This window comes from Pinus tabuliformis, chromosome 8 (assembly GCF_031772625.1).
Source record: "Pinus tabuliformis cultivar Carrire ecotype Pingquan chromosome 8, CPIR1, whole genome shotgun sequence".
NCBI lineage: Eukaryota > Viridiplantae > Streptophyta > Pinopsida > Pinales > Pinaceae > Pinus > Pinus tabuliformis.
In genome coordinates this window covers 1,059,600,662-1,059,672,750 of record NC_142294.1, presented here as the reverse complement: position 1 = coordinate 1,059,672,750, position 72,089 = coordinate 1,059,600,662, and positions in this window count along the sequence as shown.

Genomic DNA, 72,089 nt, shown 5'->3' with positions numbered 1-72,089 from the left:
TCAAACAACTTGTGAAGTAGACAACTGCACTAGTTCAACTATGTGCCCTGTACACAGTTCTCTGCCACTAAAATAATATCTAATGTGAACTAATTCCTCTAGAAATGTCACATGATATTTCATGCAATAATGTAACATGAAAATTTAACATTGGGCATGTTGGTCGGCTCTATTAGCGCACCCTTGTCCCCTCTTTATGTATTTTAATTGTTATACTAGTTCTCATCCCCCTCATCTTTTCTCGCTTGGAAGTTGTTTGGAATGTCATAGATACAGCGGCCCCGGTAGTAGATAGGTCTGTGAGCCTCTGAAGGTCAACCTCATGTATTTGGTACTTCTTGTCGAGCCACAAGGATCTTCCATGCATGCGGATGATAGGAAGCTTGGTGCACTGCATGGTGGCTCTCGTTGTCCCAAACACAGGAGGACTCCTGAGGTTCAACAATGTTGACCTTTGAATTCCCTTGAAATCCTTTGCAACCTTGATGGATTCAATTCCATCAGCCTTGACTACTGGTTCAGTGTAGACTTCTCACATTAGTGTTGGAAATTGAAAGCAGTTTGAGAGGTCATTCTCGATGAGAACTACCTTATCATATTTACAGTATAGAGGTTCTCACTTCATGATTCTTTCGTCGAATTTTACCTATGGGACAGAGATCACAACCTTCATCATTTTTCTAAAACGATGTTGATATACACAAAATGCAGGGGGCTTGAACTTGTTCTTTACACAGTGGGAATTAGAAATAGACTCCAAACTTGGCAAGTCTACCACCTCAGCTCCAGATTCTGAAAAACTTATCATCACCATGCAAATTAAGTAGAAAATCTCAACAAAACATTTCTGACTAAACCACTTAACTAATTACTATGACAACTTTCCCTATGCGATCTCAAACGTGTTAAAGCTATTGAAGGTTGAGCTAGACATGACTCGAATGATGCAAAATTGAAAAACAAGGGTGGAGTTTATGGGTAATTATGGCATCATGATGGGAGGTGCTTAGGAGTTGATGATGGGTGTTATGGGAAATATTTAACACAAAATCGAACTAACACTAGAAATTATTGCCTAATTATTACAAATATGACGCCTAACACATGTGAGCCCCCCACACCCCCCCGACAACAAGAAGTTGTGGCGGGGTGGAAAGACCTCTGCAACTCAAAAATACTTGATGATATATTTATTCTAGACCAACTTCAACTAAAATAACTAACTAACCAATGTAATAGACACAACTAATACGTGACAAAGAACTAACTGACTCTACCTAATCCTAGTTATGGTTTCCTTTTAGAGATGTATCAATTTGGAGTGGAATTGTTTGATCCCTAAAAGGGTTTCAGGCGTGCGTCATTCACCCATCCTGGTAGTAAAAAACCATCCAGTTGCGCAAGCATGACAACTCCTAATTCCTTCACTTCTGCAACAATAAAAGGTCCCAACCAATGCATCTGCAACTTCTCAGTAAAATTCAATAATTTTCTATCATATAGCAGAACAATTCCTCGCACCATAAATGATTTCCGCTTAATATGAATGTCATGACATGCCTTCTGCCTCTGTTGTTCAACCATTTGATGGAAATCTTCCATGAACCTAACCTCATCCAGCTCCCAAAGTTCCTCCAACTTCTTCAAAATTGACTTTTCCTCCGTCATATGAGTGCCTTGTGCAATGAAAAGGCTGGGAATAGTGAACTCGATGGGTACTACAACCTATCATCCATAAACTAGCTGGAAAGGCTCATGCTTTTGTAAGCGTTTAATAGTTGTAAGATAGGCCCACAGATTCATTGGCATCCACTCATCCCAACCGTCCTTGTTGGTTGAGCAGATCTTGTTCAGTCCCCTTTCTAAGATCTCATTGAAAGCCTCCACCATACCATTTGCTTGAGAGTGATACGGGTTGCTCCTATGGTCTTGTATCATGAATTTTTGGAGTAATGAGGAAACTGTTGCAGTAATGAAATGGGTCCCCTGAGCACTAGTGAGGCTACGGGGTCACCCAAATCAGGTGATGATGTTCTCAAAAATAAATATGTTAGTGGTATCTACAAGTTAATCCTGAAACGATGCAGCCTTTGTCTATTTGGTAAGGTTCTCTGTGGCGGTGATTATATATCTGACATGGGAGTGGAATATCGGTGGATTGATAGGTCATGTTGTCACTCGTTGCTAAGTATGTTTTAAACTGTCAAAAGGGTGAAAAAGAGCGGAGACTTTTGCAGACATATTCCAAGCCATAGAAGCTCTCAAAGCTAAATCATACCCTCTCCACTGGATAGTTATTGAAATAAGCTTTCCAATGGTATGCAGAGGCCCAAAAATGGACTTTCGGATCAGAAGATATGGCTTGTTGAAGTTCAGGGGTTTTGTTGCCTTTGAAATGAAGAAGAAGAGCATATTGGAGGTCTGGGAGCATATCGCAAATCGGAGGGTCTAAGGCAGCGATGAGGAAACCAGAGTTTTTGGATGAAATCACTTATTGCCGATATCACAAATCAGTGTATCGGAAATTTCTCATCCATGCATATCGACGATCAGCGAGTCCAGACATATCGGCAATCGCAACAACGTATCGCAAAACGGTGAATTGACGCGTCGGTGGGCTGATGACACTAAAATATTGCGATATCGCGAGTTGTGTTATGATAGTGTAAATCACTGGGGAAGGCCGAAAAGCATTTAACAAATAAATTCAAAAAAAACTAAGGGCAGACAGGCCCTTTCTCTCTCCTTCAGTGGGGCTACATTGTAGAACACTATTGGATCCAATAAAGACACGTGGCAAAGGATGACATCACATCAAAGATTACAAATTGGCATTTGCAGGTTGAGGCATGTTGTTACATCAAATTTAAAACCCTAATTGCGAATCCACTAATAAAAGGGCTCTAATACAGGGGCTCGCCTACGATCACATGAAGAGCCGCGGAACCAAGGGCCGAGTACTAAAGGGATATCACAATCAGAGGTCGTAGACATGTTGTAGCTCGAATGTAAAACTCCTGACTTGGAACCCCAATTGCGATGAAAGGTGCTCCGAAAGGGGCTAAATAAGGGGGCCGAAGGAGATTGGTGTTTGCAATTTATAAATCCTATTCAGTTTTAAAGGCCTCAATTTCTAAGCTTTGATGCACTTGTATTAACTTCTTCACAGGGCATATATGGCTCTGATAAGTGCAATACAGAGCTTTGAAGGCAGATGCGTCGGTAGCTAAAGTATTAAATGAATACATGGTGCAGCGGCAAATTAGTATGGGGGGACTCAGGAAGATTAATGTCTTAGCATGGATCTCCACTCAGTCATAAATGTAAAGGACTTCCCCAATAAACTCTACTTCTGCTTTGTGACAAGAAAACACAGTTGACCGCTATCAGCTACAAGAAGTGGGAAGTCGGGCAATTAAGATGAAAGCGACAGGAATCGACCGAGCATCAAGAAAGGCACATCATGGTAGAGACATGGCCTGATCAGGGGCCTTCACAAGAATTGCAGGACAATAACTTCCTCCATCATCTTACTGTTTTCCTTTTCTTTTCATTATTCTGTAATTTTTGTTTGTTTTCAAGCAAGGAATCAAATCCTTGGAAATCATTTTGGGCAGCAGAGCTATCGCAAGTTGAGGTAGGTAGTCCACCGGACAACTGGCCCTAGGCTAAGATATTTTGTAAATGATTATACAAAACCCCCCTTCTCTATATAAATAAGGGGGGGGAACAATTAATAGAGGTTCCATGATTCTGCACCCGAGTGGTCCGAATTATTTGGTTCCATTTTTGTTATAAATTCTTGTTCATGAGGGACTTGAGTTGTATACATGTTGAATGTAATGGACTAGGGATTGGGACTCGAGGATTAATGAAACTATTTTGTTGATTACAATCAAGGAAATGCATAGTATGTTTTCCCATCTGTAATCTCATTCCATATATGTTTTTCTTTCTCTAAAATAGTGTGATGAAGTTGTTGGTTTCTCCCTTGTTCATGATTGTATATTTGTTACCAAGTAGAAACAGTACCTGTGTTAGCTACATATTTACTTAAGTACCTGTAATATGCACATATTTGCTTGAGCTTTTGGATACAAATGTGCCCATGAGTATATGGCCTGAAACCCTGACTAGCGCTCCACTCCTAAGGCTCTTTCATCTCCTCCCACTTCCATATTTTTGTTGGAACGTTGTGGCTTAGGATTCTTCATTGTAATAAGACCTACGTACCGATTTCCCTCCTCCCTTTCCTCCTCTTCATGTTTCTACAACGTCGATATTAAGACTACCTGTTGTTGTGTGTCGGCCACCAGAACAACACATTTCTCTTTGAGGTTGGCCTGATTTACCCTTGAGCATTCAGATCCATGTGTTGGCTCGAGTTTACCTTCATGAAGTCTGATTGAACCAAGCCCCCATTATTATCCTTTTAAATATGTGACAATTGGAGTGCAACCGAAAGCTCCCATTAAAAATCTTTCGTGCACTCCTCTATTTAAGATGTCCTAGGCACTGGTCTACGATCAACCCAGAGGCTTTCTCTAGAAATATTTTTATGTCTCCCAAAGCACTTGTGCTACGAGTGCCATTAAAAGTGACAACATCTTTCTGGCGCCATTTCCGGGGAACAGATTAGAATATTTTTCCCTGGGTATGAATTTTTTTTACATTCCCTCTGTTAGTTGAGCAACGGAAGTGTGGGTTGAAGATCTCTCACTTTGGCGACTCCACTATTTCAATTTTATGGTAAAGATCCTGGCGACTCCACTATCTGAATTTCTACCTCCTCTGATTTATGATTCATATGATTCAGAGGAGGATGAGGTGGTTACAAATTGCCAATGGGATCCACTTACAAACAAGTGGGGAGAAGGCTCCAAGCAGCAGATTTTTCAATAAGAGCCCAAAGTTGAAGGACCAAGCAGAGCCAGCGACTACTGGTTGCAGAAAGATTCCTGCCATGAATTCTCAGTAGATTCTCCAATCTATGACTCTTATAGTTCAAACAATGAAGAATCTATTGCAGATTTACAAGAGGGTTGGCCCATTGACAAATGGGTAGCAAATGATCAGAAACAAACTTTTCTAGAAGAATCTAAAGCTGAGGAGTTGAACAGTGTTTGTGGAGGCCCTAACCAAGAAGATATTGGTCAACAGACTTTTCATGAAAATAAGGCAGCTGAAAATTTTTCTTGTCAACTCTATGACCATGAAGCTGACTACATGATAACATTCTTCGGTCAGTATCAGAGGTTGTTTCTAGAGTATGCATCAAGATTTTTATTTGCATATTTTTCATGGTGCATGCTTATTTTAATTTTTAAATTTCAGCAACAAGGAGGCATTAGGTCCAGCACCCAAATGTTGGCCTAGTTCCATTGGAGGTTTGAAATCACTTAGGTGAATTAAGCCTTGTACGTAGATAAGAGTTATATATAAATAATCTCACTAGCTGAGAATTTAATTTCTAGTTGGTAGAATTTATTTGTCTACATTTCAGTTTGATGAGGAAAGGACTCCTTGCAAACAAAGTTTCATGGAGATTTTATGGTTGTACAAGCTCATTATATTTTTAACTCCATGACCAATGGTGAAGGCTACTGGTCTGTAGGTTTTCATCACCTTTCCAGCAAGGCATTGTCCCCAGTTGGAGCCAATGTTGTCACTCACTGCTAAGTATGTTTTCAGTTGTCAAAAGGGTGAAAAAGAGCGGTGAAGTTTGCAGCCATATTCCAAGCCACAGAAGCTCTCAAAGCTAAATTGGACCCTCTACACTAGATAGTGCTCAGAATAATATTTCCAATGGTATGTGGATGCCCAAAAATGGACTCCTAGATCAGAATATATGGCATGTTGAAGTTCAGGGGTTTCATTGCCTTTGAAATGAAGAAGATGATCATATCAGAGATCTGGGAGCATATCGCAAATCGCAAATCCGAGGGTCTAAGGTAGTGATGAGGAAATCAAAGGTTTGGGGTGAAATCAATGATCAACAATTGCCGATATCACAAATTGGTGGATCAGTGATTTCTCATCTAGGCATATTAACTATCGGCAGGTCCAGACATATCGGCGATTGCAACAACGTATCCCAAATCGGAAAATCGACGCGCCGACGGGGTGACAACACTAAAATATTGCGATATCGTAAGTTTCAATATGATAGTGTAAATCACCGAGGAAGGCCGAAAATCATTTAACAAATAAATTCAACGAAAAACCAAGGGCAGACGAGGCATTTCTCTCTCCTCTAGTAGGGCTACGTGGCATAACACTATTGGATCTGATAAAGACACGTAGCAGAGGATAATGTCACATCGAAGATCGCAAATCGGCATTTGCAGGTTGAGGCATGCTATTACATCAAAGTTAAAACCTCGATTGCGAATCTATTGATAAAAGGGCTCCGATATAGGGCTAGCCCGCCCGCCATCACATGAAGAGCTGAGGAACCAAGGGTTGAGAACTAAAGGGCTATCGCAATCAGAGGTCGCAGACATGTTGTAGCTCCAATGTAAAAGTCCCGACTGGGAACCTCGATTGTGATCCGTCGAGAAAGGTACTTTGATATTTGGCCAAGCATCCGGTCACAACCCCGCAGTTATATGAGAAGAAAGGAAGAAAGGGGCTAAATAGGAGGCTAGAGGAGATTGACATTCGCATTTTATAAAGCCTGTTTAGTTTTAAAGCCCCCCGATCTTTGAGCTCTGATACACTTGAATTAACTTATTCATAGGGAATATATGGCTCCGATAAGCGTAGTACAGAGATTTAAAGGCAGATGGGTCGGCAGCTGAAGCATTAAATGAAGGCATGGTGCAGCAGAAAATTAGTATGCCCAAGGCCCTATGCACACACTTTAGATATAGAACTCGTATCCAAAGTTTGTTGGCTAGGAGACAACCCCCTCCCACAATTGGGGGACTCAGGAATATTAATGGCTCAACATGGATCTCCACTCAATCGTAAATGTAAAGGACTGCCTCGACAAACTCTACTTTTGCTCTATGACAATCAAACACAGTTGATCACTATCAGCGACAACAAGTGGGGAAGTCAGGAAATTAAGATGAAAGTGACAGGAACTGACCGAGAAGCAAGAAAGGAACATCATGGCAGAGACGTGGCCTGATCAGGGGCCTTCACAGGAACCACAGGATGATAAGTTCCTCCATCATCTTTCCGTTTTCCTTTTCTTTTCATTAGTCCGTAATTTTTGTTTGTTTTCAAGAAAGGAATCAAATCCTTGGAAATCATTTTGGGCAGCAGAGCTATCGCAGGTCGAGGTAGCTTGTCCATCAGACAACTGGCCTTCGACTGAGATATTTTGTAAATGATGATTCAAAGCCCCCATTCTTTGTATAAATAAGGGGGAGAAACACTTAATAGAGGTTCCAGAATTCTACACCCGAGTGGTCTAAATTATTTGGTTCCATTTTGGTTCTAAATGCTTGTTCGTGAGGGACTTGAGTTGTATACATGCTGAATGTAATGGACTAGGGATTGGGACTTGAGGATTAATGAAACTATTATGTTGATTCCAATCATGGAAATGCGTAGTATGTTTTCCCCTCAGTAATCTCATTTCATATATGTTTTCCTTTCTCTAAAATAGTGTGATGAAGTTGTTAGTTTCTCCCTTATTCATGATTATATATTTGTTACCAAGTAGAAACAGTACCTTTGTTATCTACAAATTTACTTAAGTACCTATAACATGCACATATTTTCTTTAGCTTTTGGAAACAAATGTGCCCATGAGTATATGGCCTGAAACCCTAACTAGAGCTCCACTCCTGTCATTCTTTCATCTCCTCCCTCTTCCATATTTCTCCTGGAACATCGTGGCTTAGGATTTTGCATTGCAATCAACCCTACATACCGATTTCCCTCTTCCCTTTACTCCTCTTCAAGTTACTACAAAAATGATATTAATATTGCCCGTTGTTGTGTGTCAGCCACCAGAACAAGGCATTTATCTTTGGGGTTGGCCTGATTTACCCCCTGAGCATTCAGATCCATGTGTTGGCTTGAGTTTACCTTCCTGAAGACTGATTGAACCAAGCCCCCTTTATTATCCTTTTAACTACGTGACAATTGGAGTGCAACCGAAATCCCCCATTGAAAATCTTCCATGCACTCCTCTATTTAAGATGTCCTAGGCACTGGTCTACAATCAACCTAGAGCTTGTCTCTAGGAAGATTTATATGTCTCTCGAAGCACTTGTGTTACAGGTGTTTTTAAAAGAGACAACAGGTCCTATAAAGTTTATTTCCTATTTTTCATATATCTAGAGTGCTCGTACTGGTTGCAAAGTCTGTTCATCTCGGTGTGAGGGATTTCCAACCCTTTGGAATACATCACATCTTCTGGCATATTCCTTCGCATCCCTAAACACTGTGGGCCACCAGAGGCTCACCTATAATAATTTCCTTACTGTGGCCTTCCCTCCAATATGGCCACATGCAACCCCTGAATGACACTCCCACAGTACATCTTGTCTCTCATGGTTGAGGACACATTTGTGGAACACTTGATCAAGGCCCAATGTTTACACTTGTCTCTCATGGTTGAGGACACGTTTGTGCAACACTTGATCAAGGCCCAATTTGTACACTTGTCTCGCAATCAACTGATAATCTACATCCCAGACAACCATATTCCTCTATTGTGTCGTTGTGTACTGCTTCGGGCATTTGCCTGTAGTTATAAAGGCTATTATATCCTCCAAGTAGTCTAGTACAACTTCAATTTGAAATAGATCGGTTTCCAGCAACTGATCATCAACAAATCCTCCACTTTCACCTTACTCTAGCCACGAGAGGTGATCAAGCCCAACATTTAGTTGGCCTGGCTTAACAATTATTTCAAATGTGAATTCTTGGAATAGCAGAAGCCATCTGCAAATCCTACCTTCAACCACAGGTTTGTTCACTAAATACTTCAAAGCAAAATGATCAGTGAAAAACTTGAACAGACCTCCCAGTAGGTAATGTCAGAATGTTTGAAGCAAATACACCATTGCAAGCGCCTCACACTCAGTTATGATATAATTCTTCTCTGTCATAGATAACTTTTTGCTAGCGAAGTAAATGTGGTGATCGAGGTTTCCCTCCCCGGGTTGAACCAAGATGACTCCCAAGCTAATGCCTGAGGTGTCAATGTGAACATGAAATTGTTTTCTCCAATCTAGATAAACCAGGATTGGTGCACTTGCCAATTTCTCTTTCAATGTATTAAGAGCAGCGTTACATTCTTCTGACCACATGAACCATTCGACCTTCTTTAACATCTTCTCTATTGGTGTAGTAATCGAGGCATAGTTGCAGATGACCCTCTTGTAGTACCCTGTGTGGCCCAATGTGGACAAGATTTGTTTAACACTTACGGGCATATCCATGTTCACAGTCGTCGTGACCTTAGCAAGATCTACACACACTCCTTCCTTGCATATGATATGGCCCAATATCATTCCAAAGGGGGCAACAAATATACACTTCTTCAAGTTTAATGGCTTTCTTCTTATCCTCCTCTGTAATCCTGACTTGATGATAACTGGAAAATCCATTTGTAAAATAATAGGCTTCATTCCCTACCACATTGTCTAAAACTTCATCGTTGAAAGGGGTGGGAAAAGGATCATGAACACATGCATTATTTAGACTGATGTAGTTCACATATGCTTGTATTTCAGTAGCATTCTTCTTATTTTGTATAGAAATTGGACTAACCCACTTTTCTTCATCAACCAAGAATATAATCCCTCTAGCTAACATCTTATCTATTTCTTTCTTCACCTTCTCCTTAACCCTCAGGTTTAGTTGGTATGGTCGATGCTTCACCGGTTTTCATATTTCTTAAGCATGATCTTCATCTCCCCTAAATCACCCTTAATCCCCTTCATTTTCGCAACAAACGAGGGGAAAAAGTCTCCATATTCTTTTAAGAGATCAAAGATCTCTTTAGTGGTCTGCTCATCCCAATAGTCTACCATCGAGGCTAACTTCAGCCTTTCATCAGTCCTGATGTTGTGTTTCTGAAATTTCAAGGGGAGTAGATGCAGAGCATCACTCAGAGGCCCATCCTTGATGTCTCATTCCCCCTCAATTTCATTGAATTCTAGATGTCATTGTAGAGTTCCATAATTGTTTTGTTTTGACACCCCTTTTCTTCCATTTTCCTCTTTTTCATCATCACTATCAACCCAATAAAGGAAGGAAATCATATATTTTGATAAGGTAACAACTCTTACATGTCTTATTTTTAATATTCGTTAATGTTCCTTATTGTTTTATTAAAGATTGAATTAGCTACGGAATTAACATGATTTTGCAACTATTTTATAAATCTGTAGCTACCTCCATGGTTTGCGGGGTTCTGGTGCGCCAAGGAAGCAACTAAGCACATGGGTAGTTGAGGATCGATCCCCTCATGGATCTCCTCCTATTCACTCTAGCCAATTCACTTAAGGAATCGCACAATGGTACGATCAAAGACACAGGCCAACACGTAGTAGCAAAAGCATGAGTGCATCACGTTTTCTCAATTTTCTTTCCAAATAGCAAATCGATGAAATAACGCTTTTCTTGTCTAGTTTCATATTTGAATTAGGATTGAACAACAGATCTGTAGGCATAGAAGTCTAAAACTATTGAGTGCACTTTTTATATAAGTATGTATCCTCTGTAAATGATATCAGGGAGGAAGTAATAGTTAATTGTTGAATAATTGTGAAACAAACCTTTGTTCTCGTATTAATTTGAAGTTACCTTTCTGTGATTCGATGCATATGTGACTGTGAATTACACCTACTGGATGCGGAGGGACCCTACAGGCAGTCAAGGTTTTTAGTTTATTTTCATTTCGTTGCTTTATGATTGTTTTGATTCAATTTCTTTTTGTTATTACTACATTCTAGTTTAGTTACTTCGATGTTTTCATTATTTTGTATAACTCAGTTATCTCGTTTATCATTTCGTATTTCGTTTATGCTTACAATCGTTCAATAGTTTAGTTCTTCAATGCTTTTTGCTTCATTATAGTTAGTCTTTTCATGCTTTTTAGAATTAGAATTTGTATCACTCTGCAGTTTGTAATTAGAGATTTCTTTCATGCTCTTTAAGATCAGAATTTGTATGTATATATTTCGTAGACAAGCTTTTGTTTGAATTCCAATACTTTGTTTCATAGCAGCAAAGTGTTTATATAGATTCATAAATTTAGGATGAATAAGATTAATCTAACAGTAGCTTAACTCCCATTTATTCTAACAATAGCCTGACTTCCATGTATTAATTTGTGGAAATCTAACTCTAATAAAAATCTAGATAACAACGAAAATCTCAAAACAAACATAACCATCATCTTACTGAACGAAAGAATAGGCTTCTGGCATATATAGTGCACCTGCACTTCATAAGTTTACCAACTCCAGTTGATAATTTATGCTTGCAATTTAAGAACATTAAATTGACCAAACATTTTGGCGTCGTTGTCAAGGAATTGTAAATAAAAGCCTTAAAAAAATATCATATAAAAACATGACATGCATAGGGAAAGATACACTAGAGGTAGGTTTGTAGGTCAAGGAAGAAGTTCAATTCCTACATCATCACTCACTCCACCACGACCTCGTAGTTCCACACCACCCACACAAACTCAAATTCCATCCATAGCAGGCCAATATAAACTTCCTGGAGTTTTAAGATCTGAAATCCAATCTAAAGGTTCACCAACTTCATCAACAAAGGTTGTGATAGAAGTATATCATACATCTCCAACAACATGAATAATTTTTATATCTTAGACTGGAGAACAACTTCTAGCTCAAGAGTTGGAAGTTCCTTCTAAAGAAGAAGAGGAAGAAACTTACTACAAACCATTGATAGAAGAACCAAAAGAAAAACTAGATAATCATGTTGTAGAACAAGATATCTCTTCTGAGAAATCCATCATGGCTGAAGAAGGAGAAGGAGAACTACACAATGTCAATGGTGAACCACATAGGATTGGAGGAGGAGAAGGAAGAGGAAACAGAGGAGGTGGAAGAGGGGGTGGTAGAGGTAGAGGAAGAGGAGATCCAGAACCTTTTGGGTTCCCTATCCTTGATGAAGATACAACATTAGCGATGAAAAACATGTCGCCCTCTATTCTCCCCAATTTTCATGGAATAAGAAGTGAAGACCCATAGACATTATCTTTGAATTTGAAGTATTATGTAGATCATATGATTATCTACATGATGCTCAAAAACTAAAATTGTTCCCTGCCACCTTAAAGGATGCAGCATTAAAGTGGTTTATGAGTTTAGAAATGAATTATATAAGGACATGGGCACAGATGAAGGATGAATTCTTAGAGAAATATAATGATTATTGTATGCCTCATAGCATCAAAGGTGTAGTCTTCAAAATGGTACAAAAAGAAGATGATAATCTTGAAGACTTTCTCAAAAGATTTATCTATCATATCAAAAGGAAAAAAATGAATAATCTGGATGAGGAAACTTTGAAGTCTCTCTTACTTAAATCCATTAAATATGAGTGTATTGATATTCTCAATCTAATGGGAAAAGGAGATATTTCTCAGTTACCATTTGCAGATTTGTGATCTATGTGTACATATTTCAAGAGGTAAAGCAAGAACAGGAAAAAGTTCAAGGGATCCTCTTTTATCAAGAGTAAATAAATCTGCAGTCGGGATAGTAAGTAGGGAAGAAATAGGTAGTTTTCTTGATAAATTTAAAACAGATATTTTAGGGAGTCTCAGTGAGAAAATTGACACCCTTAAAATACAAAACAAGCAGAAAGCCGAAAATGTTGCATTATCCATCTTTTGTCCTAGGTGTAGAAAGAAGCATGCTCTGAGAGAATGTCCTTTAGATTTAAAAAGCATAGAAACTTGTGTTATATGTGTGGAAAATCATGATACAAAAGAATGTCCCTCTATACCAAGTCTTAAGGCTGTGTTTAGTGAAGAAGGAATGCCAAATCAGGTAGACCCCCTTTACTTTATTGCCAAAAGACCATGGCAAAATCCTCAAACAAATCAAACTCAAGGTTTTAATCCTCAACAATTTGCACAATCTTCACAAAATAATTAGAATCCACCTATGCCATGGCAACCTTGGGCTCAACCACCACAATATTTGAATCAAGGATGGTAAAATCCTTATGGAAGATATTCTCAATATCAACAATATCTGCCACCTTATCCAAATTTTCCACCACAATACTTCCCTCAAACAAACCAGTTACCTCAAGCTCAAGCTCAAAATGCAAATCCACAACTTTCTTTGCCATTTTCACAAAGAACGAATCAATTACCCATTCAGTCACTCCCAAATCCAAACAATAAAACTTCAGAACCTGTTTACAACTTAGAAGGAAAAAATCCTCAAACTCATATGATAACTCCATTAGATCTGAATAATGTTCAATTAAGGTCTAGTAGAGTATTAGAAAGGAAGAAACCATCTGTTGTTATTCAGGAAACAGAAAAGAATTCTCAAAAAGATAATAATAACTCTGAAGAAGAAATTTCCTTTCCTCAGAAAGAAAATATTGAAAAAAAAATCCCACATATTCTAATAATACTCCTATTATAGAACAACCTTCAGTGTCTATCTCAAGACCACCTTTTCCTAAAAGGTTGAAAATCGATAAAGGTGTAGAAAAACAAATCATATTGCCTGATTATGATATGCTAGATGAATTGAAAAATGTCTGTATAAAAATTCCTTTATTACAGGCAATAAAACAAATATCGATTTTTGCAAAAATAATTAAGAAATTGAGTACTAAAGGATCAGGAAGAAAAAGAAAAGAAATAAAAACAATTAAACTAGTCGAGAAAATTACAGACATCATGATGGGGAAAACAATAATTAAAAAATATTTAGATCCAGGGAGCCCCATTGTGAAAACACACATCAATGGAATTGAAATAACAAACACTGGGATTGATATAGGAGCAGCCATAAACATAATGAGCAAACAAACTATGGATAAATTGAAGCTTCCTAATATTCAATGCACACCAACATTGTTACAATTAGCAGACAGGTATGTAATTAAACCCGATGGTGTGTTAGAAGATATATATGTATCCTTAGATTCTTGGGAATATCTTGTTGATTTCATGATTCTAACACCCAAGAATAATTTAGGAGGACATCCATTAATTTTAGGAAGGCCATGGTTAGCTACAGCCAATGCTTTTATCAGTTGTAGATCAGGAGACATGTTTATCTCAGATGGAAGCTCGACAAAGAAATTTACATTGTACCCACCTGTAAAAACAATAATAGAAGTAGAAAATGAAGAATGGATAGATGAAGATAATGATATACAACTAGTTTTCACTATTGCACAAATAAATGAGGAGGAACAAATTTTAGATTCAATAGAAAATAATGAATCCTCTTTATATTGTGATGATAGTCAAAATTTTCAAGAACAATGTAATATTATCTATCATCTAGACAAACGTCTTTACATTCTATGGAAAATTTTGGAAATTCTTCAATAGAAATTTTTTCAGGAAATATCTTTAACATCAATGAAAACCTGGAAGAATTACAAAAAAATGAAACTGGTATAAATATTGCAAAAACACTCTTCTGCATATGCATGGGAATACACTGATATGAAAGGAATTAATCCTAAAACCTAAATGCATCACATCTATATTGAAGAAAGTGCTAGACCAGTTCGACAACCACAAAGAAGAATGAATCCAAACTTAAAAGAAATTGTTAAAGAGGAATTGCAGAAACTATTAAATGTAAATTTCATTTATCCAATATCAGACAGTCAATGGGTTTCACCCCTAGTAATCGTTCCTAAGAAAAATGGAAAATGGAGAGTATGCATTGATTACAGGGAATTGAATAAAGCAACTTTGAAAGATCACTTTCCACTTCCTTTCATAGATCAAGTTTTAGATACAACAGCAAGAAAAAAATATTTCTCATTTTTGTATGGTTTTAGTGGGTATAATCAGATTCAAGTAGCACCTGAAGATCAAGACAAAACCACATTCACATGTCAATGGGGGGCTTATTCTTACCAACTACTTCCTTTTGGATTATGCAATGCTCCAACAACATTCCAAAGAACAGTACTAGGAATTTTCTCTAATCTTATTCATGATTGTGTGGAAGTGTATATGGGTGATTTTACAATTTATGGAAATTCTTTTGAAGAAGCACTTGAAAATTTAGAAAAAGTTCTCATAAGATGCAAAGAAGCAAATCTTTCATTAAGTCATGAAAAATGTTTTATGATGTTTAATGAAGGAATTATTTTAGGTCACCATATTTCAGGAAATGGAATTAAGGTAGACTCATCTAAGGTAGAAGCTATTTCCAAGTTATCAATTCCAAGTTGTCAATGAGATGTTAGGAATTTTCTTGGTTTTATTGGATATTATAGAAAACTTCACAAAGATTGCATCTCCACTCTTCAAATTACTCACCAAATACCATGAATTTAGTTGGAACTCTGATTGTCATAAGGCTTTTGAAACTTTGGAAAAGAAGATCTCTGAAGAACCCATCTTAAAAGGACCTAATTGGAAATTTCCTTTTCATATACCAACTTATGTTTCAGATACAGCTCTAGGATCTGTGTTAGGACAAAAATACCTCACTCCTTATGCCATTTATTATACCAGTAAAAATTTAACTCCTGCAGAGCTAAATTATACTATAACTGAAAAGGAGTTTTTAGTTGTCATTCATGCCATTAATAAATTTAGACATTACATTACTGGCTATGAAACTTTCGTTCATACAAACCATTCTACCATTAGATATTTAATGAATAAACTAGTTACTAATGGTAGAGTAACAACATGGTTATTATTGTTACATGAATTCAATATCACCATTATGGACCAACCTGGAAAACAAAACACAATTGTTGGCTTTTTATCTAGAATTCAAAATGATAACAATGATACACCTATAGAATATAAGTTTCCTAGAGAATATCTTTTTGCAGTGTTTACTAAATCACCTTGGTTTGCAGATATTTCCAACTATTTAGTTCCAAGAAAGTTACCCTCCTATTTGTTTCCCAGAGAAAGGAGAATAATAATCCAAACAAGTGCATCTTATTCATGGATAAATGAAGAATTATACAATATAGGATCAGATCTCATCATCTGAAGGTATGTAAGAGAAGATGAAATACCTGAAATACTTAAATCATGCCATGATGAACCATGTGGGGGTCATTTTGCTGACAAAAGAACTTCTTATAAAGTCCTTCTCTTAGGATATTATTAGCCTTCTCTTTTTAAGGATGCCAAGGAATATGTTAAGAGGTGTGATAGTTTTCAAAGAATGGGGAAACATGTTCCTTCAGACGAAATGCCACTACAGCCTCAGGTATTCATCGAACCTTTTGAAAAATGGGCTTTGGATTTTGTTGGACCAATTAATCCATCTTAAAAACAAAACAAAAAATATTCGTGTATGCATTGATTATGTTACTAAATGGGTAGAAGCTAAAGAACTTTCTTTTGCTATTGAAAATGTTGTAGTTTCATTTCTTTTTTAGGATATTTTTACTCGTTTTGGTGTCCCAAGTGAAATTATAACAGATCAAGGAAAACAATTTCCATCCAGAGTAGTGCAAAATATAGTGGAAGAATATAAAATCAAGAATCGGAAGTCTACTCCATACCATCCATAAGCAAATGGATAAGTAGAGTCTACCAACAAAGTGATTGAAGCAATCCTCACCAAGACAATTCACTTGCACAGAAGGGACTGGGCAGAAAAGCTTCCAGAAGCTTTATGGGCCTACCGTACCACATGGAGAAACACTATAGGACATACTCCCTATGAACTTGTTTATGGGAAGCAAGTCCTATTTCCAATTGAGTTCCAGATTCAGACCTACAAGACAACAGTCAAGTTGGGACTTGACTTATCAGAAGCACAAAAGCAAAGAATGGGACAACTCAATGAGCTTGATGAAATAAGGCAAGATGCTATCCAAAAGACTAGTTTAGTCCAGCAACAAAGATCCAGATGGCATGATAAATACATCAAAGAAAGAAAATTTCAGCCAGGAGACTGGGCATTACTCTTTGATTCAAAGTTCAAAAATTTCCAAGGAAAATTTCAAACTCACTGGCTTGGGCCTTATGAGATTGAAATGTTTTTGATAATGGAGTAGTCAGAATTAGAACTATTGATGAAGAAAAATCTCCTCTCTTAGTGAATGGACATCGACTCAGGATCTATCACAAGCCAATGACAAAGGAGGAATTTGTAAAGATTTTCTAGGACAACTCTAATTTGAAGTTGGTTAAGAAGAATTCTTCTTCTTCTCCACCTTAAAATTTTCTTTTTCATAAAATATGTGTGTGTGTGTGTGTGTGAGTGTGTAAACATGAAAACCAACAATTGTTGGCATGTTTATACAAAAAATTCAAGATGAAAACCAAGAATTCTTGGCATCTTAAATTTTCTTTGTATTCCATTTTCTAGAAATCCATCTTCTTTTATCCCTTTCTTTTCAAAAAGAATAAATAACTACAGAATTATTGATTTTCTGCAGCTCTGATGACTTTCTACAACCAATTTGAAAGACATCTCTGATCATACAATTGAAGGAATGATTGACTCCCTCCACTGCAAAGTACCTGGAGACAACATAAAAGGAAACCAAAGGTTAGCAAGCAAATAAATCAAAGGTATGCACTTCTTTAATTTAATAATAGGGATCAAAACATTACATATATGAATTGTAAGACATAGTACTACCGAAAAATCAAAATCATTATTGCAAAGAGTTGGTCGTGTCATATCAAATCTTGCATAAATCCGCCATTCACTTCTAGTCATCATAGCTCATATCCTAATCCATTGAATCGGTCGCCCAAAACATAAGCATGAATGATCTTAACGGTTAGATTCTGCCTCATTTCCTTATACCCTCACTACCTACGCTCTCATTATTCCATCACTCACACTCTCGGCCTCTCCACTCTAAAAACCCTACCAAGCCATCCTACCCTATCAAACAAAACAATTTTGAAACAAAGCTTCTCGGCCATGGGTGTGATAGTCAGAACAAAGCCAACAAGGAAGAAATTTTTGGAGGGGTATCCACAGACAAAAAAATTATTGCAGAAAGCGTAGTGGCTAGAATTTGTAGAGAAATTCAATGGCTTCCATAGAGAAGTGACCAAATCCTTCACCAGGGCCTTTGATGGAGTCGAAGTGGAGATAGGGGACATCAAATTCACAGTGACAAACTAATTTATAGTTGAAGCCACTAGACTGCCGCAGACTGGAGAGAAATGGTTAAAGAATAGAGGTATTGAAATATAAGACTAGAAGGTTTTTCTGAAGAAACCAAGCATGGACACCACCATTTTCAAGAAGGGCATCCCAAGCACAACATTGAAAATTAAGTGGAGGAACCTACTTCTAATAATCCAAAAATTTGTTACCTACGAAGTAAGGTTTGGATGTATGTTTTCTATCATATTCGGCTACTAATGAATTTTCTTGATGAAAATGAGACACACCTTCTGTATTTCTTGCTGAAATATCTTAGAAAGATGTCAGGAAATGTTCAGAGGAGAATTTAGTTTATAGATAATACAATGTATCACCATGGTTTAGTCAAAATACTTGTTGAATTTCATTTCCAAAACATAGGTGATAATTGGGAGAGATTTTCAGTAAGAAATCACTTTCAGGAAGAATCTCATGGGCAGCCAAATAATAACATACCTAAGAGGGGAGAGAAAATAAAAATGGATAAGATACAAGAACATGAACCACAACAGCCACAAAAACTGTCAGAAGATGACATCCCTCTTGCAGAAGTTTGAGAGAAAATAAACAAAATAAATGTTAGAAGAAATAAAGCCAGAAAAGAAACAAAGATTTCACCACAAGCAGAGAAACCTAAAACAGAAAGGAAGAAAACTCAAAAGACTCCTGTCATAAGTTTAAGAAGGAGTACGAGACTCAACTCAGCAAAAGAACTACCCTCAAAGAGCACAGAGCATGTCAATATAGAAATAGAATAAAACTCAGAGGCAAAAGAAGAAGATTCAGGAACTCCTCCAAGGGTTTCATCACTAACTGTCACCTCGCCTCCTCAGAGTCCAAGATGAAGAATGCCAAAGATTGATACGGTGCAGCAAGAGATCTATGATTATATTGAGTCCCTGGAAAAAAGGGACGCAACAAGAACATCAATTCTAATTCAAGAGGAAAAAAAAGTTAGTTTAACGAGCCACAAGAACCTCCAGTAACCAATATATTGAAATAGGAAATCTTTGAACTGGAGACATTAAACAAGTACATTAAAATTGGAAATCAAACCTTTAAAGCATAGGAACGAAATTCAAATAGCTAAGAGTGACAACCTCCTCTTACATCTAAGTCTGTGATTTAATAAGAACAAGAAACTGAAGAAGAAAAACAAGGCTTTACAGAGACAGGTTATAAACTTGGAATACAAGATCCTCATGAGAAAACCAAGGATGACAATTACTGGAAAGAAAGTGGAAAAGATGAAGTTAAATGTACTGGTAGAAGTGTCCAAGAAAATGCAATAGTTCAAACTATCAATTTTGTGGTTTGTATGAGGACATACAAAATCTTCAGTGTGGGGAATGTAGAATTTCACAATTGTTTTGTTTTGACACCCCTTTTCCTCCATTTTCCTCTTTTTCATCATCACTATCAACTCAATAAAGGAACTAAATCATAGATTTTGATAAGGTAACAACCCTTACATGTCTTATTTTCATATGCATTAATGTTCCTTATTGTTATATTAAATATTGCATTAGCTACGGAATTAACATGATTCTGCAGCTATTTTTTAAATCTACAACTATCTCCATGGTTCACGGGGTTCTGGTGCGCCAAGGAAGCAACTAAGCACATGGGTAGTTGAGGATCGTTCCCCTCATGGATCTCCTCCTATTCACTTTAGCCAATTCACCGAAGGAATCACACAGTGGCGTGGTCAAAGACACAAGTCAACACGTGGTAGCAAAAGTTCGAGTGCATCACGTTTTATCGATTTTCTTTCCAAATAGAAAATCGACAAAATAACGGTTTTCTCATCTAGTTTCATATTTGAATTAGGATTGAAAAATAGACCTGTAGGCATAGAAGTCTCAAACTATTGAGCATGCATTTTATATAAGTATGTATCCTCTGTAAATGATATCAAGGAGGAAGTAATAGTTAATTACTGAAGAATTGTGAAACAGACCTTTGTTCTCATATTAATTTGAAGTTACCTTTCTATGATTCGATGCATATGTGAGTGTGAATTACACCTACTGGATGCGGAGGGCCCCTGCAAACAGTCAAGGTTTTTAGTTTATTTTCATTTCATTGCTTTATGATTGTTTTCATTCAATTGCTTTTTGTTATTACTACATTCTAGTTTAGTTACTTCGTTGTTTTCATTATTTCGTATAACTCAGTTATCTCATTTATCATTTCGTATTTCGTTTATGCTTATAGTCGTTCAATAGTTTAGTTCTTCAATGCTTTTCGCTTCATTACAGTTAGTATTTTCATTATTTTTAGAATTAGAATTTGTATCACTCTGCAGTTTGTAATTAGATATTTCTTTCATGCTCTTTAAGATCATAATCTGTGTGTGTGTGTGTGTGTGTATATATATATATATATTTCGTAGACAAGCTTTTGTTTGAATTCCAATACTCAGTTTCATAGCACCAAGGTGTTTATATAGATTCATAATTTTAGGATGAATAACTTAAGACATTTCAGAATGATACTCAATTAGATATGATTTGGTAGATTAATCTAATAGTATCTTAACTCCCATTTATTCTAACAATAGCTTGACTTCCATGTATTAATTTGTAGAAATCTAACTCTAATAAAAATCTAGATAGCAATGAAAATCTCAAAACAAACAGAACCATCATCTTACTAAATGAAAGAATAGGCTTCTAACATATATAGTGCACCTGCACTTCATAAGTTTACCAACTTCATTCGATAATTTATGCTTGCAATTTAAGAACATTAAATTGACCAAACAGTCGTAATTCCTCTAGATCATCTTTGTCTGGTTCTTTTTCCACCCTTATATAGCCTACAATCTCATCATATCTGGATTCATATATATCATTTAGAGTGCTCTGATCTATGCATCCTTTCATTAGGTGGTTTGTTGTAAGTAAAACTCACTTAATGGCTTACAAAGCCTTGGTCATCCTTTCGTCACTGTTTAAGAAGGAAAAGTTGTTGACAAATTGATCTACCAGGTAATCCCAATCTCCGATCTATCTCCTTGTTTCTTACTTTATATACCATGCTTTTAGAAAGGTCCCCAGGCTGTGTATAAATCTGTTCACCCACAACTCCTTTGAAACTCCTTCCTTGTTCCATCTAGCCTCACATTCTTGCAAGTGTTTCCAAGTGTCAGAGCTCCCCCTAGACTTTACAAAATACTAAGGGTATTCCCCTAATTATCCAAATCTGACTTTCATCATTGCCTTGATTTTCTCCCATTCCCTGAGATGGTTATGGTGAACTCCCCACCACCTTGTCGATGTCACTTATAAGGCGAAATTCAGTAGGGTAACTTTGTGTTCTTCAAGAACAGTTGCATCAAATCTATTGATAAAAGTATTAACTGAATCAATACCATTGAAAATAGGGAATTATTGTACCTCAGTGTCGATCCAGTTGATACAACGGATTGTGGTGCAATGCCTGGTGTTGATTTCTATCCACCCTGTTTCCAATCATCCCAAGCAACCTCTGAGCCAACCTTCGAACTTTGAATGCTATGCTAGCTAATAGACCCTTTTGCAGTTGGGTTGATATAATCCTCCCTTCCTGTTGTCACTAGATATAGTGGAAGAAAAATAAGGAGTTAAAGAGGAATCTAATCACAAGGATTTGTTGGAGTGCACTATGCATGTGCGAATGAATTCTATGCCCTCGCAAATTTGTTTTGTGCTCTCTCCAACAGATGAACCATCTATCTTTTCCAAGGTCCACATAGGTAAACTGCGTTGGATAGTGCAACCCATGTTGTCTTTAGTATTTTGTCCTCTTCATGCTTGTTGTTGGAGATCAAAGGACACCTGGACATGTCCTCTTATTTTCATTTAAATTTATTTTCCAGTCAGCCCACCAACCAAGACTAATATTTGAAAACAACCCATTCTTCAAGAAATCTCCCTCCTCTAGAAATTGGAACATGTGTTCCTTCTCTTAGCCTTTAATTAATTACAATTTATTTACGAATGAAAAAATATTGACGAAGGGATGTTACATGCTCTCTGGAAGTAAGCACCACAGTGACTCACTTACTCTTTGAGTTTAATAATAGGGCTTCACCCAAATTCCAGATGGGGTAGTGCTCAACTCTGGGATATTTAATCAACTATTTTGGTGGTTTGACAATTGTGTTTTCATAGCAAGAACTGCAGGGCCCTTTAGTCCATTATATAGGTGGTTCAATAACTCTTTCAATAAGCACAACATTGGTTGAGATTTCCTTGTCAAGTGGTTCATCAGTTATATAGCAAGAACCACAGTGATCTGCCATCCACTAAGCCTTACACTAACAATTCATGCTTAGAATCACATTCCAGTGGCATCCACACAACCATATAGGGGATGACACCCCAAAGATTTAAACACAAGCTTAGGGAAAATTTATTCTAAATCAATTTTTCTAACTGCTTCTAGCTCTTGCTTTTTAGCAAGGCAATTTTCCTCTCTCTGTTGTTTGTTGTGTGTGCTCAATTGTGTAATATGTTTGCATCTACGTGCTCTCGTCTCTTAAGGAGGATGATAATGCCCAAGATGTAGAATCAACAATAGAGAGAACACGACTAGTGACTAATCAACGAGAGTCCAACAATGATCCCTTAACCAGATAAGGCCCACCTAAGACAATTATGAAATCCCCAGTGAGCCATCTCTCCCAGATTCCTTTGTTGTGTGTATTTGTATCATTATTTGTGTCCCTATGTGTTATGGAGAGCGTAAACTTGGTTCTCCACAATTTTTTGAAGGGTTTCCCCCCCTGGTTGTCTCCATGATCTGCAAGGGGGAAAGGGGAATGGGCATCACCTGTACCCCTTACCGCCCCAACCCAATATATTAATGATTGTCAGCAAGATGACTCTGTTCATCCCTAATCAAGTAATGTAAACAATTATATTAGGCCATGGTTTTTCCAATTTGCAAGTGGCTTCAACAGTTCAGTTTGGGCTAAGTCATGGCTTTCAAGGCATACAAGCAAGCACCTTGCCTTAGACTAAGGATTCGTAAGTTTATCCTTCTTTTAGCTATTTTAATAATTTTTAAATAATAATTATTAATTGTTTAATAAGAGTTTCAACCAACCATGGTTCTTGACATTGGTGTTGCATTCACTACTGGAATTACATAAAGCATAAGTAAAATAGGGGATGTTACAACCACCAACTGTTCCAATCATGGGATGAGTCTAAAGTATTTTATGAGCAAAGGGTTATATTACCTCTTTAGACATTGAAGAATATATGGTTTTGAGCTATCTTGGTAGGAGATAACTCTTGATTGGTATAAGGAATTACAAGTTTGCAATCATGAAGAGTTCAAAATTGAGGGTAGTTATAGCTTCAAAATATTGAAGACTATATTCTTTTAGGTTGATCTTGGTTAAAGTAAATTGCTCATTTGCAATAGAATTACTATTTTCCAATCATAGAAAGTTCAAAATCAAAGGTAGTTCTCAAGACATGACTTGAAAATCCTGTAACACACCAACAAGAAGGTTGAGATCCTTAATTTAATATTTTATATTGATGCAATGAGGCTAGTCTTTCCTACCACCAATAATGCTAGAAAATGACCTAAAATTTTCTTTCGTTTTACATGCCATGCACTATTACAAAACAATGTAGACTACACCAAGAATAGTTCTAGAAGTCACCAAATAACTGTTATTCAAAATTTTAAAACTTCATATTTTTGGGGGTTCCAATAAATGATGAGTGTGAATGTTTTTTTCAAGTTCAAAGTTTCAAGTCAAAGAAAGCGTCACTTATAGGCAACTATAATTTTTTTAAGCTTTTAAGCGTATGTTTAAGACACCATTGTATACTTTTAAAGATATGGTTGTATACTTTTAAAATTAAAATACTAAATTATTTCATAAGTAAGGAAAGAAACATTGTGTTCTCTCAACAATAAAGAAACATTATGAAATTCACCATTTTATATTATGAAATTCACCATTTTATATCTAGCTATAAAAGCATGCAGCAATTTTATATCTTGCTAATAAAATGTGATTGATAATTAAAATATCAACATTATGAAATTCACCATTTTATATCTAGCTATAAAAGCTTGCAACAATTTTATATCTTTCTGTAAAATGTTGCATTGATAATTAAAATAGCTTCTCAAACCACCTTCCTTGCAAGATGGATTTTCTTGAAGAAAATGGCTGGTTACTTTATTTAAGAATACAATAGGGTTGGAATACTTTGTAAACCGTTTTAAAATTATATTATGAAGAAATCTATTTGATGTGTTATTTTTCTCTTTTGGTGAACTGCACAAATTTTATCTATCTTACTTATCATATTTTAAATAATAATTATATATAAATTAACACAAATTCATTTTTAAAAAGTGTGTTAAGTAAAAATAAATTTAAAAAAGAAAAAGAAAAAGAGAATAAGATTTTCACACTAATTTTTTAATCCTCTAACTCATGTTTATTTTGGGGTTCCTGTGATTGTGATATTCTTCCATGAGGGTTTGCTAGTTGTTGGGTAGCGCAAGCCCCGCGGAACGAGTATGGGGTGCGAAGCCCATAATTTTGGGTAATATTAGGGTAAAAGACTCCACGGAAAGCGCAGAGTGCAAACTATATTAGGTTGAGTCAAATGGTAGTCTGCCCAAAAAAAATGTAAATAAATAGTAATAGAGTCAGCCTGCGGAGGGTCGCGGGCCAAGGGAAAGTATAAATAGAGCGGGGCTCTATGAGGGAAAGTAGTTCTTTGAAAAGATGGAATGTAATGGGTCCTTAAAGACAATATCTTGAAAGCGTCTGTAAGTCCGAGTCGAGGGAGTAGGGTAGAAGGTAGAGGCTCTGCAGCTGTGTGCGCAGACCCCTGCAGCTGAGTGCGCAGGGTGGATCTGGATGTATTGTTGAAGATTAATAATAAAGATAAGTTTCTTCTGAATTCTGTGTTGGTTGCGACTTTACTCTTTTATGATAAATGAACGGTTATGAGTTTTGCATTTGCTACAGTTGAATACATGTGAACTGGATTAATCTTGATGCGCGAAGTAACCAAAAGTAATAAATGTTTGCTTAAAGAGCATTTTAACTAGATCAAATCAGTAATAAGTGATTCAATATGTAATAAACGCGATAAGCGTATTCCGATCTACGTGGATCTAGCGTAGTGCAAGGCTGTAGAACAACACGCGAGCCCCAAACCACATCCAAGACATCCCCAGGGTGCAGAAACCTGGTTTTAGCACCCTCCCCTGCTACCTCGAGTGAGACCTCAGTCTGCGCTTCGCGAGCTGTTGCCGAAAGGGACAGTAGCTGCGGGATTTGTTTGGCTAAATAATTCTTTCGAACCTAGGTCAAGCCCATATAAGCCAACAAATGGTTCTGTTGTCGGGACCGGGATCTGCCTAAGGGGTGTCTGGTGTGAAAGGCAGGGATGCTAGAGGAAAGAGCGACGAAGGATTAGGATGGTAGTAATGGCGAGCGCCATCTAGTTACCAATATTCAAGGGAGCAGGAAGTGAAGATCCAGAAAATTTTTGGTTTGTATTGAATTCAGTATGGAATGCGCAGCAGATCACGAATGATGATATCAAGAAAGCCGTCTTAGTCAACACACTGCAGGACCGAGCACTAACATGGTATATGAAGTAGTCGAGCATCAACCCAACGGCAAGGATAGCTGACATCTATACGGAGTTAAAAAAGGAGTTCAACCTGCCAAAATCGGAGTCGTAGTTAGTCATAGGATTCAAAGAAATCATGATGATGCCTGGTGAGACCCAATGGGATTTGGATCAGAGGTTAAAAATCACTATTCGCAAAGCCAACATGACCCTGACGGATGCACAGCACTGCGCTTGGTTCATCGCATCACTAATGCCATATCTGAAATCGGCTTTGTCATAGCAGAAGATCTCAACCCAAGCAGAAGTGCTGGAGGTAGCAATGCGGTTGCACGAAACCCCAGTACAGGACCCAGGGTTGGGAGTTCAGCAAATCCAAGCGCAGGTCCAAAATTTGTGTTTGGAAATACAAAAGTTAAAACAAGACCAGCCGCCGGAAGTTCGGGAAGAAGTTTGGTGCATCAAGTGTAGGGGCCAGGGACATGATAAAGACCATTGTCCAGTCGCAGTAAACCTGGTGGTCACGGGGGGACCAACACCTTTGCGACCAGAGGCACAGGCAGGGCCGAGTGTGATCGCCCCGCTTTGGTGCGCAATCTGTCAAGTAGGAGGAAAACACAACACAGATAATTGCCATCTGTTGCTGAAATACAATCAGACCCCCTAGCAGCTCTTTTGCAACTTTTGTAGATTGGTGGGTCACGAGGACAGAGATTGTCGAATGTTGGTGGATCAGGCATCTACCTACCGAATACAGACTGCGGGACAAGGTCAAAATCCAGTTGCAACGTTTGTGCACGGTGGATTCCAAGGACGAGGTGGAATGGGACTAGGAAGGGGTCGAGGACAGCTAATTTGTTACAATTGTGGAGGACCAGGACACTATGCGCGGGATTGCACAAATCCAACTCGAGTATCATGTCCCTATTGCGAACAATTCGACCATGAACTGCTAGATTTCCCTATGCTGCTAGCATAGATTCGCGAAAAAAGGACAGCACCTCCTACGACGACACAGAATGTCCAGATGATAAGGGCCGAACCACACGATGAAGAACCTAAGGTAAATATGGTACTAAGGAGTGGTGCAATCTTAGAAGGAGATCAGTCTGAGCCGTATAAAGGTTCGTCGATGTTAACAACTTTCATAGACACTTGCATGAAGTTACCTCACGATAATAGGGCAGTGAAAGGATTGCTGGAGGTAATTAACAAATACGCAGGATGGGGAGAACCTCGCATAGTCCGACGAATGGGGAGCCATACGTCATGGAATGGACAAGAAATGTGGTTAATAGTGCGGATTGGTGACTATGAGATGGATCAGGTCATTCTAGACCTCGGTTCGGATGCAAACGTCTTTCCCAAGTAGACGTGGGAGCGTATCGGCAAGCCCCCACTCTAATGGTCTCCAATCCAATTATGGATGGCAAATCAACAGAATATCTTGCCCCTGGGTAGGCTGCAAGGAATCATCGTAGACCTGGATGGTGCAAGCACTAGAACGGATTTTGAAGTTATTAAGATAGTGGACGAGAAAATCCCATACCCCGCGTTGTTGGGAATAGACTGGGCCATCGACATGAATGGGATTATTAATTTCAAGCACAGGAAGATGATATTTGAGAAAAAGTCGCACCGCGTAGCTGTTCCGCTAGATCCAACCAAGGGACCCCACTACATGGAACCTCTGCGCAACGACGAGTAGGACAAAGCCTTGGATTGCATCTACCAAATTGCTGCACAAAGGCCACTAAAGGGTAAGGTAATGGAGGAAAAAAGAATTTCACAAGGTTACACAGAACCATACACCGATGATTCGGAGGAAGAAAACGAGCAATGGCAGAACATAATGAATGGGGCAACTACTTTAAGTTGCAATAGGCTGACAAAATCCGTGTACTGCGTTAAATCTCAGGACCGCGAGCTACCGGTGTATGACGGGCTCACAGTAGTAAATGAATTCCTGGAGAGGTTTGAGAGTGCAGTACCAGCGATTTGATGTGCTCAAATGGGCCTTGCGCGCGACACCAGTGCGATAGTGGGGTACCCATGAAGGCACTTTCGCAAATTAGCAAAGCTGTAAGCACATGATGCAGATACAATATGGGAAGCCAACACTCCAACTAATGGAGAAATATGATGGGCGAGAAAATCTACACATACATCTGAGCAAATGGACCAAAGCCTATGGCGAAGAGCTGCAACTAGAATGGGTGCACCTATTTTATCATACCTTAGATGTCATCCCAAGGAATTGGTATACTGAAATAGAGCTCCGACATGGCACAGGGGAGTGGGATATCTTGCGCAAAGGGTTTCTGTCAACATTTCTTTTTGAGGATCAATGGATGGATACAGTGGACGACGCATTAAAGCTAGTCAAGATCGCAATTTTCACGATGCTGCTAGAACTAGAAGAACTCGTGCAACCCGACTGGTCGCGATAGCTAAGCCGAGCCCTAGAATGTTACATAATAAAAGCAGAAGGTGACGAAGATGATTCGCATGACATCAATATACCAGAATTCGAAGGAAGTCGAGAAGTGCGTGGCCCCAAAATAGAAGATCCAGACATCGCAGCGCCATTAAAAACGAAGCAAGTGAATATTGGAATAGAGGAGGAACCGAAGTATGCTATGCTTGGAGATTACTAGGACGACGCTACAGTGGAAAAGGTCATCGAGCTGCTCCGGGAGTATCGAGACCTCTTCCCTACCAAGATTACGGAGCTGAAAGGGATTCGAGGCGAACTAGGAATGATGAAGATAACTTTGAAGCCTGACACGAAACCAGTAAAGCAGCGACCTTACTGATTGAATCCAAAATATAAAGCAAAAGTACGAGAAGAACTAGACAAGATGCTAGCAGCCAGGATCATTGAACCAGTCGAGGAGTCTGATTGGGTAAGTCCGATGGTGGTACAGGAGAAGAAACAGAAGGGTGAGATCCGCATCTATGTGGATCTACGGAAACTCAATGATGCTTGTGTTAACGATCCATTTCCCACACCTTTTACTGATGAAGTCTTAGAAAATGTGGGCGGGCAGGAAGCGTATTCCTTTATGGATGGGTTCTCTGGATACCATCAGATCAAGATCACACCAGAGGATCAAAGCAAGACAACATTTGCTACGGAATGGGGTTGCTTTCAGTATACGGTGATGCCATTTGGGCTGAAGAACGCGTCGGCAATATTTTCCCGCATTGTGGTAGCTACATTCAAGGAATTTATACATAAATTCTTGGAAGTCTATCTTAATGATTGGACCGTCTTTGGCCTGGTTAAGAAACATATTGAGAGCTTACGATTAATGCTAGATACCTACCGTCGACACCAGATTGCACTCAATATAAAGAAGTGTACGTTCCTTGATCCTTTCGGGAACTTGTTGGGTCACATAGTTTGTAGGAAAGGCATGATGGTGGATCTGGTAAAGATCGTTGTCATATTAGGTCTGCAAGCACTGCGCAATGTCAAATAGCTCCATGCTACGCTAGGACACACAAGGTACTATCAGAAGTTCATAAAAGGTTACGCCCAGATCAGGGCTCCAATGGAACAATTGTTAAAAAAGGATGCCACATATTGCTGGAACAAGGAATGTCACAAAAGCCTGGAATTGCTGAAGGAAAAAATGGCATCTTCCCCTATCTTGATCTTTCCAAAATGGGACGTGGAGTTCCACGTGCATGTCGACGCATCGTGTATCGTATTAGGAGCATTACTTACTCAGGAAGGCGCGGAGGGAGTTGACCACCCTATTGCATTTGCAAGTCGAAGGTTGTCAAAAGCCAAGAAAAATTACTCTACTACTTAGCGAGAGGGATTGGCGATGGTGTACACAGTCCAGAAGTATCATCACTATTTGCTTGGAGGACATTTTAAGATGTATATTGATCACTCTACACTAAAATACCTAGTGAACAAGCCTGTGTTGGGGGGGTGCATCTATCGATGGTTGTTGTTGTTTCAGGAATATGATTTTGAGGTTGTTGTAAAGCCAAGACATCTAAATGCAGGTCCAGACCACTTATCCCGGATTGAGACGGGTGAGGAACCCACGAATCTAGAAGAAGGACTCTCGAACGCCCAGTTGTATGCAGTGCGCATTGCAGATGGCCACTTTGAAGATATAATCTATTTTTTGACTACCGGCACTGCGTCGCAGGGGTATTCTATGCAACAAAAGAAGGAATTGGTGACATGAGCAGCATATTTCACTGTGATTGCCGGCCATCTCTACAAGATGGGCCATGATGAGATATTACGTAGATATGTACCAGAGTTTGAGTGAGAACAGATCCTTGCCGAAGCACATGGAGGGGTTGCTGGCATATATTATGCGGGTCGCGCCACAACCCAGAAGGTTCTTTGCGTCGGATTATGGTGGCCCACCCTACGTCAAGATTCAAAATCATACTGTCGGCCCTGCGATGTATGCCAATGAACAGGCAAGCCATCGCGAAGGGATGAAATGCCACTTCACCCATAGGTAACACTACAACCATTTGAGAAATGGGCAATCGACTTCATCGGGCCTATTGAACCACGAGAGAAGACGGTCGCGCACTATATTATCACTGCGACATAATACTTGAACCGATGGGTAGAAGCACAACTAGTTAAAGATTACATAGCGGCGACAGTGGCAAAGTTATTGTTCAAGAATGTGTTGACCAGGTTTGGGTGTCCTAAGATTCTCATGAGTGATCGAGGAACACATTTTTTGAACAAAACCATCAGCGCGCTCACTGAGGAATTCCAAATATATCACCAACAGAGCATGCCATACCATCCGCAAGCAAATGGGACCATTGAGGCATTCAACAAAATTTTGGAAACTGTGCTGACTAAGATCTGCAATGCGCGATGGAACGATTGGGACTTGCGCATCCCTGTTGTGCTATGGGCATACCGAACCACGTGCAAAAAGTTGACAAGCCAGACACCGTTTCGACTAGTCTATGGTAAGGAGGCCATGATGCCTATGGAATATATCATGCCCAGCCTACGGATTGCAGCAGCTACAGGAATGGCAGATCATGGGGCTTTGGAGGAAAGGCTCGCACAACTCGATGAACTGGACGAAGAATGATTTCTGGTGGGATTTCATCAGCAGGTACAAAAACAGTGCGAGAAAGCATGGCATGATCGCCATATCAAGGTGCGCATGTTCAAGAAGGATGACCTCGTATTATTATATGACAGTAAGTTCGAAAAATTCCCAGGTAAACTCCGTATGCATTGGTTGGGGCCTTATGTCATTAAAGAAGTAACTGATGGGGGTGCAGTTCAGCTGGCTAAGCTCAACGGAGACCCCTTCCTGGGAAGAGTGAATGGCAATCACCTGAAGCTCTATACGGGCAGGCTGACCGCCTGACTAACCGTTCCACGGAGAGTCTCATCGCTCCGACCAATTGAAAGAGAGCGAGGGATGATAAAGCAGTCTGGGGAAAAGATGCGTCGGTATTAGGATACGTGTACAATTGGCCAACAATCAGGAGTGTGGTTCCACGGATAGAGCCACGTGGGTGCATCGCTCCAAGGAATGATGACCGTTAATACCATTGTTCATGACAAGATGGCTGCATTATGGCAAAAGGGAGCAAGCGGTGGGAAATTAAGAGCCACAATACGAGCCAAATATGAAATGATCGACCACAGATTTCACACGGGAAGGGTATACGAGCTAGAACGAGCGGAAATCTTGGCATTTGAAGTTCGCATGGCTTATAAATCACCATGGGGAATCCACTGGGAAACCTACACTTTCAAAATACAGATTGAGTTGTTCATCATCTTTGCACCCGGCATGTGCCCAAAGGTAGTAATCTGGCCGAAGAATGGGCAGGACTCTCTAAGGAGTTTGGTATTGACAACTGCGGGTATCCCACAGGCTGCAACATCGCTAGCAAGGGATGTACCAAAAAAAAGGGAATGCGAAATAGAATTGGTCTGGATGTTGTCGCCCCGCCTAGGGGCAGGATGGCGCGTTACAACAGAACAACAGAAGGATGGACAGACGATGACCATGGGTGGAGATGTAGTCAATAAGTTGCCTCTGATGGTTCTCGACGAGTGGGATCCGGCAGACAGCAGCCAGGGTCTTGCAAAATTGCAACACAGGTTGCAGCGGATGGTGCGAAGAGAAGATACGTCAGTCAGAAAGGGCTACGGTGGTACCAGGAGGTCCTGTATGTAGCTCCCCCACTCATGCTAAAATCCTCGGAGGGGGTGTTCTGTGTTAACCAAGAAGAGCAGAATGAGCATCATCAGTTGCGAGATATGGTAGAAACATTGAAGCTGGAAAAGCGTTGCAGGAGACAAAGCAGGAGCAGCCGGATGACGAGTGCCACTCAACGAAAGGCGAACCATGAAGCCACGACTGAGTGTCTAGCCACGCTAGTAAGTGACTCAGGACGAGTCACGATGATTTTGTTGGGGGACCATTGGTTAGCACAAGCCCTGCAGAACGAGTATGGGGTGCGAAGCCCGAAATTTTGGGTAATATTAGGGTAAAATACTCCACGAAAAGCACGGAGATAGTAGGTTGAGTCAAAGGGTAGTCCACCCAAAAATAATGTAAAGAAATAGTAATAGAGTCGGCCCGTGGAGGGATCGCGGGCCAAGGGAAAGTATAAATAGAGTGGGGCTCTATGAGGGAAAGTAGTTCTTTGAAAAGATGGAATGTAATGGGTCCTTAAAGGCAATAGCTTGAAAGCGTCTGTAAGTCTGAGTCGAGGGAGTAGGGTAGAAGGTAGAGGCTCTGCAGCTGTGTGCGTAGAGGCCAAGAAAGTCCGCAGCTGTGTACGGGACCTCTACAGCTGAGTGTGCAGGGTGGATCTGGATGTATTGTTGGAGATTGATAATAAAGATAAGTTTCTTCTGAATTTTGTGTTGGTTGCGACTTTACTCTTTTATGATAAATGAACGGTTATGATTTCTCTATTTGCTACGGTTGAATACATGTGAATTGGATTAATCTTGATGCGCGAAGAAACCAAAAGTAATAAATGTTTGCTTAAAGACCGTTTTAACTAGATCAAACCAGTAATAAGTGATTCAATCTGTAATAAATGTGATAATGGTATTCTGATCTGCGCAGATCTAACGTAGCGCGAGGCTGCAGAATAGCGCGTGAGCCCCAAAGCACATCCAATACATCCCCAGGGTGCGGAAACCTGGTTCCAGCACCCTCCCCTGCTACCTCGGGTGAGACCTCAGTCCGTGCTTCGCGGGCTATTGCTGAAAGGGTCGGTAGCTGTGGGATTTGTTTGGCTAAATAATTCTTCCAAACCTGGGTCAAGCCCATATAAGCCAACACTAGTTGCTATCCATCTCTTAATTGATGGTTTAATCATCCTAGCTCTATCTTAATTCTGGATCTACCAAGTGCTGAGAGGGATCAAATCTCTTGAGGTGCAAACTTCTTTTAGAGTGAAAAGAGATTTGAACGCTCTCGGCAATTGGTAGATCTAGAATTAAAATGGATCTAGGTTGGTTCTATATATGTCATTGAATCCTATGATCTATATTAGTAATTAAACAAGAAATGAACTTAAACACCTAAGATATCATAATAATTTGGGGATTTTCTCATCATTCTATCAAGGATTCTAAACAAATCTCTTCCTAACGTCCTCAAACTTGTTTAGATTATCAAAAGGATATTTAACATGCTCTACCTCATTCCAAAAAAGAAATGCTTTCATGTATTAAGAGGTAACAATTTGGTAGTTGATTATCTAACCAACCTTGGAACTACTCTCCCTAAAGGAGAATTAGTCTTCCAAGGGCAAACCCAAAGGGCCCCTCTTCCCTAAAGAAAATCATGAACCACATAAGGAATAATTCTGCTGATAAAAATGAGATTAATAGTGAGCCCCCCCCCCCCCCCCCCCCCTAATGTCTCATAGCTCAACTCGAGCCAGCCATGAATTATAGTAAGTTAGAGTCATATAATAGTTACTTAAGTATGCAACCCAAGCATAAAATGAGAAACAAGGCTAAGGGTGATCATTGTGAATACTACTCCACTCACCCAATCATGATGGATAATTACTTTTAGTCTCCGCATTAGGAATGATTATCAGAAGAGGGTTGGTATTCCTCGGGAGAGAACTCCCCCTAATATGATTTTAGAAATAAAGGATGATATTAAAGCCATCGATCCCTATAGGTGGCGAACGAAGTTCGTTGGAAATAAATATCAACAGGGAGTGTTGGATTATCCACATATTGCGAAAACACATAGGGGGTGTTGGATTATCCAATGCCCAACAATTGTTGGCATTATGGCCTAATGTGCTGCCCTTGATGTCAACCTACACTATGATCTCATCACACTATTTCTACTTGGATTTTTTGGTGGCCAATAGTTGTGTTGTAGGAAGAGCCAGGAGTTGCAAGAAGAGGAAGAGGTTTGGTTAGATATGAGGATGGTGCCTATAAAGGTTTTATGAAGTGTTGCAGAGGATACAAACATTTCTACAGGTGTTGGAGAAGCATTGAAGACCAATGGAAAAGTTCTAAGCAGAGTGGAGCTGATTTACATGAGTTAGAGTATCTTCACTGGGAAACAGTTATGCTCCAAGCGAAGATAGCAGCATCATCTCTAGGAATCCCATAACATCCAAGTGAAGATCGTCTTTGGGAGGTCTATATTGTCCAAGTGAATATTCCTGTAGGTAATAAAAATAGAAAACCACAAGCTCAACCACCAATTTTCCCATAGAATCCGCCCGCGAGGTTGATCCAACGTGCAATTGAAGTGGTCAACAAAACCATCACATAAATACCTTGGATTTTCCTGTGGTATTCAGAATGAAAAGAGATTATAAAAGGGGATCAATCTTGGTCATTCATGTATGAGAAAGAAGGGAAGTATGGATCGATCTGGAGTTGTCTTCTTTTATTTAATTTTTCTAGTTATGAAATAGGTCTTGAGGAGGCGATGGTAGCAATTATCAAGGGAAGTACATGATTGATCTAAGTCTACTAGAGAAACATTTTCTTAATACATTTACTGGAGAAGAATTTTATGCTTGCAGGGATCCACACATAGACCTATCTACTGAGTGAGCACACTGAATTGTAGTCTCTATCCACTTCTTGGCCTAGATCGAAAAAACTCAATAGTTTTTCACTGAAGGTTAATTTATGCACACCATATTCTTGTTATATTCACTGCCTAATGATTTAATATGTTTGAATAGGCTTAGATGTTACATGATTCATTACATAAATCGGTCTTTTAAGTGTCACATAGATATTTTTTCTTTCAGAAGTATGATACGCAAAGTTTAGGACTTGGACAAAGGTTTATCATTGTTGCAGGGTAGAATTCTATACAATATTGTTTGACTTTGTATGAAGTCTTTGTTTGTCTTGTAGAGAAGATAGATGCATAAGTTATGACAAATATCAACACTATATGATAGAATGCAAAGATTAGTTTGCCTACGAATTTAATGTTATTGATAAGTGTCCATTTTTCAAGGGTCTTTAACTGAGCTTGCTTTTCTATATGACTAAATCTAATTTGATGATGATTGATTGATGCCATGGTTTTATATGCTACAAGTTATGAAGGTTTTGGCTATATGTATATTGTTGTGTTTATGGCTCAGTGGAGTATGGTTTAGTGTTTATGTCTATGAGGGCACTTTATTTAGTTGTAGAGATTAGTCCCTAGTGTATATGACAGAAGGTTTTGACCTAGCTTGTGACTAGGGTTTTGTAGATATCTTTAGATACTCTTAATTTTGTTATGCTGGCAGAGATCTTCTGTAGAGGATCTAGATTTTTTGAGTGACAATGAGACTTTTCATTAATTGACCTACATGTTGGATCTATCCCTATTTGCACGATGCCATTGTATGATGTAGAGGTTGCATGTTGCTAAGATGTTTTGTTGATTGGTATGCTAGTAGTGACTTGAATGATGTATGTAGAATTTTGTATGACAAATATTGTATGCAGGATTTGAATGAATACTCGGAGCAGAAATTAGTACACAGATAGAGGACATATTCTTATGACTCTTATGTGAAAAATGTTGTTACTTGTATTTTATTATTCTCTGAGATTGCTTTGAAGCTAATAATTGTTGATATTTTATGATGAAGCTAGCTTGAGTTTGTTGCGGATTGTATTATGCAGAGATGTGGTTTGCAAAGATATCGTGATTGTAGGAAGGACTTCACTCATTGAGAATCATTATGATTTGTTAGAAATTTTGACATTGATTTTTGTATTTGTCCTAAACTGCCTTGGTTGAAGTAATGGTGATGATTATGATGTATTGTGGCTATAATATTGATGTATGATGAGTGAATGTACCCTTTAAAGGTTGAGTCATGTTATTAGTGTTTGGCATTGATTAAGGAAGAGGGCTTCTTATGCTTATTTATTTCTAATGGTTCGTGAGCATGAGTAGAGACCTTGATTGATTACCAATGTATGTGGCTACAATTTGGTAGTAGTTGACTTGGTTACTACTAAGAGAGTTTTTGGTAAATAGTTGGATGCACATGTTAAATTGAAGTAAAGATTGATAGAGTGAATGTGATGGATGATTGATGATGTATGTAGATTAAGAACAACATTGTTTTTTCTGTTGATTTTCAAGGATGTCTTGTATGCTTATGGTAGATGAGTTTGAGCACAGAGTTTGACTTGGTATTTGACATTGTTAAAGAGCTAGGGTTTGATAACTTATTGAGCATATTTGTTGTTTGATTAGTGATTTGTTGTAGAGAAGTTTTGGTATTCAGATTGAGCATATTGTTAGTTGTGGGTCCAATTTGAAAATTGGATGAAATGTAGCCTATTGGATTTGTGGTTGAGTTAGGTGGATTAAGTGTGAAAGATTTTGAAACGTGGTCAACAGAGGGATTGAGGATTAGAGCCTTTAGTGAGGGAGTGGTAGCTTTCTTCCGCTATAGCCGATAAACTTGATCAGGGAGTAGTAGCTTCCTTCTAGTTTGAGCTTGAGAAACAAGAGGAGGTGGTAGCCTTCAACAGGTAGGAGCATGTGCATTGGTAAGAGTTTGTGCCAATGCAAGATGTAAGAATATTTTCTTAATAATAAGAAGAAGAAGGCATAGACAACATGAATGATAGTTTTTCCCAGTTGGGTTTTCCGCCTAAAAATCCAGTGTCCCTATGTGTTGATATGATGATGTGTTCTTATGGCTTAGATGCTCTTATGTTGAATGTTTCTCATGATTTACTGCATATGCCTAGATCTAATGCATACTACATTGTTAATGAAATGATGGTCTAGATAACATTGTAATTCAAAAGCATAACTAAGTAAAATTTAATCTGACATAAAATACTGACTCAAGCCCCTCTTAGTATTTCTAACACAAAAACCGCTAATGGTAAATTGACTAGTTTACCTAATTTTATTTTTATTATTATTATTATTATTTTTAATCTTAATTTTAATTTTTTGTAATTGATCCAGTCAAAATGATTACATAACAATATAGAACAAGACATTACAACATCTCTTCCATATTGAACTATAGAGTGCCTTTTCATGCAATCACAAAAATAAAAACGACTCTTCAAAACTTTTTCAGTACGATTAAATGGACTAATTAACTCTACTCCTTTAGATTACAATCTAAATCATGTTTTATCCAAAATTTCTATTAAAAGTAATAAAACTCTTCTTTGATTAATAAGTTCTTTAAATTTATGTTTTTTTTTTAATACATGTTTTTAATTTTTTTTTAAACAAATTAATTTTTAATTTTATAAAATTACTAATTTTAAAGCTTAAAAATTGAATTTCTATTTTAAAAATGGTTTGTTTACCCGATCCCAAATGTATAATTTTAATTACGAATTCCATGAAAAGAGAGCCATATTTATACTAAGCCGAATAAAATTGAATAAATTTGATATTTAATTACTAAAAGCTCGAAAGAAATTCATTAATTACATTGTTTGAGAAATTATATATATAGAACAACATAAGGAATCCTCAAAACTTGGGAAACAACATTTAATGAGATTGTACATACTTGATCCCATAAAAGATCCAACTCTTAAACGCAAACAATTGTGACAGGGATCTTTTGAATTTGTAAAAATAAATTTTAAAATTTGAATATTAATATATTTTTAAAGAAATTATTATGCTATATGTAATGATGTAGAAAAGCGCCATTAATTTAAAATTGTTAACATAAACATCACAGTTTTATTTATTAATTTAATATTTATAAAAATAAATGAAATTATTATATGAAAAAATATATTTTAACATGATTTTTAATTTTATATCTATATATATATATAATATTTTTTAAACATTATATATTTTAAGTTTTTTCTTAAAAGTTTAGTGAATTTTTTAAGTAGAATTTTGATTTTTATTATTTAAAATTGGTTTTTGATTACATATATAAATTTAGCATTATGAAATTTTCTTATATTTTAATGGAGAGTTCACAACTGGATCTGGTGATTTCATCAAATCAAATTCATATAAGATTTTAAATAAATTACATTAAAAAATACACCATAAAATCTTCCTAAACTTATAACAAATAGTCTTCTAAAACTTATAACAAATAAAACTATGACTATTTAAATGACACTCCAACGTTTCTGGTGGACACTCCACCCATCTTCAGGGACGTGAGAATTGAATGATCTCTTTTATAGAATAAGAAATGAATTAGCAGTTAATAAATAATAATAAAATAATAAACTAGTTGTTAGAGAATAATATTAATATACCTGTTGAAAAATAAAATAAATTAGAAAGAATAATCAGATGATAAATGAAAGCGTCAATAATTAAGAGTCAAAACAAAAATTCATCCAATAAAAAAATTGATTACTTAATTAAGGGTGACTATATATATAATCTGAATATAGGACTCTTTCCTATTAATTACTGATTTTTTTTAATTAATTAATTAATTTAATCTAATGAATTGATCTTTTCATTTATTTAATTATTCCTTCTAATTTGATTTTCTAATTTATTTTATTCTTTAACGGTTATATTAATATTTTAATATCATTCTCTAACAATTAGTTTATTATTTTATTATTATTTGTTAACGGCTAATTCATATCTTCTTTCTATAAAAGAATCCAGACACTCATTTGTGATCATTCAATTTTCAAGTCCTGAAAATAAGTAAAGTGTCTACCTGATAAATAAGATTAAAAAATCTTTCACACAATTTCAACCTAAATTTTTCTCGATATAAATAAATGCAAAAATATACACTTTGTCAACCATTACATATCTAAAACTATTATATAAACAAATGCAATCTAATACCAATAGTACTTACCATATTTATTATAAAAATGCAATCTAATACCAATAATACTTACCATATTTATTATAAAAATTATGATTTTAAAATTATAACTTCCAACCATTTTTAAATGTATTTTAGATCACCCAATTTTACCAAGAAAAAGACAATAAAATTGTATACATATACCTGAAAATTTCACCTATTAACTTAAATGTTAATAAAAACAAACATCAAATGCACACAATATGACCCAAAACATAATGTAATATTTAAAAAATAAAAGTAAACTTCCACCCAGATTTAAATGTATTTAAATCACTGAACTCTACTATCGATAAGATGGTATCGTTGACTAATTATCCAAACTCCAACAGAAATCCTGGTTGCCAAGGAGAAAAAAGTTAGTTGCATAAACTCGCGGTTCAGTAAAAGAAGGCAGTGAGTTAGCTGGGTAAGTTATGATTAAACGTGTGAGTATCGGGATTTGTCTCTGACTACTGTCGATGACGAATCCGAGTTTGCAGGTTTGCTTTGACGTTTTGTCCACGCAACTCGGACAAACAATTTAAGATTCCAAAATTAATGCGCTCACCCTGTCGTTTAACGCTCACTGTTATGTTATTTAGGTACTCTCTGTCGGTAATTATTCATTAATAATAAATGCGGGACTGGGGGCATCATGTCCAGCATTCCCGCAATCAATTTTAATAATCCATCACTGTTTTGATGGACATGATTCCTTCGTCTCGGTTTCTGAAAAGTAAAGACTTCAGAATTATGTCACCACCCACCTTCTCCAGCTCCTATGTGTAAGCATTGATTGACCAGAGTTGATGTTGTACAGGGCGGAACGCTACTGAAAACGCTTGATCTTCGCTGGATTTGGGCAGTCTGAACCGGCTGTTGTTCTTTTTTTCTCTTCTGACCTTCTGGATGTTGCAAAACTTTTCATAAGGTCTAATTGTCAGATCTGGATGTTGCAAAAATTTTCACAGGGTCTAATTGTTCTGACAAGACTTTTCATGATTTAGTTGTTATTTTGAAAATTTGAATTCACAGTGAGTTATTATTTGCTTGTCACTTGGTGTTTGTTTGGAATTTGGTAATTTGCGGCGAAATTGTGATTTTTAGTTTAAAATATAAATATGAATACATAAATGAATTTAATCTCTCAACAACTATTCAGATTATACAGATTCAGAATTTAACAAATTTATGTAAGATTTTTAGTAAAATTATCAAATCTAAAAAACCTCAAAACATAAAAATTTTAAATTACAAATTGGTTTTGGATAATTTAAACACTCATGTATAATACTCTGATTATTCAAACTTAATATTTCAACAAATCCCAGCTAGATTTCCAGTAAAATTGACCAAGTCCAAGAAAAAACCAAAACATAAAAAATTTAAACTACAACATAATTGTAATTTATTGGATTTGGATAATTTAAACAATTTCTTTTTACCTTTTTCATTTATTGTAAAAATTAATCTATGTCAGTGCAATGAAGATAGCTATCACTCCTTGTTACTTATCTCAGTGCAATGAATATAGTTATCACTGGCTTGTACTCACCTCAATACAATGAAGATAGTTATCATTAATATTATTCATAAATACTAATTAATTTACCCTCATGGAAAACAACCATACCACTTACCACCATAAGTCTTTGATGATTTATAAAGAAATAGACTAACTCTTAACTAATTTGTTCAAAGAGCTAATAGTTAATTGAATTTGTACCATTTATCATTTAAATATTATTTGTTAAATTTAAATAATATATTAATTTTTCCAATTATGTAATTCAATAATGTAAAACTTATATTCATGTCAGTTGCAATAAAGATTAAGTAATTATTACTTATTTCAATACAATGAGGATAGTTATTACCAACTGTTTCTCATAAATACCAACTAGCTCATTATTAAAAAAAGAGGCCTCCTGCAATAAGTCTTTGGTGGTCCAAGTTAAATAGACTTTAACCCTTCTTTATTTTGTTTAGAAAAAACCTAACCCTTCCTCAAATTTAAACAAATACCAACTAACTCACCATTTAAAAAAAAAACCATTAATAAAATTTAATCAAATACCAACTAATTCATCATTAAAAACCCAAACCTCTTACCCTAAATCTTTGGTGATCCAACAAAAATATACTTTAACTTCTCTATTTTATTTAAAAAAACTAAGCCTCAATCAAATTTAATTTAAGCCATCTATTATTTATTTAGATTATAATTTTGACATTTTAAATTAATTAAAATATTTAAAAAATAAATTAAATATTTTTTTTGAATGTTGCAAATAAGTAGAATTTAACTCTTATCTATTTTATTTAAAATTGATCCTAAATTCTATTTATTTGATTTCAAATCAACTATAAATCTAATTTGAACAATTTATCTTATATGGTTGTGAGGTTTGGGGTTGCAGCATCTCTAGAGAATCCTGGAAAAAGATTGAGCAAATCCAAAAGAGCTAACCTCAAAATTAAAAGCAATACACCCTATCCTATTATCCTTATAGAAGTGAGTCTTTCCCTATCAAGCGCCTAGCTATGACTAGGCTTCTGTTGTACAACCACAAACTCAATAACATAGGAGACCATAGACTTCCTAAGCTAGCTTTAAATTCTAGCCAAAACCACCTAACGCTCAAACGAGGTTGGTATAAAGACATCAGGGCCTGGTTAAACCATTGGGAGATCCACGACAATGTTGCATTGCAAAACATTAATAACATTAAAAATATTGTTACTTCTAAGTTCAAAGAAAAAAAGTGGTGTGAGAAAGATTTAGCAGCTAAAAGAAAATTAAGATATTATAAGGAGGTCATCAACCCCACCCTAGAAGATCAAAAGTATCTCTCTTAGCTCAAAGAAGAAAATTAATATAGCCAAGATTAGAACGAACTCTCATGAGCTCTATAGTGAAACCAGTGGTTGGGCAGTTCCTAAAACATCATGGATGGAAAGGATCTGCCATCTCTGTGAAAATATGAACATCGAGGATGAAAATCACTCCTCTTAGAGTGCCCCGCCTACAACCACATTAGATCTCAGTTTCATAATCTTTGTTGCAATACTGACCTTCCTAGCCTTTTACTATGTCAAAATTATAGTGAGTTCAAGAGGCTTATCTCCAAGTTTTTTGAGCATAGAAATAAAATCTTAAATCAAACTAAATAATTCGTTTCTTTAGGTCCGATAGACCAAAGTTTGGTCTCAATAAAAATTAACCACTATCATCATCATCATCATATTTAGATTATATTTTTGATATTTTAAATGAAATAGAAAATTTTAGATATTTTAAAAGACTTTTTATCATTTAACCTTTAATAGCTTAATTTTTGTTAAACCAATTTAAAATTAACCCTAAATCTAATTTGAACAATTTCTTATTTAAATTATATTTTTGATACTTTAAATTAATAGAAAATCTTACAATATTTTAAAAGACTTTCTATCGTTTAATTTTTAATAGCTTGGTTTTTGTTAAATTAATTTAAAATTAACCCTAAATCTAATTTTAACAATTTATTATTTAGATTATAATTTTGGTATTTTAAATTGAATAGAAAATCTTAAAATATTTTAAAAGACTTTCTATCCTTTAATCTTTAATAACTTGGATTTTGTTAAAGTAGATTATATTTTTGATATTTTAGATTAATAAAAAATCTTGGAATATTTTAAAATACTTTTTATCATTTAGTTTTTAATAACAATTTATTACTTAGATTTCTGAGCTGCAACGGCGATGGCGGAACCCTAGCTCGGGAACTACAGGCCTCGTTCTGCTGGCGCACTTGTCGACAATGGATGCTGACAGTTGGGCCCTCCAAGGATTTACAGTTGGGGCCACTGCCATAGGGCAGGGCTGACCACCTGCCGCTCGACAGTTAACTTATGCTCGTGCTTCGCGGCTTGGTTTCTTGACGTTTACTGCCTTCTCCCCTGTGGTTTCCTCCCTGCTCGCCAACACCTGACGCCGACCTCCGATAACTGTTGCCGCCGACCCGGTATCGAACCCACCAACGCTGACCTCCGTTTCCCGCATCCGACGGACCCGGTCCCGAACCCTACTGTGCTCCCACCGACAATTAACATGATTGAGGAAGACCTCTTAGATTATGGGGAGGACCCCATACCCAACCAAGAAATTTGGGCACATTCCACCAGACCGTTGATGATACCGCGAAGTGTTGCTCTTGGGGTTACGGCTGGCACTTCCTCACGGCCTCAGCACCAGCTGCCAACTGGGAAAGGCAAGGGGCCGGAATATCCTCCCCCGGACGCCGCACTTGATTGCCCACCCCTATCTCCGGCAACTCTTCAGCTCTTGGGTTCATGTTTCCCTGCGCCGCCATCTCTGGACGCCCCTCTCCATCAACCTTTACGACCTCCCCTCCCTCCGCCCCCGTCCCCTCCCCCTCCATCTAGCTCTCACTCCCTCTCGGTCTCGTTTATGCCGCTGAGTCAGCGAATGCCCCCCCTACTTCCGGCCCGAACCTGCAGGGTACCGGTTCCTCGGCCCCTCGCTCCCCTATTCGTTCTAGATGCTTTACTTCGCCATACCCTGCTCAGTCGGTACATTCTGCTCAGCACAGCTCCTCGGACCCGTGTCGCAAGTTACTCAGAGAGACCCTCTCGGGTAAACGCTCGGAGAAGGTTACAAAAGGAAGATGCCTTAAAGCTAATAATTCTGGTTTCAAGGTAAACTTCGGGCCTGAAGCTCCGCTGCCGGACATTATGGATGCCGCGCGAAAGGTTCTTGTTGGTCGTGTTCGAGGACGAAATTATACGGCGGAGAGGCTTAAGTCGTGGGTGGAGGAGATATGGGGACCGTTGCTTAAAGAATTACCTGAGGTGATGGTTCTTACCAGAGGATGGTTCGCCCTGCATTTTTGCCACCAACAATTCGCTGAATGGATTCTGGGCAAATATTGGCACATTGAGCTGATGCCTGTATTCCTTAAACGCTAGGATCCCTTATTTGATCCTGAGCGCGAACAACTTGGAGCTGGCCCTATCTGGGTGCGATTACCTGGCTTGCCATGGCAATTCTGGAGCCCCTACGCTTTCAAAAAGATAGGAGATGCCCTAGGCACCTACCTGGAGCATGATCGCTCATACGAGAAGTCGGGCAAACGATCCATGGCTCGTATTTTGGTTCACATGGATACTAGACCGGGACTGGAGGAGATTATCAAAATCTATCACAACCATGTCACCAGGAAGCAGATACTGGACTATGAAGGAGTTCCCTTCCGTTGCCGCAGATGCCACAAGACCGGACATCTCTATAAGGACTGCCCATTGGTTACAGGGGGGGTCAAGGAGAGCACGCAGGGTCCTAGAAAACAACCTCCTGTCACTCCAAAGGCAGATGCCAATACTACGGAGGGTGAACTGAGGCAGCAAGAGACGCCTACAAAGGGGCCGGGCGAAGGGGGGAAAAAGAGAACATCCAGGAAATTTGTTGTGCCTTCAACTGAGCCGCCGCGTACCAGATCCAAGACAGCTGAAGCCGCAGCAAAGCCGATGGAGACGGCATCTTCACATTCAGGTGATTACTCCAATCCTATTTGTCAACCTTTTATTTCGCATGAATTGCAATCCATTATGCACCCTGCATTCAGAACTCCCCTTCCTGAGAGTGTCTCCTTACCCACCATCCATTGCCCCATTGAACCCCCCCTCCCTACTTTCTCAACTACCCCCCCTTCCTATATCCCGGAGACTGGTGTCCCGGACTCCCCTCCCTCCCCGATGGTATCTGGTGGGCACCATTATCTATTGAGATCCAGAACTCGGCCTAAAATATTAGGACTGGGATCCTCCCCAGGTCGGCTTCGTAAACAAAAGCGAGGCCGGCCATCCCAAATTTCTTCTGCAAAATTATCTGCGGTGGCAGATGTGGCTTCGGGTCGACAGATCACTATTGAAAGGGCACTTAGAGCGAATGAGCCCCAGAACTGGGTGACCCCATGATTTGCCTCTCCTTCAATTGCAGGGGTTTAGCCAGCCCTAAAAAACGATTGGCTCTCAAGAGACTGGTACTTGAATCCAGATGTGATATCATTTTTCTTCAGGAAACCCTATGCTCCTCTGAACTAGCAGTTCGATGTCTACTCTCTATTCTCCCTGGATGGTTCCTACATGGGTTGGATGCCTGTGGTAGATCTGGTGGTCTACTCATTGGTATCAATCCTAGAATACACAGACCTCTTTCGGTATGGGGAGGAAGAGGATTCCTTGGCATGGACATCACTATGGGTGAATTGGGCTTACCCATCAGAATTCTCAACATCTATGGACCCAATCAGAACAGGCTCGACTTTTGGCAAAACTTTCTTTCAGAAGGACATATTACACAGAGCACTATTATAGGGGGTGATTTTAATTTCTCGATGGGATCTGGGGAGACTTGGGGGATATCTGCACAAGGGGATCCTATCGCGGAACAAATGTCCATGCTCCTCGATGCCCAGCATCTTGTGGACATCCCCATGAATAAAAAACTTCCCACTTGGCACAATCAACGTACTGGAGAGGCTGCTCTAGGAAGGAGGCTGGACAGATACATGATGCATGAGGCATTGATACAGAAATTTCCATTATATAGACAGTGGGTCAGCAACGGGGGTTTGTCTGATCATCACCCCATCTTACTTCAGATTAGTGGCAACACACCAAAGCCGCGCTCTCCCTACAAATTCTTTGCTGGCCATCTTCAAGACCCAGATTACATCAAGTTGGTCTCGGATTTCTGGGCCTCACAGCCCCAGTTGAGAGAAGGGAGGAAAGCTTCGGACTTCTGTGACAGGCTCAAAAAGCTCAACAAAATGTCAGAAACCTGGGCTTGTCTGAAGCGAAGCAGAGAGGAACAGAACCTGAAGGATAAGGAAGATAGAATAGGCCAATTAACAGACGAAAGGGGAACAGGTTATCTATCGGATGAAACAAAAGCTGAACTCTGCCATCTGATTGAGGAAAAATCGAAGATCTTAAAGGAAAGAGAAGAACTCTGGCGTCTGAAGAGCCGAGCCATCTGGCTAAAAGCAGGGGACAACAATACAAATTTTTTTCATAATATTGCCAATGGCAGAAAGGCCGCTAACACTATATGGCAGCTTCCAATGGAGCCTGATGGCTGGGCAACCACTCATCAACAGCTGGCTAGACTGGGGATCACACATTTTAAGGGACTCTATACGGCCCCAAATTCAGTAAACCTTCCAGAGATTATCAGACTTGCTGGCAAGTTTCCGAGGTTCGTGTTACAGGAGGACATTGAGGATCTTTGCCAACCAGTCAGTGAACAAGAGCTTGAAAGCACGCTTAAGTGGTTCAAAAAGGATAAAAGCCCAGGACCAGACGGATGGCCTGTGGAATTCTACCTGGCTTTCTATGAGATGATGAAGGATGACCTATTGGCGGTGGTGGAGGAAAGCAGGATCACGGGGCACATTCACCCACCGATGAACCAGACCTTTATTGCCTTGATCCCCAAATCTGACGAGCCCACATCCTTCAATGACTTTCGGCCTATATCCCTCTGCAACTGTCTCTATAAAATCATAGCCAAAATCATTGCCAACCGCATTAAGCCAATCCTATCCTCGCATATCTCGGCTGAGCAATTTGCCTTCCTCAGGAACCGACATATTCAAGAGGCTATTGGCACTGCCCAAGAAGCTTTACACTCTATCAAGCTAAAGAACCTGAAAGGCATCTCCTTAAAAATTGACCTTGCCAAGGCATTTGACAAAGTTAATTGGTTATACTTGAAGATGATCCTTACTCATCTTGGTTTCCCTCATATCCTCATTAATTGGATCATGGGCTGCGTTACTTCGGTATCATTTGCTATACTTATCAATGGTGCGGCTTCGGAACGTTTTCATATCTCCAGGGGGATCAGGCAAGGATGCCCTCTATCCCCATTACTTTTTCTCATTGTTATGGAAGGTTTGAGCAGGCTTATAGCGGAAGCTAGAAGGACGGGAGACATAAGTGGTCTCAAAATAACGGAGCAGTTTGTCCTAACCCACCTATTGTTTGTGGATGATATATTAATCTTCCTGAATGGCAGTATCAGGGACACCGTCGCCCTAAATGACATCCTACTCCTCTTTTGTAAAGCCACGGGCATGGAAATAAATGAGCAGAAGTCCACCAGGTCCATGATGCATTGCACTCAGCAGGAAGCTCTTCTAGCTGGACAATTCTTCCCATTCCTAGAATGCCAGTTGATGGATGGTATCAAATATCTGGGATTTAGATTGAAGCCGGATGGGTATAAAATTACTCACTGGTATTGGCTTATTAACAAAATTGAAAGAAGGATAATAGGTTGGCAGCATCGACTATTGTCAAAAGCTGGCAGACTCCTACTGATCAAGACAGTCCTGGAGGCCACCCCTGTTTATTGGATGTCTCTGACTTGGATCCCTAAAGGCATTTTGAACAGAATTCAACAAATATGTTCCCGCTTTCTTTGGAATGGAAACAAAAAAGGAAGGATTTTTGCTTGGACCAGATGGTCTACCATAGCATTGCCAAAGCAATGGGGTGGTTGGGGTATAAAGTCCCTACAGGAATTTGCACTTGCCCTCACGGCCAAGCAGGGCTGGTCCCTCACCAAGATGGACAGTCTATGGGCTAAGGTTATACATCACAAATACATTTGGCCATCCTGCTTCACGGAATGGCTTCGCAGACCTTTTTGGAATCAACAGGGTATTTCAGCGATCTGGCGTGCCACTCTCAAGGCGATGCCCCTTATTAGAGATAATCTACTCTGGAGGGTGGGCAATGGGGCTCAGGTTCGTATTGGACTTGACCCTTGGCCTGGATCGGGGAATGCTCACATACTGTCCAGAGATCTGATTCAACACCTCAATCACAGGGGCATCAAATATTTAGCACAGATCGGAGACCGGGAGCGCTCTACTATATTTACTCAAGCTTGGATTAATGTCGGGCACGGACAGATCCCGGAGGTATGGTCAGAACAGTGGAATGGATATATACGTGCTCTAATTGAATCTCATATCAAACTTAGGGAGGATGAAGATCAGCTTATATGGGCCCCTGCTAAATCCGGGACATACTCACCCAAATTGGGTTATATCAGACTTATGGAAGCCAGAAAACCTGCAAACCTGCTAGGCTGGTGGAAAATTGTGTGGAAGCTCCAAGTGCAGCCCCGAAACAGGCTTCTCCTGTGGAACATAATCGCAAATAAATTACCTACAGGGGATGCTCTCAAGAAGCGGGCGATAGCAGGACCATCGTGGTGCGTACTTTGCCAAAGTAATGAGGAAACTTCGAACCACCTTTTCCTCCACTGTGAGACAACAAAAGGAATCTGGCAACAGGTCATACAGGTACTGAATATCAGAACGAATTGGCAGGGCGAGGACATACCGACTGCCTGGTCAAATTGGTGGGACGCGGTTGCCACAGAAAAGGCCTTAATTCTCCCAGCAGTGATTTCGAGTTTCATATGGCAGAGCAGGAACGCCTTTATCTTTGAGAACTGTAGAGTCAACAATCAGATACTCTCGGCATCCATTTGTGCTGCCTACAATGAAATTCCTTATGAGAGCATACCCACCCGTCCTAGAATTATACAACCTGAACTCATAAATAAGGATATGCCTTGGGCATACTTCGACGGGGCAGCTCCGCCACAAGGATGTGGTGGGGGGATTGCTTTTTTCCTATCTGATACTCATTATTTTCACCTGAGACTGGGTCTGGGGTCGGGCTCAAATAACTTTGCGGAACTTATCACTTTGAGACACCTTCTTTATTTTGCCCTTACTAAACATTGCAGACAAATTCAAATTTTTGGGGACTCAAAGATTGTGATTGATTGGACAAACAATAAATCTATCTGTCATGCATATTCTTTGAAACATATCTTGGAAGAAATTGTTTTTCTAAAAACACATTTTGACCAGATCACTGTTTCTCATATCTACAGGGAAAGAAATGCGCTTGCTGACTAGCTTTCGAAAGAGGCGGCGGATCGGCCTCTAGGAGACTGGCTGATCGAAGAACACACACCAGCTGGGATACACAGGTTCTATCATCGTCCCTACATCGACGGCCCGCTGATGGGGGATCCTCCCCCACACTAGATTTTGCAACTGCTACTTGGGAGCTTCTTTTTGTATAACAGGAATCTTTATTATCGGGTATATTATTGTATGGACATATGTATGTACATATTCCTGTATGGCCTTGGGCCTTATTATTGAGATTTTTGGGGACTCTGTATCTACTGGTGAAATACAGTTCATGTATTCACCTAGACTCACTCTGGATATTTATATCTAGTTTCTACTTTGTAACGTGGCTCTGGCCACTCTACAGCATATGCCTCGGCATCTACAACATGTAATATCTATTAACAACTTTTTAATAGAAATTACGAACTCTATTTCCCACGGAAAAAAATTACTTAGATTATATTTTTGATATTTTAAATTGAATAAAAAATCTTAAAATATTTTTAAAAACTATCTATCATTTAATTTTTAATAACTTGATTTTTTTAAATTAATAAAAATATAAACAAAAATATATAACAAATTTTTCATCAATCAAATAAAAATATTTTTTAATAAAATTCATTTTCGATTTTTAAAACTTTCTCAATTTATTCACTTAATAACTTACCTCTCCTTTAAAAAATAAATTTAAACAAAATTTTCATCCATCAGATGAGAATATTTTTTAATAAAATTCATTTACCATTTTTAAAAACTTTTGCAATTCATTCACTTGACCCTTTCTTTCATAAAATCTAATAGCAAAGGGATTACATTTCCTCCCAAACGAATAAAATTGTAATGACCTAAAATTCTAGATATAATCGAAGTTTTATTAATAACTGAAGTAATGAAATTGAACCCGGGTAAAATGTTAAAGATGTAAAAGTTTTATGAATAACTGAAGTTTACTCAGCCCGTTTTACACCTGTCTGGATACTCCAAATTCTAAATAAGCAACTTGTTAAATCATTGAAATCCAACCAGATTCTGGATAGGCAACTTGTTAAACCATTGAAATCCAACCGAATGAAGAAAGATTACTACAAGATTGACTCATAGAAGAAAACATATATTTTACCAATGAAATACGGGTTGGAGTTTGATGTTTAACGCGCTCTGTATACCTAACTTAGCTATTGACAGGTGAACGGTCACACTCAAATGGTTTCAATTTTCAATTCAGGCAGGTGAATTAGGTGCGGTGTCGCGTTTGGTTTACTGCAGGTAATTTTACATGCCCAACGGTGAAACACAGGAAGATTGCATTTGCCCCACCCATTCTCTGTTGGCCCTTATCGCTGCGAACTTGTCATATATCGTCCATTCTTGAAGAAATAGGATAATGAGGTGGACAAGCTGTAGCCAGTAAGAATGGTGTCCATTAAATGATAATGTGACCCATCAGCGGTGTCCAGCATTTAAGCAGGATAAGGTATCCGTTTGCAGGGCTTATGAGGCACATGGGCTTCTTAAATGTCATTCACCAAACAATCCATAAAACGCCGACTGTGCCTCGATGTACTCAAACCAAACTGACCACATTTATTCAACGCTCTTCTTCTCTACGCGAATCCCGTTTAAATGTCCCCGGTTTCAAATCCCTTCCAGTTAAAGCATGATTTATGACTAAATCCACCCAAAAATTATCACAGTTTGCCAAAAGTCGGAACTTTGCTCTTGGTTTTGACCCTCTCTGAATGGATTGAGATCTTTAAAATTCCCCCACAAAAAATGGATTGACTCCAACTGAGGGCATGCAAAATTGAACAGTGCAAATACCCTGGGAGTGCCCGGAGGTGCAGGGGATGGTATGGCATGCCCAAACTTTACAAACAGTGCTCGCCCACCCAACTACCTTCAGTATTCACGTGGATCCATTGAATTCAGCCAGAAGCTCTGTTCCCCGTGAGTAATTATCTATCTGTCCATTCACCAATAAATAAGTTCACCATACCCGCTTCGATCCTGCATTTATCATGGAGCGGTGAAGGTAAACCTAATTTTTTCAGTAAGTAATTTCACCAATAAAGTTCACTCATACCTGATTCGCTCCTGCAGTCATCATGGAGTGGTGAAGGCAAACCTAATTCAAGTAATTATAAAGTGTCTGAATGACTTTGATAAATGTTCAAGGGTCAATTTAGTCTGTTTCGTTTTCGTTTGGTGTAATTAGATGCTCTATTCACGAAAATGGCCATACATTCCCATAAGTTGGGTTAAAACAGGGGATCAGATAAGATGATATTTGCTCCATTGGTAACAGGATGTATTTGAGTGGGGTGTTTTCACTAGCAGAAGCAGCAAGGTGGTCAGTTTTCCACTACAGTACTGCAACTTCCTCATTTTTCCCACCTCCTCAAGCTTATCCTTCTGACTTCAGTTCCCATCCTGTGAATCCACCATCCAAACAGCTCGATGACGACAACCAAATTAGCCCAAGCATTGTTCTGATAATTATAATCCTGACAGTACATTTTTTCTCTCTTTAGTCTTCACGTTTTAATCAGATACTTGGCAAGAGCTCCCAATAGAGACTCCAACAGCTCAGGGGGCATAGGTGCAATCGAAGGGCAACTGCAGCAGCTGTTTCATCTCCATGACGCAGGGGTTGACCAGGCATTCATTGATGCATTACCAGTCTTTCTATACAAGGCTGTCAAGGGACTCAAAGAAGGTTCGGATTGTGCAATTTGTCTGCATGAGTTTCAAGCAGAATATAAGATACGTTTGCTTCCCAAGTGCAGCCATGCTTTTCATTTAGAATGCATTGAGACCTGGTTGTTATCTCATTCCACTTGCCCATTGTGTAGAGAAAGTCTGCTGCAGTATTTCTCAAATCTCCCCACTGCAGGTCCAGGCTTGAGATTTGAGTCAGGGGATGAAAATAGAGACAGAGAAGCTGAGGAACAATCCCATTTGCAGGACCATTTGGCGTTTTGTGGAGATATACAACAAGTGGGGATTAACCAGTTTCAATCTCAGGCCCCTCAAGGCCCAGAAGAGCCATGTAATCTTCAGGTGCAGGATAACAACGAAAGGGGGAAGGTTATGGTAATGCCTATAAAACTTGGCAAATTTAGGAATACCGTAGATAGTAGAAAGAGTGAAACAGGAAATGTTCCAGGAAGTAGCAGGGACGTTCGGAGATGATACGTAGTCATAGCGGTTGCCCCTTGTAGAAGGCAAACGGCCATTAGACTACTATTGACACCAGGGCATAGACATGCTTTCTCAGAATGCATACCACAATATGCAGAAATGAGCCACAACCAACTGACTCCTTCCCCGGACTTTGTCTCTGAGAGCAGAACATTAATCAAGGTCAATCAGTCGCATACATGGAGAGATGGAGATGCATTTGTGGATATAGATCTGGAAAGTGAGGGTCACAGGACGACTGAGGTAAATGAGAGAAAGGTTGAGATCAGCAACAGTAACAGGTGGCGTAAAATGAATACAGGGGAACAACCAGGATCACTGGAGAAGTTGGGTCGTTCGAGGAGAGCTTTCTCTTTCAGATTAGGTGTATTAGGTGATGTCAAACCTAGGCAACCGGGGCCAATAGACGCTCAATGTCTGAGACAGAAGTATTTGCAGGATGGAAGGATGATGCCAGCCTTATAAGGGAGGCCAAGGCCAAGGCCAACTTGAATGTGTGTGAAGTTGTGAACCAATACCTGATAGGGAGAATTCCAGTACAGATTATACAACAAGCACCAGCGAGGCCACTGCATCTTTTGGGATGAGGACTATCAATTGGTTAGTGGGTAGACAAAAACGAGCAGTTCCTCCATCTGCATCTGCAACATGGTATGTGGCAGAACAAAAGTGATTTGTATTAAAAACGAACATGTTTTGTCATTTTACTTTTTATCACCAAAAAAAGTTTCCATTCCTGCAACTGTCTCTCTTCTTGAAAGCCTTACTCTCTGTCAAAGCACTATTTATTACATATACTGTACATCAAATTTTCTATTCCAGTTATCTGAAAAATATTAAATATCTTTGTAGCTAATGATTTTAAGAAATTTGTTATATTGCCTTGAAGCACTATTTTTTAAATATATCAATGTATCATACATCAAATTTTCTATTCCAGTTAGCTGAAAAATATTAAATATGTTTGTATGTAATGCTTTAACAATTTTGTTATATTGTGTTGAGTCAGCGATATCATAGCTATTGTCGATTATTGAAGTGTATGCTTTGGTTGTTTAAAACATCTGAAAGTTATCCTCTTGTTGACTGCATGTAAAATTTGTTTACAGCAGGCTGAGGGCAGTGGAACGAGTTATACAAAAACATATATATTGAGACGCAGTGGAATGAGTTATACAAAAACATATATATTGAGACGCAGTGGAATGAGTTATACAAAAACATATATAGTGAGTAACAACGAAAATCCAATTTTCATAATCGTGGTCATTTATTTTTATGCGGTTTTGTACATTATAACAAATCTGCAAGTAAATGATATTAGTTTTTGAATTTAAATGTATGTTACTGTTTGAATTAAAATGAAGCAGGTTGTTTTTCATCATATTAGTGTAAAAAATGATTTTGTAGGGTCGTTTTGTTTGGCTTTGCAAAGAAGTTGAATGTTAATAAGTCAAAATATTAAGTTTAGAAGGAGAAATATTTGTTCAATTTATATATGGAAACAAACAAATATTGTATCTCAATATAAGAGTTGGTCTAGTGATAGATTAAAAATGAGATGTCAAAGAAGACGATTTGTTAGATAAACTATTAGTCATTCATGTTTGGGTAAAGAAAAGGTAATAAACAAGTTGTGGCAAAAATAAAGATGAAACATTGTCATATGTATGAGCAAGTAAGATAGAAGCAATTAGTTTAGCATGAAGATTTGAGTTGCTTATGAAACTTGTTGAGTTTGCCAAAACAAAAATGTAGTTATATTAAAGATGTTTTAGAGCATCACCAAAAAGGAGTGTATTGTAGGTTGATAGAACTTTGAGACAAAGCACATCAAAGCTATAAATGTAGATGCGAATTTTTGTAATTCTTTGTCTCAAAGATCCTATAAAATATTATATTTTGTTTATATAAAATGTCATTAAAATTGAACTTCCATTCAATTTCATTACAAAGAAAATATTGTGTTACAAATTGTGGTCTTACAATTGTACGTGCAATAACACAAATAATGCCCCATTGTTAGCACACTTAACATGCTACAACCCTTCCAAAAATGACAATACAAACCATCCCTTTGAGGGAGGATAGAATGGTCACCCCCTTATACCCAACTTCCTTTTGTGGCTCTTACTAGGAAAAATCAATGAATGACATCTATAAGTTATTACCCCACTTCTCCTTCTGTCCCTAGCAAGCCTTGGTCAAAATCATCCGAGTTCAGTTTCTAGTGGACATGGTGATAGGTATCATTGACGGGGCATGGTGGATTTATTAGCATCTATAATGATAACACCGAGGAAGGAGCAATCCCTACCAATGTTCATATAAGTACTCCCTCATTAAATATCTACTATTAGAGCAATTGATGTCGCTATAGCAATAAGGAATTGATCTTTCTACTTAATGTTAAGAGTACTTCTTGCTCTTGAGTGGCTATGTGGGTGCCCCTTCCTTATAGGGACATTGAGTAGTTGCATGTCACCTCACTGCTAGATGCACTGTTGCAAAGCGTGTCCCTATCATTAGAACAAATGCCTTGCCATTGATGAAAAGAGAGCATTTCCATTGTTGTGCCTTTAACTAATCCAACTTAGTGGCCTTTGATGGTATCTTCCCCTCCATGCCAAGCCATGTTTTTTTTGTGAAGTACTTATAGGACCTTCCTCTTATGCACCTATTTTTTTTTGTAAGTTTGACATTGGTGAGGCTACATCATGGTCGTGTCCAAGAAGAACACCCAAATAGGGCGAGGAATTGAACCAGTGACTTAACATCTATAAGTGCTTTAACAGTGCACCCGATCATCGTCTACCCAAGATCTCGTGGAACTCTTATATACCTATTAGTAATAGGCTCTCTTACCTTTTTGCTTGTACCCTAGTCCTATTGCTTGATGGCCCACTTGACACATTGAGGCATCAACATGAAATCTAGATTCTCTACCTCGACCTCTAGGTTAATATCATTGTCTATTAGCCTTGGTCTCATATAGAGGTTGGGTTGGATTGCCTTGAACTAGTATTGTAGTCCATGTATATTAGTAATGGTCCTAGGAATCTTGGTGGCCTACATGATCACATTCCAAATGGCTTAGATGTAACCTCCGAAAATTGTTTCAATGTCAACTTGGGTTACCCCATTCATTTAAAAGTATAGGGATTCATACTTTCATGGAACAATTTTTTTTTGGCTCTACCCACTACAAGAATGTGGGCAACAACAAGAAAGTCCCATAACAAAGTCCTAGTTCCAATTTTATGCATGTAAATAGTTCTACAATATCTTGTTAGTGAGGTATCTTACCTAGTTAGTGTTACTTTCACTACAAGAATGTCAGCTACATGAATGACCTATGTTGGACACTCTCTTCTAGTGAGTTGCATTATTGTGGAAGGTAGCAATTGCATTGCCATACTAACCAATAGATTGTTGAGGGAGGATATGTCATATCCCTACCTTGTTGTCACTAAGCCATATTTTAGCCATGATTCCACTTGCTCTGCAATGGAGACTCCATCCTTCTATGCTTAGATTTTTTAGAAAGTGCATCATGGGCATCCTCCCTATGCTTCAACAATCTAGTAAGCACATGGATATTATATACTTCTGTGGTGATTTTCTATTCAATCCAAATCCCATGAATGAAGCCTATGAAAACAATGAACTCACACACTTCTTTATTATCAAATAGGTCCCAAAGCATGGCACATAAAGAATATTAGTAATCCTTGACTTAAACATAGGTGTAAACCACTACAAGATATTAGTTTGATCCCCTATTATCTTTGAGGAATTTTTTGTAGCAATCTCAAGGGGAAAGATCAATTTGTAGATATTGTAACCCACTTGGACAAAATCTACTCTATGTATCCTTTAACATGTTCATCCTCATTGACATGCACTTAAGGATCAAGTACATCTTTCAAGTAGACTAGGTCCTTGATTGCTAGAATTGGGGCCTTTTGCACCCTTCAATTGTTCTTTTAGATTCCATAACCCACTATGCTCCTACCTTCTACTAGTTTGATGCATGGCAAGGTTTTCTTATTTTCCAATATTGATGTATGCCAAACACCATGTCTAAGCACTCTTGCTTACCACTAATTGCTCCTTAAACACTAAATGTTCTTACACTTTCCTTGTGTCTATCAACTTGCAGTCCCTAAATCTCTATTCCTTTAAGAGTTTTTGTCTAATGCAAACTCTACAAATTTGTCTAATACAAGTTTGACTTTGAAATTCTTGTAGCTAATCAATCTTGTGTATTCAGATACTAGGAATCATAGAAAAAACACACAAAAATATACACTTTAACTATTTTTAGTAGTATTGCCATCATTTGAAGGATGTGTCATCATGACCATTAATCTCTACCCTATCTTGCCTAGGGGACCTAAATCATTGACAAATCCTACCTAGCTCTAGTCATTTACATAGACAAGATATTCCCAATTTAGTGGCTTTTTTATTTATAAATGTGACACCACTAGCTTAGGAACTACATGTACAACATAAAAATTATTAAACAACTATCTTACTGCCTAGAACTATAGACACATCAATGGTAACAAGACTTGATTCCTTCCATGTCAAAAGTCCCTTAAGTACAAAGTTTTGACACAAATACTTACCTTTACCATATACCTTACCCTATGTAGGCACACCCTTTCCTTGTGGTCCAAGTAAATTAGTAGTGTCCCTAGTTTCTGTGAAACCTATACAATCTCATTTATAGATCCCAAGTACATGTTGACACCTCAACCATAAAAATTTTCTATGAAGAAGTAGTCTAAGCTTGTGCAACCCTATATCTGTTCAATTGTTTTATTCCTATACCTACAAAGCAACAACCAACAAAAAAGCTAAAATACTAAAATTGAAGTTATACCAATGTACACTAAATCCTCCACATAATATAGGATGATTTTATTAGGGTTGCAAGACACATAGGGATCTAGGCATGCACCTTTCAACCATAATTTTTTCATCTTGTTATTTAACTCCATAAGTTGCATTGGGCCCTTGGGAATGATATATACAATTATATAGAATCTTCACCCACATTTCTTAAAGGAAGGGGTGCTCCTTGTCTTCATGCTCCATTGGATATTTTGGTTGGATCTTTATGGTAATGGAAGTAGCACTGGATTTTGCATTGATTTGCATTCCTTTATCATGTTCTGAATAATAATCAGAGATAGAGTTTGTTTCATTTTCTTTAAGCTCTTCCAGCAATTATTGTTTCGAGTGACATTCATCAGTGTTGTGCCAGGGGATTTTGTGAAACTCAAACCACTTTCTAGTGTCCTTTCTCGACTTCCCATTACCCTTTTTTGTTTGTGACTTGGGTTGATTGTCTTGAGATTTTCTCTCCTCTCTCTATCCCTTGTTTTGTGAGTTTCGGTCACATTTTCTAGGCTTCTATTGTAATGGATTTGTAGACCTAAACTGCCACTTATTCCTCTACTCAATTTTGACAACATATTGATAAGCAACTCCTTGTAAGGAGACATCCAAGAAATATATCTTCATTTGGATGTACCTGTGTAGACCTATCCGGTACTTCAAAATGTAGTTTCCGCTCGAAGTCTCTGATACCAAACTTTGAGTGCAAGGTATGGAAAATATTAGTGTACTCAAGCACTCTCTGGTCTCTCTCTAGTCGCAAGGTTGTCCATCTCGTATACATATCATCATAGTTCCCTACAGGGTATAATTTCTCCTTAAGGGCATCAACAAAAGCTTTCCAAGTGGGTCTTTCCTTGAATTTCATAGACTTCTCTTCATTTTTTCTTTGCTACTAACCTTCCCACCAATCCTTGACATGGGGAAGGGCTTTCAAGAGTGCAAAGGTGATTTTTCATTGTCGTTTTTTTTTTGGACATAGTAATAGCCCTCTAACATATTACGATTTCTCAAAGAATTTGTAGATGTTTGGCCTTCAAATAATGGGATATCAAAGTTAACTTTTATCTTGAAGGGTGTTGCACCTCCAAAATTGTCGTTGGTTGAAAATGCCTTAGCTGTTGTTGGAAGTAATTAAAGGATCTGCAAAAAAATGTACATTATCTCTTTCCTCTATTGCGCAAGTTCTTCCTTGAGCAACAACTTGATAGGATCTCCCACTTCGTCACCTCTCTTTTCTTCCACCATGAGAGGCCACTTGGGTTGGAAAGAGCAATCATTCCCAAGTGAAACTAGCTCAAGACCTAAGTCTCTATACCATGACCTCGTCGAGGACATGCACATCGAAAAACAATAAGGCACAAATTGCTCTAATACCACTAATCCAAGTTGTACAAGGAATGAAATGAAAGGGGACATAAAGGAAATGGAACACACAAACATATATATGATAGAAAACAAAATAATATGGTGAAAAACTCAACTTCTATTAATAAATGAAATAGTAAAACACTGTAGAACACGAACTGTCTAGATGATGGTAGTTACCTCTAAAAAAGGGAGAGATGATGGATATGCATGTTCATTAAAATTATTACAAGAGGCTAAAATAATAACCTTTTAACATAAAGAAAGAACCCTAGAGGTCTAAAGCCCTAAGCCAAGAAGATGAAGCACCAAAAGGGTTATGGTCCTTGAGGTGGTTAGTCTGTACATCAACTTCCTGGGCACAACTTTTACATACAATATATGTTTGGGGCACACAAAAGCTTCTTGGAAAGAACTGTCCAAGAACTACATATTTCATCTAGGCGCAAGTATGCCATAACAACCCTAAGCCCCTCAAATTGCCCAAAAAAATCATTTAGGGCCTTAGAATGACTGTAAAAGTTTGGGACCCAAAAAATCATAGAAAAGCTACCAAGAACAAAGATAACCATTGAGTTGGTGGAAGAGGTGAATGGCCACCAATATCCACCTAGAACACAATGTTAGTTAGTGTTTACTTAGGTTGATAACAAAATGGATGGCATAATTCACAATTCTTGAGGCTGAAACGTAAACTATCATTGATAATTAGGATTTAGTTAGCAATGCTAGTTGATGTTTTTTTAGCTTGTTTATCACATATTAAGCATATTTTGCATTATTCTTATTAGTGATTCTTATAGGTGAATTATACATGAAAATTTGATATAGAGTAAGCTACAACATTACACTAACAATCTTTATAATTAATGAGAAATAAAAAACTAAAAAACCTATCTTTTATTATAAAAATTATATAATGATTTGTATGGATGAGAACATGGGGGTTAGTGAGAAATTTAATGCACTTTTTGAAATGTCAAATTAAAAGGAAAGGTGAGTGTAATAACTTTGATAATTAGGAGAAAACACACTAACCATTGAGTTCATTTAAACCAATCAATAATGTAACCATTGAGTCTATCATTTAAACCAATCAATAATGTTGAAATAACTAGTACAATGATCTCTAGATTTATAATTCAACACCCATAGTGCTCCTTGTGTACTCCACAAATAATATTAAAATCAAGGATGTTAAATATGTAATACTTTGAACTTGGGATGTTTATAATATAATTATTTTTGTAATGTGAAATCTGAATCCCTCATTTGACAAAAAGAAAAAAACAAGGGGATAGGGGGATTCATGTAGTCATGCCGTTCAAGTAGGGATATTGCTTGTTTACAACTTTTCAATTCCCATATTTGCAAAATTCACTATAATTGGTATATTGTTAAAGATTGAGATTTTTTGAATTAATGATTTTAAGTAATATACATAGCTTATTACTAATCATAAGAAATTACATTCTATTCTCCAATACTACTAATATAAAGGTGGCAATTTATCTTCACCCTTGGTTATTATAAGATGGATTAGTAAAGGTGGCCATTTATCTTCATCCTTGGTTATTATAAGATGGATTAGTAATTGTGTAGCATGTGATCTATTTTGGAAGTTGATATAAATAAGTTAGAATTGCAATAGGATCAATTTGGGCATTTTGGGTATGATTTCCTATATGTGATAAGATCATTGATATCTGAATTATAAAAACCTATTGTGGATATGTCAAAGTATATGTGTTTTAATGGCTTAGCCATTCAATGATTAGGCTTATTTAGAATGAAAGACTTTTTTATTTTGTAACATAAGAAAATGGGAACTTGATCTTATGGATATCTTCACAATGCTATTTACCAAACTATTATAATCAATATTATTAAGAATTGTGAATAAACTTAAAGAACTAGTCATGTTTTCATGACACAGTAATAACTAGTCATGTTTTCATGACACAGTGATTATTAAGTTAAAATAAACTTTTTTAATTATCAAATATTATTTTAATAGCAAATATAATAAAATTCTAATAATTATATATAAATATAAAAACTAATAATTTAATCAATATAAATAATATATATTTTTTAAATAAGTCCATAAACTTTTTAATAATAAAATAGTATTTTAATAACAAATATAATAAAATTAGTAAAAACTAATAACTTAATCAATATCAATAAATATATATATATATAAAAGTAAATTTATTTTAAACTAAATAAGTCTTACAATTTAAACATAATTAATTCTCAACTAAAATAAATAATTAAATATTATAAAAAAAAACATATACTTTTAAATTTTTTAAAAAAAATCAACACATACTATATATAATGAACCTTAATCTAGATTTTAGGAAAAAAAAGTTTCAAATAACATGCAACTCTCTGATATAAAAAGGAAACACCCCCAAAGAAATTGCCTACACATTTTTAAAAATGAAAAAATCAACACATATTATATATAATGAACTAGACACATTTCACAAAGACAGTAACCCAATCTAGATTTTAGAAAAAAAAGTTTCAAAGAGCATGCAACTCTAATATTGTCGATGATTGTTTTTAATATTTTATAATAATTTTTATCTTTTATATCTTTTTATAAAATTTAAAATAATAATTGAATGAAAATTAAACTCCATATAAATAAATTAATCTAACCTTTATAAACTATGAATCACTAATTTATTACTTATTTACAAACAAACCACAAACCACAGAGCAAAATCCAAGTATCGAATAAAGCCAAAGAATCAAACATGTATCAAATAGAGCCAAAGAATTAAACAAGTTAAGAATCAAAGACAGTTGGAAGTATTGAAGAGAACCAAAGGGCCCAACAAGGTAAAACCACCGAATAAAGTCAAAAGGACTGAAGGAGGGAATCGACTCAAACGACAAAGCTGAACCAACAAACAGAGCCTAGAAATGGAGCATAACCAAAACGCCAAAGATTGAACGGACCACAACTTTTCACAAGTATAAGAAATTCTTTGTTTGAAACACAACCCTTTTAGCTCAATTGGTCCAACAGTCTATTCAGCTGGAAAATTATTTTATTGAATAAGGTTTTGGAAAAAAAATAAAATCGTTCAAACATATTTTCAAACTGAGAATGTCCAACAACGCATTGGGAAAATATTTTAGAAACGGTTGAATAAATGTGCTCCATTATATTTAATTTTTTATCAATGGATACTGATGCGTTTGGGCTTAAAAATATCTTAAAATCTCACTTTAACATACGGATTAAAAAGCATTAAGTGAGATTTATATTTCACTCATAAAACTTAATTATATATAAAGGTATAAACTGAATTTTATTTTAACTTTTTATTTTTCTTAAAATTAATAATATTATAAAAAAATACGGTTAGGAATCACACAGATTGAGTAAATTATAATCAATTATGTATTCAAGTGAAATTTATATAATATATTTATATGTATCTCATTTAAATCTTTTTTATTATATTATAGAGATATGTAGGCTAATATGTATGGTCAGATATTATTTTGATTAATAAGATTTATATTAGTTTTATACTTATCAAATATGTATGGTTAGAATTATTTTTATAAAATGATATTATTTTGATTAACAAGATTTATATTAGTTTTATATTTATTAAATATATAAGGAATATTATTTTTATAAAATGATATTATTTTGATTAACAAGTTTCATATTAGTTTTATATTTATTAAATATATAAGGAATATTATTTTTATAAAATGATATTATTTTGATTAACAAGATTCATATTAGTTTTATATTTATTAAATATATAAGGAATAAAAAATCAAAGGTATAAATCTAAATGCAGTTCATATATTGAGTTTTGTATTTTGAGGTGTTTTATTGTTATAGACATTTAACAGATTTGAGATTAAAATGAATCTACATTAATAATATATAGTTTTTATATTAAGTTCATACAAGCTTAATCAACACATTCAAGTGACACCTTCAATGAAAACTTCTAACAATAAAGCAAGTACATTTCAAAATTCATAAAAGTAATCATTTTGTAGTATCTGTTCTACCAAATTTGCCTAAAATAGAGGTAAACAAAAAATAAGGAAATCATGGATGGAACAAAGGCCATAAGATGGAATTTAAGAATATTACCTACATAGATGACTTTAACAATATTATTTACCTTCCCAATCATGGGTTCAACACCTCTTGCACAGAGGAGTGAATCATGAAAGACATTTTTTTATTTTATTTTTTATTTTTTTATTATATATATATATATATATATTTTTATGTAGGTTCAAGGATCTTATAATATTGACAAACAAAGGGGGATAATATTTACTCAAAAACTATATTATCACCATAAAAACAACTCCATACTTACCCCTAGATGACACCACCATAGCTAAGGGGGAATTGTTTCATTAATCAAGAAGACCTAACCCCTCGTTTAGAAACCCATTAACCTAGAATGAATAAAGAAAGATTGTAAATTATCTCCAATTCATTCTCAAGGCGTTGAGTACATTTACTTGTACACTAATTAAACACTGGGATGGTGCATAACTATTGATACCTCTTATGTCACTTCCATATCTTAAGCATATTGTGTGGAAACGTTTGAAACTATTACTTGATTTCTCTTTCCAAAGTATTAGTCTTTTAAAGAGTTATTTCACTATAGTAGATATTGGGAAACAAAGATGAAGATGATCACAAGTGATAGTTAACGAAGCAAAACTAGAATGGGGAAGGACTCAAAAAGAAAATCCTTCATAGATTCAAGATTATAATAGATGAATTTTTTACCAATTACCTTTAACCATTGAAGATAAATATCCCCAACCATAAAAGCCAAATCTTGACAGACTCTTGATTCTCCCTAATTGTTTGCAATCCATCTCTTCACAAACTATAACATGAAATGTTTAGATTGTGTTTATTATATTATACTTTCTTTTTGAAAACATTTAATAGATAAGATGAATATATGATAATCATATGCATTAATGACTATTTTTCACCCGGTATCTATTTAACCTATCTATTTGGTTGGAAAAAGATGAAAATGTTATATTTTGAGTTATTTTGGATTGACAATAATATACATGGCACTGTAAGAAAGGAGAGTTTAAATATTATAGAATTTGATCTTGATGATGCACCAAAGTGACATTGTAAATTTGTGATGTATTAAAATGTAATGGTGTTATGTGGATTTGAAAAAGACTATTATGATTCATGCGTTTCTATTGTGATGGTTCAATGGCCAAATTTTTAGTGCTTGAAATGTTTTTCTCCATTATGTTGACAAGGCTTTATTTATATGCCAATGAGCTATGATTTTATATCATATTTATGTTGACACATAAATCAATGTTTTGAAGGTGGGAAAAACAACATAATCAATTAAAATTAGTGCATTAAACATGATTTAACGTATGCTCTATTGTGGAAGTTGTTAAAAATAAAGTATGTCTAATGAATAGAATGCTAAAATATGGGCGTTGGGATTTTTCAAGGGAATAACTATCACACAATATCGAGTAATTATTAAAGTCTTCAAAATCCATTGTGTAAAAGAGAGGGAAACTTATAGCTAATGCATCAAACCATCATTATCCTACATAACAATATTGACCATGCAATTGATCAAATTTGCATGTTATTATCCTAATGCCTTTCCATCCTTGAAAGAATACAAAGATTGAAGTACAAAGTTCCTAATGTTTTATTGTATATGCTGACATTGCAAATGATATGCTCACTACTATATTCAATTTGAAAATGGAAAACTCTTGGAAGCTATGGTTTGATGGAGATTATGAATTTTTTCTTCATCTAGGTTTATTATGTACTTTTCTCACAAGTGAATAGGGTCTCTAAGAATCCATTTAAAAGAATCATTAGCCATCCAAAACATCCTTATAGATAGCAAAATTGAAATTCATTGTTGTGGCTCTCAATTTACCATCCTCAATCTGATGGTAAAATCGAGATTGTGAATAAAGGTTTAGAAGGATATCTTTGTTGTGTGATGTTTAATAAAGATGCACAATGGGTCAAGTGGTTTCCTATATCAAAATGGTGGTACAACACATAATTCCATACTTATCAAAGATATCCCCATTTATGGAACTTTATGGGTATCATTCTCCATCCATCACATCACCCTTGATAGGGACTGCAAAGGTTCAAGCAGTGGAGGACCACATAAGGCATCAACAAGAGGTTCTCAAACTATTGAATGACAACTTGGTTATAAGACAAAATAAAATGAAACAACAAACAAATCAATATCATAGTGAAAGAGAACATGAATTGGGGGTTGGGTATTTGATGCAGGAGCATCGAAAAACTTTTATAAACTTTATTAGATATTTTTTTTTGAGGAAGTTGGATTCCACATGTAATGATTTTAATTTTGTAATAATTAGTTTGACTCTAGAAACATCATCATCAAATATTATGGATTAGGCTAGAGAGGAAAAAATGAAAAATAAAACAAGAAATAGTCTTAGTTTTGATTTTTTCAAATTAGTTACTAAAATAATGGATCTTATCCACTCATTATGGATGTTGATCCTATTTTATATTTAGAATGATTTTTATAAATTAGTAAGTATGTGGAGAACTATAGAAGGATTGGAAGTATGGGTGTAAGAGGAGGAGAAAGCTAATTCTTTCTATTATGAATCCTCTCTTGATTCATTGAAGGAAAAAAACTATCTTGATGTACTATATTTTTTAAGATATGATATTCTTTTGGTTTTGGTGGAGTAATGCAAATATATGTACAAACATCGTACTTGATTTGATGCATATTCCAAGCAACCATTTTGATGCTCTATAAAATTTGTGTGTGAGTGTAGGAGAAGTGCGGAGTATGAGTAAATGACCAATGATAATGAGGCCAATATTATATTGTAAATATTTTGATCTTAAATGAAATATATCTGAGTTTTGAGTGTAATTGTTGTGTGGTATTTTAAATTTGTGGATTGGACTTTGCAGGTAGTTGCAGCTTGCATCATCTTTTGTATTATAGGGACAAAAATAGTTATGGCAGATCGAAGAGGAGAAGCAAGAGGTGCGGCTCGGGGAGCACATGCGGGCATGCTTGCAACAAACATGGCTTTGCAGGTAGAATTGCCGAGACTTCATGAGAGGATGGGAGCCATGGAAGATGCACAAAAAAGAGGAACTAACATGGGATATGTCAGTGGTGTTGAAGAAGAGGCTTCTAGTGAGGAAGAAGAAGAGGAGAAAATGTTGAAGATGTTTGCCAAGCCAAAAATGGAAGTACCATTATATGAAGGTAACTTGAATGTTGATGAGTTAATGGATTGGATACATGCATTAGATAGATACTTTGATTATGAAGATTTTGACAAGGATAAGCAAGTCAAGTATGTAGTGACTAGACTTAAAGGACATGCAGCCTTATGGTGGGACGAGGTACAATATGAACAAAGGAGGAAAGGAAAAGCCAGAATTAAAGATTGACACAGGATGGTGGCGAAACTTAAAGGTAAATTTTTACCTAGAGATTATCATATTAATATTTTAAAGCAATTGCAAAACCTTAAACAAAGGAATATGACTGTTAAAGAATACACTGAGGGATTTTACAAATTAAACATTAGGGTTGGACATGTAGATGAGAATGATGAAAAAATTATTAGGTACATTACTAGTTTAAGGTTTGAAATTCAAGATGGAATTAGCTTGTTGCCTTTGAAAACTGTGGAAGACGCATATCAGACAACTTTGACAACTTAAGAGAAGATTGCCCAAAAACAAAAATCGATGAGTAGCGGAAGAAGTCATGTAAAGGATAAAGGACAAATCAACAAACAAGGAGTCCAATCTCCAAAGGAAGAAGCAAGAAGTTCTAGTAGTCAAACACCAAGAGAAAGTGATTTTAGAGGGAGGAGATCATTTTTGAGAGGCAGAGTTCGAGGAAGAGATTATCAACCCAAATGATTCAATTGTGGACAATTAGGACACATGTCAATGTCCTGAACATAGATCAACAAGCCAACCGAGTGCTTATGTGGCAGAGGCAAAGGGGGGGGATGGAGATCTAATTGTAGTTGTAAATGTTCATGAGGAAGGTGAATCTTTGCTATTAAAAAGAGTGTTGATCCAAGAAGAAAAAGAGACCAAAGAACCATCTCAAAGGAGGAGTTTGTTCAAAACTATGCGTAAGTCCAAAGGTAAGTGCTACAAACTTGTGATTGATAGTGGTAGCACGGATAATCTAATATCTGTTGAAATGGTAGAAAAGTTAAACTTAAAGAAGACACCACATCCTACACCTTATAAGGTCTCTTGGTTACAAAAGGGTCATCAAGTTTTGGTTACTAATCAATGTAAGGTAGAATTTCAAATTGGAAGTTATAAAGATGAAATTTTGTGTGATGTCTTGCCAATCGACGTTTGCCATATTTTGCTAGGAAGGCCTTGGTAATACGACAGAGACATAACACATAATGGAAACCAAAACACATACAGTTTTGAGAAACATGGGAAATTACATAAACTTCTACCATTAAAGGATGTAGGCAGTAATAATATATTAATGCTGGATAACAAAGAATGTTTAAAGGATGAAGCAAAATGTAGGGAATGCGAACCGATAATTGAGGTAAATCACTTATTTCTATAAAAGAAAGATCTGTTCAATGAATATGAGAATATGATAATCAATGAAATGTTTATGGTAGAAAATAGAGATCATCCAAGAATATCCATGGCAAAAATGGTTATGAATGAGGATATTTTAATAAATGAACAACAAAAGAATGTCAAGGAGAAGGTTGCTTTGGAAATCAATGAGAAGTTAATGTGTGAAAATATCCAACTTCTAGATGAAGACAACAATAATGCAGAATCTTTTGGACAAGAAATGGAAGTGGTCAACAAAGAAAATACCTTGGGAACGATAAAGAACAATTTTCAAATTATTTCTGACATGTTTGTTTCATGTGTAGGAAAGATGGTTTCAATTGTACAGGTTTGGGTCCTTCCAAGAATTTCCAAAAGGAATTTGCCAGAAGAATTGAGAGAACTAAGTTTCCAAGAGCATACCAAAATAATCTTCATTAGTTTAATGGAGAATCTTAGGATGTCGGAGGAAATTTAAGTCATCATGAAACATTTCAGCCAAACACAAGTTACAACAAAGGGTTAAAGATCTTCTGGACATGATTCGGGGAATATTTTGTTCTTCGGGAGTTTGATGCAGGAGCGTCGACAAACTTTTACAAACTTTATTAGATATTATTATTCTTTTAAGGAAGTTGGATTCTTCATCTAATGATTTTAATTTTGTAATAATTAGTTGGGCTATATAAACATTATCATCGAATATTATGGATTAGGCTAGAGAAAAAAAGAAAAATAAAAGAAAAGTAGTCTTAGTTTTGTTTTTTCCAAATTAGTTACTAAAATAATGGGTCTTATCCACTTATTATGGATCTTGATCCTATTTTAGATTTAGAATTATTTTTATAACTTAGTAATTATGTGGAGAACTAGAGAAGGATTGGAAGTATGAGTGTACGAGGAGGAGAAATCTAATTCTTGCTATAATATATTTTTCAAGATATGATATTATTTTGGATTTGGTGGAGTATTGCAAATTAATGTACAAGCATTCTACTTGTTGATTTGATGCATATTCCAAGCAACCATTTTGATGCTCTATAAATTTTGTGTGTGAGTATGGGAGAGGTGTGGAGTATGAGTAAATGGCCAATGATAGTGAGGCCAATACTATATTGTAAATATTTTGATATTAAATTAAATATAAAGTTGGTTCAATCTTGCATGAATAAAGTTGGTTCAATCTTGCATGAATAATTATTCAAATCATTGTTCAATGCTCATTTTGAGAGGACTTTATGGAAAAATGCATATGAAATAGTCCAATTTTAGAGGACCATAAGGGCTCATTATTAAGAAAAAAATCTATACAAAGTATCCTTTGAAATCTAGTTCCTAACCCATTTTTGAAATTTCAACTTGGATCTCAAACGAAAAAGATATGGCTAAAATAGTTACTAGGTCTCAAGTGGAAATTTTAGGGATAGAGTTAGTAAAATAAAGATTTAAGGGATATAATGGGAATATTATTACAAGGTGTTTCTATGGGGAGATAACCCTTAGAATATATCTTCTATACCAATTTGAATCACCTCAATCCGACATTGTATGAAAATGCTATGCTTAAATTACTAACTGCATATCATAAATTTTGTATTATAACAATTATATATCTTGACTATTCATCGACATAGTTTACATATCAAACAATATTATTCTTAAAACATATTTCTAAGGGAGATATGCCTTCAAGTTTAGTTTAATTCATAATTTGAATAATCTCATTTGGAGGTTAAGTGAAAAAGTTATGCCACATTTAATGACTGCATGTCTTAAAATCAAGATAGTAAAACTCTGCATCCTAGGTCTGATTATTAGAATTTTTGAGATATAAAATAAAGGGGTATTAGAAACCTATTTGTATTAGAAATAAAAAATAAAATCTACTTTAATATCTAAGTGGAATCACATTTATCTAATTTTTAATGAAAATTTTATGTTCCAAATAATTATTGTTGGTCTAGTAAAAAATCCACAAGCAACTATATCAAGCAAGGTTCTTTTCATCATGTTTAGCATATCATTTTAAATCATTTTGAAAAAAAAAATTACTTGAATTAACCATATGCATATTCTTTAATTGGGATTTGAAATCAGTCAAATTGGCCATAAAATGAAAATTTTGTGAACAAAATACTACCAGGGGGTCTAAGCTAGTCGACACTTCTCAACTGGTAAATAAATGCATTTTTCTTTGTCTATATTCTTCATATTTGTTTCATATGCATTGTTTTTATTTAATTTTTATATAAATCTTGGAGGGAGAAAGACCCATCATGTTTCTTTCCCCATCATCTCACATTTTATCGAAGGAAAGTGTTAAGTTTTTGCAGGTCTTGGGAGGATCCAAGATGTCAAATTTATAGATAAGTAATTTCAAAGTCAAAGTTTTGAAAATTCATACATGAAAGTATGAAATATAAACATTCAATTCAAAAAAAGAGAAAAATCATCTCATGTTAAATTCATCAAAGAAGCTCAAATTCCTTGGAGCTTGATTTTAGTTGTCGACCAACAACTCCAACAACCATTCTATGCATAAAGATGGATTGGATCAAGATAAATGAGATGAAGTCAATCATAAAAAGAATAATTCAAAGTTCCATATCATGCCAAGACACATATATTATAATGCAGAAGTGTCCTGAGAGTTTAACATTTTGAGGACAATCAACAAGTTTCCAAGTGTTGTTATTAATTATTGCTCGATATTCTTCAATCATAGCCTATTTCCATTATTTATGTCTTACTACTTCATTGTATGTGGAAGGTTCAATAAAATCATTTGCTATCAAGGAAAATTTTCCTTCACTTTTGTGTGACTTCCTTGTTCTTGTTTTATTCTACTCATCAGACCTTACATCTTTCAAAAGTTGAACTGCCCATTTTGGTAGTTGATGCTCACTTGTTTGAGATTCTGAAAAGTCATCATCATTGTAAAGAGGATTAATGTAAACTGATTTTCGTCGATCAGTTGAAGATTCTAGAGGTGGAGAATCACTGTCAGAAGAACTACTGCTGCTTGGAGATGCGGATGAACTACTAGAAGATTCAAATGGTGTTGTTGAAGTAGATGGGCTGGATGAATCATCTTCAGATGAAGGAAAATCAAGTTCATACCAATTTGGTGAATTTGGTTGATTTTGCATATTTCCTTTTCTTTGAATGCCTTTAGTTTCTAACTTTTGAAGAAGACTTTCTATTTCTTTAGCAGTATTACTCTGTGTTTCATCAAAAAATTACATCCCTGCTCACAATAAATTTTCTATTGGTCAAAAGACGGTACCCTTTCTTCTCATCAGAATATCCATTCATTTTGCATTTCAAACTTCTTGAGTCAAGCTTAGTTCTTTTTTCTTTCGGAACTAAGGCATAACATATTGATCCAAATACTCTAAGATGCTTAACTCAAGGTTTGAAACCAAACCAAGCTTCATAAGGTGTGATTTCATCTAAAGAAGCAGTTGGAGATCTATTTCTTAAGTAGACAGCTGTATGAATTGCTTATGCCCAATATGTTGGACTTAAATTTTTGAAAGTTAAATGGATCTCACCATTCCTAACAAGGTGAGATTCATTCTTTCTACTACTCCATTTTGCCGTGGAGTGTAAACATTTGTAAGTTGTCTTCTTATGCCATTATCACTGCAATAAGTTTTGAATTCATTTGAAGTGAATTCTCCCCCATTATATGTCCTGAGAGTGCCTATCTTTTCTTTGACTTCATTTTCAACAAGTTGGCGAAAATTTTTAAACTTTTCAAATGCTTGTAACTTTTGCTTCAAGAAATAAACCCAAGTCATTATACTGAAGTCATCAATGAATAGTAATAAATATTTGCAACCACCTAATGAAGTTTGTAGTGGTCCACAAACATCACTATGAACTAGTTGCAGCAACTTGTTTGCATGCCATGAACTTGTTGGAAAACTTTCTCGACTTTGTTTTCCATAAATGCAAGCTTCACATTTGGAATTTCATTTTTGAAAGTTGGAAGTCCCTTAACCATCCCTTGTTTTTGCAACTGAGAAAGACTTTCAAAATTTAAATTTCCATATCTTACATGCCACAATCTTATAGGTGAAATTCCTGTAGTCACTGCCCCTACAAAGTCAAAATGCCTTGGAATAACTGTGTGTTTCATCCTTAACAATTTTCCATCTTCATAACCTGTCATCACAGTTTGCAAGCTTTGTTTGACTGAATTAATCTTAACTAAGCCATCTTCCATAATGACCTGATGTCCTTCTTGTCGAATCGTGACTAAAGATAAAAAATTCTTCTTAAAGGTTGGTACACACCATACATTTGAAATCATTTTTTCTCCAATGCCAGGGAGAGAAACTTTAACCGCACCTTTTCCATAAGGAATATGTTTTGTATCATCTGCAAGAAAGATGGAATTAAGTTGGCAATCTTGAAAATTCCAAAAGAAGTCTCGTCAACAAGTCATGTGCGGAGTTGCGCCTGAATCCAAGATCCAAGCATCTTCATAATCACTTTTAAGATAGGAGGAAAGTTGTAATGCCGACGAAGAAGTAAAAACATATTCTGAACGATCATCATCTTGATCATTTGCAAATTGTGTTGAGTGCTAATGAAACTTGGGTATTTTATCAATAGAAGTTCTACAATCTCCAGCATAATGTCCAACTTTGTGACATCTTCGACACATAGTTTGACTTAAGTC